Consider the following 72,089-nt stretch of genomic DNA (forward strand, 5'->3'; position numbering starts at 1 on the left):
GTTGTAGGAATTACCATAATTATTAGAGGAATTACTAGGGTACGACCTAGGATTAAAGTTTCCTCTATACGCGTTGTTACCAAAATTATTCCTACCAACAAAATTCACATCCATAGATTCATTATTATTCTCAATCAAAGTAGACAAAGGCATATCATTAGGATCAGAAGAAACACTTTTATTACCAAATAATTTCATAAGTTCATCCATCTTTCCACTCAAAACATTAATTTCTTCTATTGCATGCACTTTTTTATTAGTAGATCTTTCGGTGTGCCATTGAGAATAATTAACCATAATATTATCTAGGAGTTTAGTAGCTTCTCCTAAAGTGATTTCCATAAAAGTGCCTCCCACGGCCGAATCTAAAAGATTTCTAGAAGCAAAATTCAATCCGGCATAAAATTTTTGTATAATCATCCACAGATTCAAACCATGTGTAGGGCAGTTACGTATCATTAATTTCATCCTTCCCAAGCTTGTGCAACATGTTCATGATCAAGTTGCTTAAAATTCATAATATCGTTTCTAAGAGAGATAATTTTAGCGGGAGTAAAATACTTAGAGATAAAAGCATCTTTGCACTTATTCCAAGAATCAATACTATTTTTAGGCAAAGACGAAAACCAAGCTTTAGCACGATCTCTAAGCGAAAAAGGAAATAGCTTCAATTTAACAATATCATTGTCCACATCTTTCTTCTTTTGCATATCACACAAATCAACGAAGCTATTTAGATGGGTAGCGACATCTTCACTAGGAAGGCCGGTGAATTGATCTTTCATGACAAGATTCAACAAAGCAACATTGATTTCACAAGACTCAGTATCGGTAAGAGGTGCAATCGGAGTGCTAAGAAAATCATTGTTGTTGGTATTGGTAAAGTCACACAATTTAGTATTATCTTGAGTCATCATGGCAAGCAAGCAATCCAACAAACGAGCAAACAAGAAGCAAGCGAAAAAGAGGCGAACAGAAAAGAGAGGGCGAATAAAATGGCAAGGGTGAAGTGGGGGAGAGGAAAACGAGAGGCAAATGGCAAATAATGTAATGCAAGGGAGATGAGTTTGTGATGGGTACTTGGTATGTCTTGACTTGACTTGATTTGGCGTAGATCTCCCCAGCAACGGCGCCAGAAATCCTTCTTGCTACCTCTTGAGCACTACGTTGGTTTTCCCTTGAAGAGGAAAGGGTGATACAGTAAAGTAGCGTAAGTATTTCCCTCAGTTTTTGAGAACCAAGGTATCAATCCAGTAGGAGACCACGCACGAGTCCCTCGCACCTACACAAACAAACAAGAACCTCGCAACCAACGCGATAAAGGGGTTATCAATCCCTCAACGGTCATTTACGAGAGTGAGATCTGATAGATATGATAAGATAATATTTTTTTGGTATTATTATGATAAAGATGCAAAGTAAAATAAAAGGCAAAAGAAATAACTAAGTGTTGGAAGATTTATATGATGGAAAATAGACCCGGGGGCCATAGGTTTCACTAGTGGCTTCTCTCGGGAGCATAAGTATTACGGTGGGTGAACAAATTACTGTTGAGCAATTGACAGAATTGAGCATAGTTATGAGAATATCTAGGTATGATCATGTATATAGGCATCACGTCCGAGACAAGTAGACCGACTCCTGCCTGCATCTACTACTATTACTCCACACATCGACCGCTATCCATCATGCATCTAGAGTATTAAGTTCAAAAGAACAAAGTAACGCTTTAAGTAAGATGACATGATGTAGAGGGATAAACTCATGCAATATGATATAAACCCCATCTTGTTATCCTCGATGGCAACAATACAATACGTGCCTTGCTGCCCCTACTGTCACTGGGAAAGGACACCGCAAGATTGAACCCAAAGCTAAGCACTTCTCCCATTGCAAGAAAGATCAATCTAGTAGGCCAAACCAAACTGATAATTCGAAGAGACTTGCAAAGATAACCAATCATACATAAAAGAATTCAGAGGAGATTCAAATATTGTTCATAGATAAACTTGATCATAAACCCACAATTCATCGGTCTCAACAAACACACCGCAAAAGAAGATTACATCGAATAGATCTCCACGAGAATCGTGGAGAACTTTGTATTGAGATCCAAAGAGAGAGAAGAAGCCATCTAGCTAATAACTATGGACCCGAAGGTCTGAGGTAAACTACTCACACATCATCGGAGAGGCTATGGTGTTGATGTAGAAGCCCTCCGTGATCAATGCCCCCTCCGGCAGGACGCCGGAAAAGGCCCCAAGATGGGATCTCACAGGTACAGAAGGTTGCGGCGGTGGAATTAGGTTTTCGTGGATGCTTCTGTTGGTTTGGGGGTATGTAGGTATATATAGGAGGAAGAAGTACGTCGGTGGAGCAACGGGGGCCTCACGAGGGTGGAGGGCGCGCCTAGGGGGGTAGGCGCGCCCCCTACCTCGTGCCCTCCTGGTTGCTTTCTTGACGTAGGGTCCAAGTCCTCTGGATCACGTTCGTTCCGAAAATCACGTTCCCGAAGGTTTCATTCCGTTTGGACTCCGTTTGATATTCTTTTTCTGTGAATCACTGAATTAGGCAAAAAAACAACAATTTGGGCTGGGCCTCCGGTTAATAGGTTAGTCCCAAAAATGATATAAAAGTGTATAATAAAGCTCGTTAAACATCCAAAACAGAATATAATATAGCATGAAGCAATCAAAAATTATAGATACGTTGGAGACGTATCACTTGTCACTAGGGCCCGAGTGCCATGATTTCAAATCTGAACCCTTTATGTTTTCATGAATATATTTGTGTTCTTGATCCTATCTTGCAAGTTGTATGCACCTATTACATGTTATGATCCCCATACCCCAAGATGACAATAATTGGGATTCTTTCCGGTGATTACCGTAGTTTGAAGAGTTCATGTATTTACTATGTGTTAATGCTTTGTTCTGGCTCTCTATTAAAAGGAGGCCTTAATATCCCTTAGATTTCATTATGGACCCCACTGCCACAGGAGGGTAGGATAAAAGATGCCATGCAAGTTCTTATTATAAGCACGTATGACTATATACGAAATACATGCCTACATTATATTGATGAATTGAAGCTAGTTCTATGTCGATCTAGGTTATGACTGTACATGATGAATGTCATCCAACATAATTATCCATCACTGATCCAATGCTTATGTATTTCCCATATTGATCTTTGCTAAGTTACTCATTGTTGCTCATGTTACAATCACTATAAAATTGCTACTGTTACAATTACTATTGCTACTGTTACCACTGCTATCATACTGTCATACTATTGTGCTACTTATCACCTTACTGTAGATATTTAGTTCTCCAGGTGTGGTTGAATTGACAAATCAATTGCTAATACTTGCAAATATTCTTTGTCTCCCCTTGTGTCGAATCAATAATTTTTGGTTGAATATTCTACCCTCAAAAATTGTTGCGATCCCCTATACTTGTGGGTTATCAGAGTCTTTCAGATTCTTCACAGTGATTAGCAGATATTTAACTCCCTAGTGAACTCAATAAATAGATCTATGCTCCTTGGCAACAGCGCCCGAAAATAGTCTTGATGACCCACAAGTATAAGGGATCGCAACAGTCTTCGTGGGTAGTATTTCACCTAAATTTATTGATTCGACACAAGGGGATCCAAGAATATTGATGAGCCTTATCAGTTGAGTTATCAATTCAACCACACCTAGAAAGTTATTTCTCTGCAACAATGTATTTAGTAGCACAGTAATATGATAGTTTGATAGTAACACTAGTAGTAGCAATAGTAACGGTAACATCGATAGTAGCGGTCTTGTAGTGATTGTAATAGCAATAGCAACAACAGTAACTTAGCAAAGATAATATGAGCCAAGCGTAGGTATTTGACCAGTGATGGTTTTTTGTGTGGATGACATTCATCATGTAACAGTCACAACCTAGAGCGATACACAATAGCTCCTATTCATCAATTCAATGTAGGCATGTATTCCATATATAGTCATACGTGCTTATAGTTAGAACTTGTATGCCATCTTTTGTCCTACCCTACCGTGGCAGCAGGGTCCATAAGGAAATCTAAGGGTGATTAAGGCCTCCTTTCAATAGAGAACCAGAACAAATCTTTAACACTTAGGCTGCATTGATAGCAAGGTGTTGCAAAAACCAAAGTATTAAAAAACTACAGTATTTTAGCCAGCCGGTGCAAGATACCATGGTTTTGACATATCAAAGTATTTTGCAGTATTTCAAATACAGTGACCTGTTTGGCTGGTGCTTTATCCAGCAATGTAATTAGCTAACTAGCTAGCCAGTTGATAGCAGCTACAAACACGCATGTTCCTAACTACCTGCAATCACCCAATGGTTTGGTTTGATCAGAGTTGATTAGTTGGTATGGACACTCGTGTGTTGTGGCCGGCACCAGTAGACAAAAATTGCACGAGCAAGAAGAGCAGCAACTCAGCTTTGCAGAGTAGCAAGCTTGAGTCCAGCAGGATTTGCTTGCCTCATTAATCTCAGCTACCGGCGGGGTTAGGGGGCGGCATGGAAGAGGCAGTGTACAGTGACCTGACGAGCTGCCAACATACAGTGCACTGCTATAGCTAGCGCAGCAGAGGCAAAGGTCAGCACTTTGGGGCAGCAGGTTGGCGGTGGACTACACTGACGTGGCATAGCTCAAGGACGAGATCCGGCAGAACAGAACAATGGGAGAAAATGAAAGTCATTCCCTATGCCTCAGCCATAGGTTCTATCATGTATGCTATGCTGTGTACCAGACCTAATGTGTGCCTTGCCACAAGTCTGGCAGGGAGGTACCAAAGTAATCCAGGAGTGGATCACTGGACAGCGGTCAAGAACATCCTGAAGTACCTGAAAAGGACCAAGGATATGTTTCTCGTTTATGGAGGTGACAAACAACTCATCGTAAATGGTTACATCGATGCTAGCTTTGACACTGATCCGGATGACTCTAAGTCACAAACCGGATACGTATTTATATTGAATGGTGGAGCTGTCAGTTGGTGCAGTTCCAAGCAAAGCGTCATGGCGGGATCTACCTGTGAAGTGGAGTACATAGCCGCTTCAGAAGCAGAAAATGAAGGAGTCTGGATGAAGGAGTTCATATCCAATCTGGGTGTAATACCTAGTGCGTCAGGTCCAATGAAAATCTTTTGTGACAACACTGGAGCAATTGCCTTGGCGAAGGAATCCAGGTTTCACAAGAGAACCAAACACATCAAGAGACGCTTCAACTCCATTCGTGAACAAGTCAAGGATGGAGACATAGAAATTTGCAAGATACATACGGATCTGAATGTAGCGGACCCGTTGACTAAGCCTCTTCCACGAGCAAAACATGATCAGCACCAAGACTCCATGGGTGTTAGATTCATTTCAATGTAATCTAGGTTGTTGACTCTAGTGCAAGTGGGAGACTGAAGGAAATATGCCCTAGAGGCAATAATAATGTTGTTATTTTATATTTCCTTATTCATGATAAAGGTTTATTGTTCATGCTAGAATTGTATTGATCGGAAACCTTAAAACACGTGTGTATACATAAACAAACACTGTGTCCCTAGTAAGCCTATACTAGACTAGCTCATCGATCAAAGATGGTTAAGGTTAACTAACCATGGACATGAGTTGTCATTTGATAACGGGATCACATTGTTAGGAGAATGATGTGATGGACAAGACCCATCTGTTAGCTTAGCATAATGACCGTTTAGTTTTATTGCTATTGCTTTCTTCATGTCAAATACATATTCCTTTGACTATGAGATTATGCAACTCCCGGATACCGGAGGAATGCCTTGTGTGCTATCAAACGTCACAATGTAACTGGGATTATAAAGAGCTCTACAGGTATCTCCAAAGGTGTTTTTTGAGTTGGCATAGATCGAGATTAGGATTTGTCACTCCGAGTATTGGAGAGGGTATCTCTGGGCCCGCTCGGTAATACACATCATAAGCTTGCAAGCAAATGACTAAGGAGTTAGTCACGAGGTGATGTATTATGGAACGAGTAAAGAGACTTGCCGGTAACGAGATTGAACTAGGTATGAAGATACCGACGATCGAATCTCGGGCAAGTAACATACTGATGGACAAAGGGAATTACGTATGTTGTCATAACGGTTCGACCGATAGAGATCTTCGTAGAATATGTAGGAGCCAATATGGGCATCGAGGTTCCCCTATTGGTTATTGACCGGAGAGTTGTCTCGGTCATGTCTATGCTACTTCTTGAGCTTGCGTTGGTTTTTTCCTTTGAAGAGGAAAGGGTGACGCAGCAAAGTAGAGATAAGTATTTCGCTCAGTTTGAGAACCAAGGTACCAATCGAGTAGGATACAACGCACAAATCACCGAATACCTGCACAAACAATCAAACAACTTGCACCCAACGCGATAAAGGGCTTGTCAATCCCTTCACGGTTACTTGCAAAAGTGAGATCTGATAGAGATAGATGAAAGTAAACAAACGGTAAAGTAAATATTTTTGGTATTTTTGGTTTATAGATCGGAAAGTAAAAGATTGCAAAATAGTAGATCGAAAACTTATATGATGGAAAATGGACCCGGGCGCCATAGGTTTCACTAGAGGCTTCTCTCAAGATAGAAAATATTACGGTGGGTGAACAAATTACTACTGAGAAATTAAAGTGCAAAGTTATGATGATATCTAAGGCAATGATCATGAATATAGGCATTACGTCCGTGTCAAGTAGGCCGAAACAATTCTGCATCTACTACTATTACTCCACACATCGACCGCTATCCAGCATGCATCTAGAGTATTAATTTCATGAAGAACAGAGTAACACATTAAGTAAGATGACATGATGTAGAGGAATTAACTCAAGCAATATGATGAAAACTCCATCTTTTTATCCTCGATGGCAACAATACAATACGTGCCTTGCTGCCCCTACTGTCACTAGGAAAGGACGCCGCAAGATTGAACCCAAAGCTAAGCACTTCTCCCATTGCAAGAAAAACCAATCTAATTGGCCAAACCAAACCGATAGTTCGAAGAGAATTACAAAGATATCAAATCATGCATAAAAGAATTCAGAGAAGACTCAAATAATATTCATAGATAAGCTAATCATAAATCCACAATTCATCGAATCTCGGCAAACACACCGCGAAAAAGTATTACATCAAATAGATCTCCAAGAACATCAAGGAGAACATGGTATTGAGAATCAGAGAGAAAGAAGAAGCCATCTAGCTACTAGCTATGGACCCGTAGGTCTGTGGTAAACTACTCACGCTTCATCAGAAGGGCAATAGAGTTGATGTAGAAGCCCTCCGTGATCGAGTCCCCCTCCGGCAGGGTGCCGGAAAAGGTCCCTAGATGGGATCTCACGGGTACAGAAGGTTGCGGCGGTGGAAAAGTGTTTTCGTGGATGCCCCTGGTGGTTTTGTGATATATGGAAGTGCACGAGGGGACCACAAGGGTGGGGGGTGCGCCCTCCGTCCTTGTGTCTCCTCCGACATCATCTCCAAGTCTCCCGGTTGTCTTCTGGTCCAAGAAAAATCATCGCGAAGGTTTTATTCCAGTTGGACTTCGTTTGGTATTCCTTTTCTGCGAAACTCAAAAACAGGGGAAAATAGGAACTGGCATTGGGCTCTAGGTTAATAGGTTAGTCCCAAAAATAATATAAAATAGCATATTAACGCATATATAACATCCAAAAGAGATAATATAATAGCATGGAACAATCAAAAATTATAGATACGTTGGAGATGTATCAAGCATCCCCAAGCTTAATTCCTGCTCGTCCTCGAGTAGGTAAATTATAAAAACAGAATTTTTTATGTGGAATGCTACCTAATGTATTTATTCATGTATTTTTATTTATTGTGGCATGAATGTTCAGATCTGTAAGATTCAAAACAAAAGTTTAATATTGAAATAAAAATAGTAATACTTCAGGCATACTAACAAGGCAATTTTGTCTTCGCAAAATAACATGGCCAAAGAAAGCTTATCCCTACAAAATCATATAGTTTGGCTATGCTCCATCTTCATCACACAAAATATTCAACTCATGCACAACGCTGATGACAAGCCAAGCTATTGTTTCATACTTTTGAGGTTCTCAAACTTTTTCAACTTTCACGCAATACATGAGTGTGAGCCATGGACATAGCACTATAGGTGGAATAGAAGGTGGTTGTGGAGAAGACAAAAAAGAGGGAGATAGTCTCACATCAACTAGGCGTATCAACGGGATATGGAGATGCCCATCAATATATATCAATGTGAGTGAGTAGGGATTGCCATGCAACACATGCACTAGTGCTATAAGTTTGTAACATCCCAAATTTTCAATTTGGAATGTTATACATAGATCATTCATGCATATCATATTATTATTGCATATTCGTTTCACGATCCTCGAAATTCTAAGATACTCAAGGACCCTCGGAGAGAGTTGGGGATTTCACTGTTTTCATATTTGAATTTTATCAAATATTGAAACGAGGATTATTTGTTTTAATTATTTTTCTCTCCGAAAATATTTCATATTAAAATATATGAGAGCAGATAATATGAAATCTCCAAAAGTAAATGAAATATTGGAGGAAAAATATTAAAATCAAACATTTGATTTTATTCGGATTTTATTGCTACTTTATTTGCATTAGAAAAATTGCATGTTTTCAAAATCGCATTTTAGGGCAAAGAAAATGTTCATCTGGTTCTAAATATTTTGTTTAGACGGTGAAAATTTGTTTTGGTATTTTTAGATATTTATTTAATTTTCTAGGATTTCTTTTCGGCGGAATCTATTTAAAAAAAAGAGAAGCCCGCCGGACCGAACTGGGCCGCGGCCCAGCTGGCCCAGCCTCCCCGCGCCGCCGTCTCCCTCGCGGAGACCGCGACCGCCACGCCGCCGCTTGCCGTGGCCGAGTCGGCCACGCCTCCCCGCCCCCTCCCGCAAGCCACCTCCCCCCTTAAAAGCCGACCCGGGGCCCTCGGGAGCCCCAAGCCGCAGCCGCCGCCGCCCGCAAGCCGCCCGCCCCGCCGCCTTGCGCCGCTGCTGCCGCCGCCGCCGAGCCGCCGCGCCGCCGCCTGCCTTGCGCCGCCGTCGCCGCCAGCATCGCCCCGCGCCGCCGCCGCACTTCCCCACTGCCACGCCGCACCACCCCGCCGTCGCCGCCACCCCGCAGCCCCACCTCACCCCTCCGGAGCCGCAGCCTCGTCGCGGAGCTGCCGTTCCAATCCGATCCGTTTCGCCGCCGGTTTTTTTGGTTTAGGTAAAAACCGTCGGTTTAAAGAAAACCCTAGTTAAGATTTTTTAGATCGGTTCGTTGGTTTTCTCGGTTTAGAGTATTTAGCGGACATTCGTCCGTATGTTCGTTTTAACGAACGGTTTTCGCTCGTTAGTCACAGACAACGAACATTCGTTCGTTAGCTTGTTCATCAGTTTTTCTTTTTCTCGGGTTTTTCGCGATTATTTTCGATCGCGATTTCTGATCCGATTTTCGTTTTAGTTTATCTTTTCGCTCATTTATCGGAATCAGGCGATTCAAGCACCTAGATCTTCGTCTTGAAGCCCTCTTTCTGTTTAACCAACTTGAACAAGATTTTGGTACTGTAAAATTTGACTTTAGTCCAGATTAGTAAACGAATCTTATTTCTTTCGCAGTTTGAGTTTCGTTGCTCCGTTTGATTTGATTCTTTTAGCAAACCGGAGTTCTTAAGTTGAACTTTCTGGTTAGATCTTCTTATTTGAGTTTTACCTGTGCATCTTTGCTTGATTGCTTATGTATGCTATTGTTTGTTTGCGATAGAATTCCCAGAGTGCGAAGCGTGCTACTACGAGTCTCTAGGTTTTGCGGATCATCAGCAAGGCAAGTAACACATTGATCATACTCTTTTCATACCCAGTTTTTATGCATTAGTTCCAATCGTCAAACACTGCATGATTAGGATGTGATTAACTTGTGGGTATTGGGAAGTAGTTGATGAGGTAGAACCTATTGCCCTGTTATAATCAAACCCTTGGGAGTTACTTCTACGTATTGCTTATATTGCTATGCTATGCTCGTAGACGTGGTTTGGGTGAGTGAATCCATGACAGATGTGAGCTTGTTAATTAATGGTTCAACTTAAGGTGGCAACTTTAATACACATCTGGGTGGATTGCTTGTCGGGCACCTGGAGAATCCAGTGTTGTCCTAGGATATCCCGGAGTACCCGTGTGATAATCCTAAGGTCCGCCACCCAGGCTCAAAGGGAACTGAGATATTTCATGCTAGAAACTTCCATGTGCAGCCACAAGCTATTATGGGCTCTAGCATAGTTGAGTAAGTTGCATGACCTCTTCCAGTGGTAGGCTAGCAGACGTAGAGGGATGTAGGTTGGTACTGTCTACCCGGGGTTAGAGTTAATGCTTCTGAAAGACTGTGTCTCGGTCATCCATTTCTCAAACACCATGTAGTGCGAGAAATCCAACGGAGGAGATCGAGTCTTGTGGGGAAAAGTGCGCAAACCTCTGCAGAGTGTACAATCTAATCATGGTTAGCTATGTCCCCGGTTATGGACATCTTGAGTATCTAGTACTTGGATTATCATATGTATCTCATCACTCTAATTTAAAATGTTGGGTTGATAATTACTTTAATTGGGATTGTGTTGGAGGAACCTTCTCAATGATGTTTCAACTACCATGATAGTTAAATAAAATTTATTCCTTTGTTGTAGGAAAAAATTGGCTTTTCGCAAAACTATAACCATAGAGCCTTTCCACCAGCTAAATATGCATGTAGTGATAGCATTATTCTGTTTTTGCTCTACTGTGTTATATTGCCAGCATATTCCATGTGCTGACCCATTTTCGGGCTGCAATGTATTCTGTTGCAGACTTTTCAGATGAGGAGTAAGGTTCGTTAGGTCGTTGCCATGCAGCTCAGCTATGCGTTGGATTTGATGGACTCACTTTATCTTCCAAGCCTTCCGCTATTATCGTATTAGATAGCCTTATGCCATATTTATTGTAATAAGTTCTCTTTTGAGACATTCAATGTAATAAGTGTGTGATTGCTACTTTGTTATAAATCCTTCGAGTACTGTGTGTGTCAGCATTACCGATCTAGGGATGACACTGAAGCACAGAGACTTGTCCGTTTGAGGTCGGGTCGCTACAAGATGGTATCAGAGCACACGCTGAGTGTAGGACACGACCACTAAGAAAGCTATAGGTCACTCTTCTCTACTCATTTCTGACTCCTCTCCATTTTCTACTCTTAGGATGGCGGATTTGAGGAACAAGTTTGCACAACCGGATGAAGATGCACCCTTTGGACGACACTTGAAGGAAGTCACTAGGTACCTGAACATCGGAATACCAAGCTTCACCGGGTCCTACAACGCCACTTTACCAGAAGAGGAGCGCTGGATGATTCGAGTTCAAGTTCCAGGAAGGACGTTCGCGCCAATCACTGAGCCTGTGGAGTTTTCCTTTGATGCACCAACCTGGAGTCTAGGCAAGAGCATGGCAGCCCACATTGCCATGGGACGTATTGGAGAAGTCTACAACAAGGATCTCAAGGACACTATCTACCAGATATGTGGGCGCCGAGATGAGCAATGGGAGATGATCAACACCAAGAAGGACAGATCCATTGCAGCTTTCATCCAGGAGTTAAACCAGCACATTCGACGCCAGGAGAATCAGATGTGTGCAGACATGATAGATTTGAAGAAGGCGAAGACAAGGATCACCGAGCTGGAAGAAGAACTCAAGTCTACACGCGATGGATATGAGGAGGAAATTACAACACTATTGGAGAAGAATGACGACCTGATAAAGAAGATCGGAGTATTCATGGGAGACCCCGCGCCAGGAGGAGAGGACGACAATTCCACTTGCCCGGAGAACTACATCATCATCGATGACACCGACTCCGACCCCAGTGAGGATGACTTTGAAGACGAAGCTGGAGCAGACATCATGGAGTCGTCCACCGATCAAAATTTCTAGATGACCACCAAATGATTAGTAGTATTTGCCCCATGTACATAGTAGTAGTTTGAGCACTTTTAATGATAGTTCTAGACTGTTTGTATGCCCTCGCTTGATTGATTGAGTGATATGATTGTGTTTTTCTCATGTGCATATGGGTAGTGCTTTCTCACTAGACCCCTTTTCTATTCTAATATCTTCCCTCTAAACCCATCAGATGCCTCCGAGACGTGACACCAGATTTGCCTTCCCACCTGAGCTCACTCAGTTGATCCAGCAGCAGAATGCCTTGATGCAATTGTTAGTCCAGAATCAAGGCAACAACAACAACAACAACAACCCTCCTCCAGTTCACAATTTAGCCCGTTTTCTGAGGTTGCAGCCGCCGGTGTTTTCCAGTAGCACCGGGCCAATTGTTGCGGATGACTGGCTACGCAGGATTGGAAGGGAGTTGACCACCGCAGGTTGCACAGATGCAGAGAAGGTGCGTTTTGCCGCACATCAGTTGGATGGACCAGCAGCCTCGTGGTGGGAGAATTACACAGCCACCTTTCCCATAGCCAATTTTACTTGGGATCAGTTTCAACAAGCTTTCCGCACAGCCCACGTCTCAACTGGAGCTATGAGCATGAAGAAGCGTGAGTTTCGCAACTTACGCGAGGGGAACCGTACTGTAGCTCAGTACGTGGATGAGTTTAGCAAGTTATCTCGCTATGCCCGTGATGATGTGGCCACAGATGTCGCGAAGCAGGAGAAATTTATGGAAGGGCTGAATGATGAGATGAGCATGCAGTTGATGGTGGCAACATTCAACAACTACCAGGAGTTGGTAGATAAGGCTCTTATGATTGAAGGGAAGCAGCAGCAGATTGAGAGCCGTAAGAGGAAGTATGGGCAAGGAAGATACAATTCTGGAGCTCAGCAGAAACCTCGTCTAACCCCGAACTCGGGAGGACTTGTTCATAACCATGGAGGTCATAACCACAACGGAGGAAGTTCGCATAACCACAATGGTTCCAAGAATGGGAATGGGAACGGAACAAGCAACAATCAGAACCGCTCCAATCCAGCCACACCCGCCAAGAGAGACCTAAGTCACATTACTTGCTTCAAGTGCGGGAAGACTGGACACTATGCCACAGAGTGCCCTGAAGCGAAGAATGGAAATGGTAATGGGAGCGCCGGGAAGAAGCCCAATCCATTCAATAAAGGACAAGTGAACCACGTGAACGTGGAGGAGGTTGAAGGGCAGCCAAACGCAGTTATCGGTAAGTTTTTGGTTAAGTCTTTTACCGCCCTTGTTCTTTTTGATACTGGTGCATCACATTCATACATATCAAGGGGATTCGTGGATAAGTTTAAACTACCAACCCAAGCCCTTAGGACCCCTCTGTTAGTAAGTTCACCTGGAGCAGAGTATATGACTAGCCGATGGTGCGACCGGATACCCTTAACCATTGGTAGCCATGTTTTCCCGTCTGACCTAATAATTTTGGAGTCACAAGGATTGGATGTGATATTAGGCATGGACTGGATGTCAAAGTATGGAGGAAGCATTGACTGTGCTAGTAAGTCGATTTATCTCACCACCCCGGAGGGAAAAAGGATCAAGTATGTATCCAGGCATACGACAAGGAGAACCCAAGTAAATTCCCTCTCAGGAGTTGTTCAAGAAGAAGTGCATGTTGTAAAGGATTACCTAGATGTATTTCCAGAGGAATTACCAGGCATGCTGCCAGATCGAGACATCGAGTTTTTGATAGAACTGTTGCCAGGCACTAGGCCTATATCGAAGAGACCATACCGGATGCCCGCAAATGATCTGGAGGAGATTAAGAAGCAGATCAAGGAGTTATTGGAGAAAGGTTACATCCAACGAAGTTCATCACCGTGGGGAGCCCCAGTGCTCTTGGTTGAGAAGAAGGATGGATCATTGAGGATGGTTGTTGATTATCGGGCATTGAATGAGGTGACGATTAAGAACAAACACCCTTTGCCGATGATCAATGATTTGTTTGACTAGCTGCAAGGAGCTAAAGTGTTTTCGAAGATCGATCTATGATCAGGATATCACCAGCTAAAAATTCGAGAGAAGGATATACCAAAGACAGCATTCACCACAAGGTACGGGTTGTATGCGTATATGGTCATGTCATTTGGACTGACTAACGCCCCTGCCTATTCCATGAGCATGATGAACAAGGTGTTCATGGAATATTTGGATAAGTTTGTTGTGGTGTTCATTGATGATATAATGGTATACTCGAAGAATGAAGAGGAGCACAAGGAGCATTTGCGTTTAGTTCTTGAGAAACTCAGGGAACATCAGTTGTATGCCAAGTTCAGCAAATGTGAGTTTTGGTTGAAGGAAGTTGGATTCCTTGGACATGTTATATCAGGAGAAGGTATAGCAGTAGACCCCACCAAGGTTCAGTCAGTCACTGAATGGTTGGCACCCACTTCAGTCAGCGAGATCTGCAGTTTTCTTGGACTCGCAGGATACTATCGGAGATTCATTGAGAATTTTTCCAAGATTGCAAAGCCAATGACGGAGTTATTGAAGAAGGATACCAAATTTAAATGGACGGAGGAATGTGAGGCGAGTTTTCAGGATTTAAAGAAACATCTGACTACAGCCCCAGTGCTGATTCTGCCGGATATACGCAGGGATTTCCAAGTGTATTGCGACGCCTCTCGCTTAGGGCTTGGAAGTGTGCTTATGCAGGACGGAAGAGTTGTTTCGTATGCCTCACGACAACTAAAACCGCACGAATTGAATTATGCCACACATGATTTGGAGTTAGCAGCTATAGTGCATGCGCTCAAGACTTGGAGACATTACCTTATTGGAAACCGTTGTGATGTGTACACTGATCATAAGAGTTTGAAGTACATTTTCACACAGAAGGAGCTGAACCTTAGGCAGAGGAGATGGTTGGAGCTTATAAAGGATTATGACATGAAGCTTCACTATCATCCAGGCAAGGCCAATGTCGTAGCAGACGCTTTGAGCCGGAAGAGTTATGCTAGCACCCTCGTAAGCACAGGATTGCTAAAGGAGTTAGCAGAGGATCTCAGGGAACTTCGATTGGAGATTGTTCCTAGAGGTTTTGTGGAAACAATGGAAGTTCAGTCTACATTGTTAGAAAAGATTCGAGAAGCTCAGAAGGATGACAAAGAGATTGCCGAGATAAAAGAGAGAATGAGCAAAGGAAAGGCCAAAGGTTTTCGTGAGGATGAGAACGACACCTTATGGTTTGAGGACCGTGTTTATGTGCCCAATAACATAGAGATCAGGAAGTTAATACTTCAGGAGGCTCATGACTCACCATACTCGATACACCCTGGAAACACCAAGATGTATTTGGATTTGAAGGAACGTTTCTGGTGGACTGGTATGAAGAAGGATATTGCCGAGTATGTAGCCGTATGTGATGTATGTCAGAGAGTGAAGGCAGAACATCAAAAGCCAGCAGGATTGTTACAGCCTATGCCGATACCCGAATGGAAGTGGGATAAGCTTGGCATGGATTTCATCACCGGATTGCCCAGGACCAAATCAGGATATGATTCTATATGGGTAGTAGTTGATCGCTTGACCAAAGTGGCTCACTTTATCCCAGTGAAAACCACCTATACAAGTGCGAAGTTGGCCAAGATATACATGACCAGGACTGTCTGCATGGAGTTCCAAGGACCATCGTATCAGATAGAGGAACACAGTTTACCTCAAAGTTTTGGCATCAGCTGCACCAGACTTTGGGTACAAGGCTAGAGTTCAGTACAGCATTCCATCCGCAGATAGATGGACAGACCGAGAGAGTCAAACAGATTCTGGAGGACATGTTGAGAGCTTGTGCACTATATTATGGATCTAGTTGGGATGACAATTTGCCCTACGCGGAGTTCTCATACAACAATAGCTATCAAGCCAGTTTGAAGATGGCACCGTTCAAAGCCCTATATTGACGAAGGTGCAGGACACCGTTGATGTGGGATGAAGTTGGAGACCGGCGGTTGTTTGGACCAGATTTGATCAAGGAGTCTGAAGAGAAGGTTAAGTTGATCCGAGATAGACTGAAGGTAGCTCAGTCCAGGCATAAGAGTTATGTAGATTCGAAACACAAGGAAGTAACCTATGAAATTGGAGACAGAGCATATCTGCGAGTGTCACCTCTGCGAGGAGTGAAACGTTTTGGAGTTAAGGGAAAGTTAGCCCCGAGATTTGTAGGACCGTACCGAATTTTGGAACGTATGGTAGAGATTTCCTACAAGTTGGAGTTACCTGAAGGACTGTCAGGAGTTCATGATGTGTTTCATGTTTCACAGTTGAAGAAGTGTCATGCTGAGATGGCTGATACACCGCTAAAAGATACAGTGCCCTTGGAAGCGATTCGGTTGGACAGTGATCTGACCTATGAGGAGAAGCCTGTCAAGATTCTAGAGTTTGCTAGCCGAGTTACTCGTAGCAAGGTTATCAAGTTTTGCAAAGTTCAGTGGAGCCACCATACCGAGGATGAAGCCACCTGGGAACGAGAGGATGATCTTCACAAAGACCACCCGCACCTATTTTCTAGCCAACCCGAATCTCGAGGGCGAGATTCATCTTAAGGGGGTAGGTTTGTAACATCCCAAATTTTCAATTTGAAATGTTATACATAGATCATTCATGCATATCATATTATTATTGCATATTCATTTCGCGATCCTCGAAATTCTAAGCAACTCAAGGACCCTCGGAGAGAGTTGGGGATTTCACTATTTTCATATTTGAATTTTATCAAATATTGAAACGAGGATTATTTGTTTTAATTATTTTTCTCTCCAAAATTATTTCATATTAAAATATATGAGAGGAGATAATATGACTTCTCCAAAAATAAATGAAATATTGGAGGAAAAATATTAAAATCAAATATTTGATTTTATTCGGATTTTACTGCTATTTTATTTGCATTAGAAAAATTGCATGTTTTCAAAATTGCATTTTAGGGACAAGAAAATGTTCATCTTCTTCTAAATATTTCATTTAGACGGTGAAAATTTGTTTTGGTATTTTTAGATTTTTATTTATTTTTCTAGGATTTCTTTTCGGCAGAATCTGTTCAAAAAAAAGAGAAGCCCGCCGGACCGAACTGGGCCGCGGCCCAGCTGGCCCAGCCTCCCCGCGCCGCCGTCTCCCTCGCGGAGACCGCGACCGCCACGCCGCCGCTCGCCGTGGCCCAGTTGGCCACGCCTCCGCGCCCCCTCCCGCAAGCTACCTCCCCCCCCCTTAAAAGCCGACTCGGGGCCCCTCTGGAGCCCCAAGCCGCAGCCGCCGCCGCCCGCAAGCCGCCCGCCCCGCCACCTTGTGCCACCGCTGCCGCCCCGCCACCTTGTGCTGCCGCTGCCGCCGCCGCTGAGCCGCTGCCTGCCTTGCGCCGCCGCCGCCGCTAGCGTCGCCCTGCGCCGCCGCCGCACTTCCCCGCCGCCGCGCCGCACCACCCCGCCGTCGCCGCCACCCCGCAGCCCCACCTCGCCCCGCCGGAGCCGCCGCCTCATCACCGGAGCCGCCGTTCCAATCCAATCCGTTTCGCCGCCGTTTTTTTTGGTTTAGGTAAAAACCATCAATTTTTTTAAAAAACCCTAGTTACGTTTTTTAGATCGGTTCGTTGGTTTTCTCGGTCTAGAGTATTTAGCGGACGTTCGTCCGTACGTTCGTTTTAACGAACGGTTTTCGCTCGTTAGTCACAGACAATGAACGTTCGTTCGTTAGCATGTTCGTCAATTTTTCTTTTTCTCGCGTTTTTCGCGATTATTTTCGATCGCGATTTCTGATTCGATTTTCGTTTTAGTTTATCTTTTCGCTCATTTATCAGAATCAGGCGATTCAAGCGCCTAGATCTTCATATCGAAGCCCTCTTTCTGTTTAACCAACTTGAACAGGATTTTGTACTGTAAAATTTGACTTTAGTCCAGATTAGTAAACGAATCTTGTTTCTTTCGCAGTTTGAGTTTCGTTGCTCCATTTGATTTGATTCTTTTTGCAAACCGGAGTTCTTAAGTTGAACTTTCTGGTTGGATCTTCTTATTTGAGTTTTACCCATGAATCTTTGCTTGATTTCTTATGTATGCTATTATTTGTTTGCGATAGAATTCCCGGAGTGCGAAGCGTGCTACTACGAGTCTCTAGGTTTTGCGGATCATCAGCAAGGCAAGTAACACATTGATCATACTCTTTTCGTACCCAGTTTTTATGCATTAGTTCCAATCGTCAAACACTGCATGATTAGGATGTGATTAACTTGTTGGTATTGGGAAGTAGTTGATGAGGTAGAACCTATTGCCCTGTTATAATCAAACCCTTGGGAGTTACTTCTACGTATTGCTTATATTGCTATGCTATGCTCGTAGACGTGGTTTGGGTGAGTGAATCCATGACAGATGTGAGATTGTTAATTAATGGTTCAACTTAAGGTGGCAACTTTAATACACATCTGGGTGGATTGCTTGTCGGGCACCTGGAGAATCCAGTGTTGTCCTAGGATATCCCGGAGTACCCATGTGATAATCCTAAGGTCCGCCACCCAGGCTCAAAGGGAACTGAGATATTTCATGCTAGAAACTTCCATGTGCAGCCACAAGCTATTATGGGCTCTAGCATAGTTGAGTAAGTTGCATGACCTCTTCCAGTGGTAGGCTAGCAGATGTAGAGGGATGTAGGTTGGTACTGTCTACCCGGGGTTAGAGTTAATGCTTCTGAAAGACTGTGTCTCGGTCATCCGTTTCTCAAACACCATGTAGTGCGAGAAATCCAACGGAGGAGATCGAGTCTTGTGCGGAAAAGTGCGCAAACCTCTGCAGAGTGTACAATCTAATCATGGTTAGCCGTGTCCCCGGTTATGGACATCTTGAGTATCTAGTACTTGGATTATCATATGTATCTCATCACTCTAATTTAATATGTTGGGTTGATAATTACTTTAATTGGGATTGAGTTGGAGGAACCTTCTCAATGATGTTTCAACTACCATGATAGTTAAATAAAATTTATTCCTTTGTTGTAGGAAAAAATTGGCTTTTCGCAAAACTATAACCATAGAGCCTTTCCACCAGCCAAATATGCATGTAGTGATAGCATTATTCTGTTCTTGCTCTACTGTGTTATATTGCCAGCATATTCCATGTGCTGACCCGTTTTCGGGCTGCAACGTATTCTGTTGCAGACTTTTCAGATGAGGAGTAAGGTTCGTTAGGTCGTTGCCGTGCAGCTTAGCTATGCCGTTGGAGTTGATGGACTCTCTTTATCTTCCAAGCCTTCCGCTGTTATCGTATTAGATGGCCTTATGCCATATTTATTGTAATAAGTTCTCTTTTGAGACATTCGATGTAATAAGTGTGTGATTGCTACTCTGTTATAAATCCTTCGAGTACTGTGTGTGTCAGCATTACCGATCTAGGGATGACACTAAAGCACAAAGACTTGACCATTTGAGGTCGGGTCGCTACAAAGTTTATGAAAGCTCAAAAAGAAACTAAGTGGGTGTGCATCCAACTTGCTTGCTCATGAAGACCTAGGGCAATTTGAGGAAGCGCATCATTGGAACATACAAGCCAAGTTATATAATGAAAAATTCCCGCTAGTATATGAAAGTGACAACATAGGAGACTCTCTATCATTGCTACTTTGAAGCACAAGTGTGGTAAAAGGATAGTAACATTGCCCCTTCTCTCTTTTTCTCTCAATTTTTTCTTTTCTCTTTTTTTTTTTTCTTTTTTTGGGGCCTTCTCTTTTTTTTGGCCTTCTCTCTTTTTTTTCTTTTTTCCTCACATGGTACAATGCTCTAAAAATGAAGATCATCACACTTTTATTTACTTACAACTCAAAAATTACAACTCGATTCTAGAACAAAATATGACTATATGAATGCCTCCGGTGGTGTACCGGGATTTGAAATGAATCAAGAGCGACATGTATAAAAAATGAGGAAAGGTGGCTTTGCCACAAGCACGATGTCAACTACATGATCATGCCAAGCAATATGACAATGATGGAACGTGTCATAATAAACGGAACGGTGGAAAGTTGCATGGCAATATATCTCGGAATGGCTATGGAAATGCCATAATAGGTAGGTATGGTGGCTGTTTTTAGGAAGGTATATGGTAGGATTATGGTACCGGCGAAATTTGTGTGGCACGGCTAGCAATGGTGGAAGGGTGAGAGTGCGTATAATCCATGGACTCAACATTATCATAAAGAACTCACATACTTATTGCAAAAGTCTATTAGTCATCAAAACAAAGTACTACGCGCATGCTCCTAGGGGGATAGATTGGTAGGAAAACACCATCGCTCGTCCCCAACCGCCACTCATAAGGAAGACAATCAAAAAATATGTCATGCTCCAACTTCGTTACATAACGGTTCACCATACGTGCATGCTACGTGTTGGGTAACGTAGCATGCAATATCAAAAAAATTCCTACGATCATGCAAGATCTATCTAGGAGATTCATAGCAACAAGAGGGGGAGAGTGTGTCCACATACCCTCGTAGACCGAAAGCGGAAGCGTTAGTTTAGCGCGGTTGATGTAGTTGAACGTCCTCGCGATCCAACCAATAAAGTACCGAACATACGGCACCTCCGAGTTCAGCACACGTTCAGCTCGATGACGTCCCTCGAACTCTTTATCTAGCAAAGTGTCGAGGGAGAGTTTTTTCAGCACGACGGCGTGGTGACGGTGATGGTGATGTGATCCACGCAGGGCTTCGCCTAAGCACTACGACAGTATGACCGGAGGAGTAAACGGTGGAGGGGGGCACCGCACACGGCTAAGAAACAATTGATGTGCTTTGGGGTGCCCCTGCCCCCGTATATAAAGGAGGGACAGGGAGGAGGCCGGCCTAGGTGCACCCCCAAGGGGGAGGAGTCCTACTAGGACTCCAAGTCCAATTCGCTCCCCCTTCCTTCTTTCGAAGGGGGAAAGGGGGAAGGAGAGGGAGAGGGAGAAGGAAGGGGGCCCCCGCCCCTCCCCTTGTCCAATTCGGGGGGGGGGGGGGCGCTCCACCCACTTGTCGGCTGCCCTCTCTCTCCCCTATGGCCCATGAGGCCCATTACTTTCCCCGGGGGGTTCCAGTAACCCCTCGGTACTCCGATAAATATCCGAAACACTCCGAAACCATTCCGGTGTCCGAATACTATCGTCCAATATATCAATCTTTACCTCTCGACTATTTCGAGATTCCTCGTCATGTCCGTGACCTCATCCTGGACTCCGAACAATCTTCGGTGACCAAAACACATAACTCATAATACAAATCGTCATCGAACTTTAAGCGTGCGGACCCTACGGGTTCGAGAACTATGTAGACATGACCGAGACACATCTCCGATCAATAACCAACAGCGGAACCTGGATGCTCATATTGGTTCCTACATATTCTACGAAGATCTTTATCGGTCAAACCTCAATGACAACATACGTTAATCCCTTTATTATCGGTATGTTACTTGCCCGAGTTTCGATCGTCGGTATCCTCATACCTAGTTCAATCTTGTTACCGGGAAGTCTGTTTACTCGTTCCATAATGCATCATCCCGCAACTAACTCATTAGTCACATTGCTTGCAAGGCTTATCATGATGTGCATTATCGAGAGGGCCCAGAGATACCTCTTCGATACTCGGAGTGACCAATCCGAATCTCGATCTATGCCAACCCAACAAACACCTTCGGAGATACCTGTAGATCATATTTATGATCACCCAGTTACATTGTGACATTTGATAGCACACAAGGTATTCCTCTGGTATCCGGGAGTTGCATAATCTCATAGTCAAAGGAATATGTATAATTTATGAAGAAAGCAATAGCAATAAAATTTAACAATCATTATGCTAAGCTAACGGATGGGTCTTGTCCATCACATCATTCTCCTAATGATGTGATCCCATTCATCAAATGACAACACATGTCTATGGTCAGGAAACTTAACCATCTTTGATTAACGAGCTAGTCAAGTAGAGGCATGATTGCCACTTGAAGCTACGTCGGTATTTCCCCAAAGAGGAAGGGATGATGCAGCACAGCGGCGGTCGGTATTTCCCTCAGTTATGAGACCAAGGTTATCGAACCAGTAGGAGAACCAAGCAACACAACGTAAACAACACCTGCACACAAATAACAACCACTCTCAACCCGACGTGTTAAAGGAGTTGTCAATCCCATTCAGGTAACGGCGCCAGAAATTGGCACGTGGATGGGCGAAAGTTGTAATAGATTGATAGATCGAACGCCAAACAAAATAAAAAACAATAAAATACAGCGAGGTATTTTTTATTTTTGGTTTAGTAGATCTAAAAATAAAAGCAAAGGAAAAGTAGATCGGAAAGGCAAATAATATGAGAAAGAGACCCGGGGGCCGTAGGTTTCACTAGTGGCTTCTCTCGAGAAAAATAGCAAATGCTGGGTAAACAAATTACCGTTGGGCAATTGATAGAACTTCAAATAATCATGACGATATCCAGGCAATGATCAATACATTGGCATCACGTCCAAGATTAGTAGATCGACTCATGCCTGCATCTACTACTATTACTCCACACATCGACTGCTATCCAGCATGCATCTAGTGTATTAAGTTCATGGAGAAACGGAGTAATGCAATAAGAACGATGACATGATGTAGACAAGATCTATCTATGTAGAGATAGACCCCATCGTTTTATCCTTAGTAGCAACAATACATACGTGTCGGTTCCCCTTCTGTCACTGGGATCAAGCACCGTAAGATCGAACCCACTACAAAGCACCTCTTTTGCCGTGGTTATCTCGCGGGCGGGTTCGTGAGACGACAGATGCCATGGGGGTGGCTAGAGGTGAGGGCAAGGCTGCTCTGGAGATCAGGGACGGGATTGGGCAAGTAGCACGCGGTGGTTTACCCAGGTTCGGGGCTCTCCAGAGAGATAATACCCCTACCCCTGCATGTATGATGTTATATGTAGTGTATACGTAGCAGTACAAAGTTGCTCCTGGAGCTGTATCTGAGAAGAGAGCCATGGGCTACTAGCTTCATGTGTGTGTGGCCGAGTGAGCCCGTATGAGTGTGGCATGGCGTGTCAGTGTGTATGGATGGATGGATGTGGGAGCGTGGCCAAATGAGGATGCGTGTGTGAGGCCTCCCCTAGGTCACTTTATATACTAGTGCCCAGGGACAAGGGATGGCCCACATACCCACTGCACTATTGAGATGTCATATGATGATGTAGGCTACAGTGCATCACTATTGGACCGAAGTGAAGCGTCACATGATGCAGGAACAATGTTGGCTGCTCATCTACAGTGCTCCACTATAGAGTATGGCTGTCACATCTGCGCAGGTCTGACGGGACGTCTTGGTTGACTTGGCCTAATTCCAGCCGGACGAGCTCAACCCGGACGGCTCAACCCAGACGGGGCTCAACCCGGACGGGGCTCAACCCGGACAGGCAGAACCCGGACAGGGAGAACCCGGATGGGCTCAACCCGGCCAGGGTCAACCCGGACAGCTCAACCCAGCCAGGGTCAACCCGGACAGCTCAAACCGGCCAGGGTCAACCCGGACAGGTCAACCCGGCCAGGGTCAACCCGGCCAGAGTCAACCCGAACATGTCAACCCTGCCAAAGTCAACCAGGCCAGATTCCAGCCAGCCAAGTTCCAGCCAGCCAGGGGGCACTCCCCTAGCAATGTTTTGAAGCGTCGTTTCGCCGTCTTGGGCATACCCAGGGGTCATCCCCCCGACATCTTCCCATTGCAAGATAAATAAATCAAGTTGGCCAAACAAAACCCAAATACTGGAGAAGGAATACGAGGCTATAATAAATCATGCATATAAGAGATCAAAGAAACTCAAATAACTTTCATGGATATAAAAAATAGATCTGATCATAAACTCAGAGTTCATCTGATCCCAACAAACACACCGCAAAAAGAGTTACATCATATGGATCTCTAAGAGACCATTGTATTGAGAATTCAACAAGAGAGAGGAAGCCATCTAGCTACTAACTACGGACCCGAAGGTCTACAAAGAACTACTCACGCATCATCGCAGAGGCACCAATGGAAGTGCTGAACCCCTCCGTGATGGTGACTATATTGGATCTGGTGGTCCTGGACCCTGCAGCGGCTGGAATTGATTTTCGTCGACTCCCCTAGGGATTATAGAATATTAGGGTATTTATAAAGCAAAGAGGCGGTCCGGGGGGCACCCGAGGTGGGCACAACCCACCAGGGCGCGCCTGGGCCTCCTGGCGCGTCCTAGTGGGTTGTGCTCCCCTCGGAGCACTCCCCAGGCACAACCTTGGCCCATTAGATGTCTTCTGGTCCATAAAAATTCTCCGTGAAGTTTCATTGCATTTCGACTCCGTTTGGTATTGATTTCCTGCGATGTAAAAAACATGCAGAAAACAGCAACTGGCACTTGGCACTATGTCAATAGGTTGGTACGAAAAAATGATATAAAATGACTATAAAATGATTATAAAACATCCAAGATTGATAATATAACAACATGGAACAATAAAAAATTATAGATACGCTGGAGACGTATCAAGGATCCATTCTTAGCAACAAATATCTTGCCTTCAGATCTGTGATAGAAGGTGTACCCAACAGTTTCTTTTGGGTATCCTATGAAGACGCACTTCTCCGATTTGGGTTCGAGCTTATCAGGTTGAAGCTTTTTCACATAAGCATCGCAACCCCAAACTTTAAGAAACGACAGCTTAGGTTTCTTGCCAAACCACAGTTCATATGGTGTCGTCTCAACAGATTTAGATGGTGCCCTATTTAACATGAATGCAGCCGTATCTAATGCATAACCCCAAAACGATAGTGGTAAATCGGTAAGAGACATCATAGATCGCACCATATCTAATAAAGTACGGTTATGACGTTCGGACACACCATTACACTGTGGTGTTCCAGGTGGCGTGAGTTGCGAAACTATTCCACATTGGTTTAAATGAAGACCAAACTCGTAACTCAAATATTCGCATCCACGATCAGATCGTAGAAACTTTATTTTCTTGTTACGATGATTTTCCACCGCACTCTGAAATTCTTTGAACTTTTCAAATGTTTCGGACTTGTGTTTCATTAAGTAGATATACCCATATATGCTCAAATCATCTGCGAAGGTCAGAAAATAACGATACCTGCCGCGAGCTTCAACACTCATCGGACCGCATATATCAGTATGTATTATTTCTAGTAAGTCAATGGCTCACTCCATTGTTCCAGAGAACGGAGTTTTAGTCATCTTGCCCATGAGGCATGGTTCGCAAGCATAGTGTGATTCATAATCAAGTGATTCCAAAAGCCCATCCGCATGGAGTTTCTTCATGCGCTTTACACCAATATGACCTATACGGCAGTGCCACAAATATGTTGAACTATCATTATTAACTTTGCATCTTTTGGCATCAATAGTATGAATATGTGTATCACCATGATCGAGATTCAACAAAAATAGACCACTCATCAAGGGTGCATGACCATAAAAGATATTACTCATATAAATAGAACAACCATTATTCTCTGATTTAAATGAATATCCGTCTCACATCAAACAAGATCCAGATATAATGTTCATGCTCAATGCTGGCACCAAATAAGAATTACTCAGGTCTAAAACTAATCCCGAAGGTAGATGTAGAGGTAGCGTGCCGACGGCGATCACATCGACCTTGGAACCATTTCCGACGCGCATCGTCACCTCGTCCTTAGCCAATCTTCGTTTAATCCGTAGCCCCTGTTTCGAGTTGCAAATATGAGCAACGGAACCAGTGTCAAATACCCAGGCACTACTATGAGCATTAGTAAGGTATACATCAATAACATGTATATCAAATATACGTTTCACTTTGCCATCCTTCTTATCCGCCAAATACTTGGGGCAATTTCGCTTCCAGTGACCAGTCCCTTTGAAGTAGAAGCACTCAGTTTCAGGCTTAGGTCCAGAATTGGGCTTCTTCCCGGGAGCAGCAACTTGCTTGCTATTCTTCTTGAAGTTCCCCTTCTTTCCTGTGCCCTTTTTCTTGAAACTAGTCGTCTTGTTAACCATCAACACTTGATGCTCCTTCTTGATTTCTACCTCCGCAGCCTTGAGCATTGCGAAGAGCTCGGGAATCGTCTTGTTCATCCCTTGCATATTATAGTTCATCACGAAGCCTTTATAGCTTGGTGGCAGTGATTGAAGAACTTTGTCAATGACACTATCATCCGAAACATTAACTCCCAGCTGAGTCAAGTGGTTATGGTACCCAGACATTCTGAGTATGTGTTCACTGACAGAACTGTTCTCCTCCATCTTGCAGCTATAGAACTTGCTGGAGACTTCATATCTCTCAACTCGGGCATTTGCTTGAAATATTAACTTCAACTCCTGGAACATCTCATATGCAGATATGCTCCATGACGTTCAAAACGTCTTTGAAGTCCCGATTCTAAGCCGTAAAGCATGGCACACTAAACTATCGAGTAGTCATCAGATTTAGCTTGTCATATGTTCATAACGTCAGCAGTTGCTCCTGCAGCAGGTCATGCACCTAGCGGTGCATCAAGGATGGAATTCTTCTGTGCAGCAATGAGGATAATCCGCAAGTTACGGACCCAGTCCGTGTAGTTGCTACCATCATCTTTCAACTTAGCTTACTCTAGGAACGCATTAAAATTCAAGGGAACGGTAGCACGAGCCATTGATCTACAACATAGATATGCAAAAACTATCAGGACTAAGTTCATGATAAATTTAAGTTCAATTAATCATATTACTTAAGAACTCCCACTTAGATAGACATCCCTCGAGTCATCTAAACGATCACGTGATCCATATCAACTAAAGCATGTCCGATCATCATGTGAGATGGAGTAGTTTTCAATGGTGAACATCTCTATGTTGATCATATCTACTATATGCTTCACGTTCGACCTTTCGGTCTCGGTGTTCCGAGGCCATGTCTGTACATGCTAGGCTCGTCAAGTTTAACCCGAGTATTCCGCTCGTGCAAAACTGTCTTGCACCCGTTGTATGTGAACATATAGCTTATCACACCCGATCATCACGTGGTGTCTCGGCACGACGAATTGTCGCAATGGTGCATACTCAGGGAGAACACTTATACCTTGAAATTTTAGTGAGGGGTCATCTTATAATGCTACCGCCGTACTAAGCAAAATAAGATGCATAAAGTATAAACATCTCATGCAATCAAAATACGTGACATGATATGGCCATCATCATCTTGTGCCTTTGATCTCCATCTCCAAAGCACCGCCATGATCTCCATCGTCACTGACTTGACACCTTGATCTCCATCGTAGCATCGTTATCGTCTCGCCATCTAGTGCTTCTACAACTATCACTAACGCATAGAGATAAAGTAAAGCAATTACATGGCGATTGCATTTCATACAATAAAGCGACAACCATAAGGCTCCTGCCAGTTGCCGATAACTTTTACAAAACATGATCATCTCATACAATAACGTATATCACATCATGTCTTGGCCATATCACATCACAACATGCCCTGCAAAAACAAGTTAGACGTCCTCTACTTTGTTGTTGCAAGTTTTACGTGGCTGCTAGGGGCTCCTAGTAAGAACCGTTCTTACCTACGCATCAAAGCCACAACGATGTTTCGTCAAGTGTGCTGTTTTAACCTTCAACAAGGACCGGTCGTAGTCAGATTCGATTCAACTAAAGTTGGAGAAATAGACACCCGCCAGCCACCTTTATGCAAAACAAGTTGCATGTCTCTCGGTGGAACCGGTCTCATCAACGTGGTCACGTAAGGTTGGTCCGGGCCGCTTCATCCAACAATACCTCCGGATCAAAATCAGACGTTGGTGGTAAGCAGTATGACTATGATCGCCCACAACTCTTTGTGTTCTACTTGTGCATATCATCTACGCATAGACCTGACTCGGATGCCACTGTTGGGCAACGTAGCATGCAATTTCAAAAAAATTCTTGCGATCACGCAAGATCTATCTAGGAGATGCATAGCAACGAGAGGGGGAGAGTGTGTCCATGTACCCTCGTAGACAGAAAGCGGAAGCATTATTTTAATGCGGTTAATGTAGTCGAACGTCTTCGCGATCCAACCGATCAAGTACCGAACGTACGGTACCTCCGAGTTCGGCACATGTTTAGTTCGATGACGTCCCTCGAACTCTTGATCTAGCAAAGTGTCGAGGGAGAGTTTTGTCAGCACGACAGCGTGGTGACGGTGATGGTGATGTGATCTACGCAGGGCTTCGCCTAAGCACTATGACAATATGACCGGAGGAGTAAACGGTGGAGGGGGCATCGCACACGGCTAAGAAACAATTGATGTGCTTTGGGGTGCCCCCTGCCCCCGTATATAAAGGAGGGAGAGGGAGGAGGCCGGCCTAGGTGCGCCCCCAAGGGGAGGAGTCCTACTAGGACTCCAAGTCCAATTCGCCCCTTCCTTCTTTCGGAGGGGGAAAGGGGGAAGGAGAGGGAGAGGGAGAAGGAAAGGGGGGCCGCGCCCCTTCCCTTGTCCAATTCGGACTCCCCAGGGGGGGCGCCACCCCCTTGTGGGCTGCCCTCTCTCTCCCCTATGGCCCATGAGGCCCATTACTTTCCCCGGGGGGTTCCGGTAACCCCTCGGTACTCCGATAAATATCCGGAACACTCCGAAACCATTCCAGTGTCCGAATACTATCGTCCAATATATCAATCTTTACCTCTCGACCATTTGGAGATTCCTCGTCATGTCCTTGACATCATCCTGGACTCCGAACAATCTTCGGTGACCAAAACACATAACTCATAATACAAATCGTCATCGAACGTTAGGCGTGCGGACCCTACGAGTTCGAGAACTATGTAGACATGACCAAGACACATCTCCGATCAATAACCAACAGCGGAACCTGGATGCTCATATTGGTTCCTACATATTCTACGAAGATCTTTATCGGTCAACCGCAATGACAACATATGTTATTCCCTTTGTCATCGGTATGTTACTTGCCCGAGATTCGATTGTCGGTATCCTCATACCTAGTTCAATCTCGTTACCGGCAAGTCTCTTTACTCGTTCCATAATGCATCATCCCGCAAGTAACTCATTAGTCACATTGCTTGCAAGGCTTATCATGATGTGCATTACCAAGAGGGCCCAGAGATACCTCTCCGATACTCGGAGTGACAAATCCTAATCTCGATCTACGCCAATCCAACAAACACCTTCGGAGATACCTGTAGAGCATCTTTATGATCACCCAGTTACGTTGTCACGTTTGATAGCACACAAGATATTCCTCCGGTATTCGGGAGTTGCATAATCTCATAGTCAAAGGAATATGTATATGTCATGAAGAAAGCAATAGCAATACAACTTAACAATCATTATGCTAAGCTAACTGATGGGTCTTGTCCATCACATCATTCTCCTAATGATGTGATCCCATTCATCAAATGACAACACATGTCTATGGTCAGGAAACTTAACCATCTTTGATTAACGAGCTAGTCAAGTAGAGGAATACTAGGGACACTTTGTTTTGTCTATGTATTCACACATGTATCAAGTTTCTGGTTAATACAATTCTAGCATGAATAATAAATATTTATCATGATATAAGGAAATATAAATAACAACTTTAATATTGCCTCTAGGGCATATTTCCTTCACTACGGGACTCACAAACCTTAACACAAGTATTTCTCAAATTCACAACTACTCACTAGCGTGACTCTAATATCACCATCTTCATATCTCAAAACAATCATAAGGAATCAAACTTCTCATAGTATTCAATGCACTTCATATGAAAGTTTTTGTTATATCCCTCTTGGATGCCTATCATATTAGGACTAAATTTATAACCAAAGCAAATTACAATGCTATTTAGAGACTCTCAAAATAATATAAGTGAACCATGAGAGTTCATTAATTTCTATAAAATAAAACCACCGCCGTGCTCTAAAAAGATATAAGTGAAGCACTAGAGCAAAATTGCCTAGCTCAAAAGATATAAGTGAAGCACATAGAGTATTCTAATAAATCATGATTCATGCGTGTCTCTCTCAAAAGGTGTTTACAGCAAGGTGATTGTGGCAAACTAAAAAGCAAAGACTCATATCATACAAGACGCTCCAAGCAAAACACATATCATGTCGTGAATAAATATATAGTCTCAAGTAAAGTTACCGATAGACGAAGACGAAAGAGGGGATGCCTTCCGGGGCATCCCCAAGCTTAGGCTCTTGGTTGTCCTTGAATATTACTTTGGGGTGCCTTGGGCATCCCCAAGCTTAGGCTCTTGGTTGTCTTTGAATATTACTTTGGGGTGCCTTGGGCATCCCCAAGCTTAGGCTCTTGCCACTTCTTATTCCATAGTCCATCAAATCCTTACCCAAAACTTGAAAACTTCACAACACAAAACTCAACAGAAAAATCTCATAAGCTCCGTTAGTATAAGAAAATAAATCACCACTTTGGGTACTGTTGTGAACTCATTCTTTATTTATATTGGTGTAATATCTACTGTATTCCTACTTTTCCATGGTTCATACCCCCCGATACTACCCATAGATCATCAAAATAAGCAAACAACACATAGAAAACAGAATCTGTCAAAAACAGAATAGTCTGTAGCAATCTATATTTATTGAATACTTCTGTAACTAAAAAAATTCAGAACAATTAGGACAACAGAGGCAATTTGTATATCAATCTTGTGTAAAAAATTCAGAATTTTATCACGCTTCTGTGATTTTTTAAAATTCTGGGACTGGGTGCAAAAGTTTTTGTTTTTCAGCAAGATCAAATCAACTAACCCCGTAAGCTATCCCAAAGGTCTTACTTGGAACAAACACTAATTAAAACATAAAACCACATCTAACCAGAGGCTAGATCTTATTTATTGCAAAACAGAACCTAATAAGAAAAAAAAATTGGGTTGCCTCCCAACAAGCGCTATTGTTTAACGCCCTTAGCTAGGCATAAAAACACGAATAGATCTAGGTATTGTCATCTTTGGTATGCAATCCATAAGTAGCTCTCATAATGGATTCATAAGGCAATTTAATTTTCTTTCTTGGAAAGTGTTCCATGCCCTTCCTTAACAGAAATTGAAATATAATCTTTCCTTCTTTAATATCAATAATTGCACCAATCGTTCTAAGGAAAGGTCTACCAAGAATAATAGGACATGTAGAATTGCAATCTACAAGAACAATGAAATCTACGGGCACATAATTCCTATTTGCAACAATAAGAACATCATTAATCCTACCCATAGGTTTCTTAATAGTGGAATCCGCAAGATGCAAATTTAAAGAACAATCATCAAATTCACGGGAACCTGGCACATCACATAAAGTTTTTGGAATCGTGGACACTAGCACCCAAATCACACAAAGCATGGCACTCATAATATTTAATCTTGATCTTAATAGTAGGTTCCCACTCATCATAAAGTTTTCTATGGATAGAAACTTCCAATCCAAGCTTTTCCTCAAAAGATTGCATCATAGCATCAACGAAATGTTTACTAAAAGCTTTATTTTGATTATAAGCATGAGGAGAATTCAACATGGATTGCAACAAGGAAATACAATCTATTAAAGAACAATTATCAAAATTAAATTCCTTGAAATCCAAAAGAGTGGGTTCATTGCTACTTAAAGTTTTGACATCTCCAATCCCACTTTTATCAATTTTTGCATCAAGATCTAAAAACTCCGAATCATTGAGACGCCTTTTAACTAAAGTTGACTCATCTCCAGTCCCATCTTTATCAAGATTTATATTGGAAAACAAAGATTCAATAGGAGTCACATCAATCACATTAAGATCTTCGTCTTTATTTAAAGACTCCAGTTTAGCGGCCATCTTATTTACTAAGGTAGCTTGTTTATCAGAAATTTGTCCTACTAAATTTTCAAGATGAGCAAACTGAGATTTCAAACCATAAAATTCCTTAGACATATCATCGAGCTCTTTATTCATGTATTCCATAAAGCTTTTCTGCTCTTTAAGCTCATTTCTAAGGAAACTATTATGCTGACATTGTAAAGACATGAAGCTTCTAACATTATTTTCAACTTCTTCCATCCTCCTAGAGAGAGGGTCAGAGTTCTTTGGTTGGGCCATCATGAAAAAGCAAGCAATCCAACACTCGAGCACACCAAAACCAAACGAAGAAGGCGAACGGAAGAGGGGCGAAGAAAAGGCAAATCTTTTCAAAAATCGTTTTAGAAGTGGGGGAGAGGAAAACGAGATAAGAATGGCGAATAATATAATGCAAGATATGAGAATTTATGATGGGTACTTGGTATGTCTTGACTTGGCGTAGATCTCCCCGGCAATGGTGCCAGAAATTCTTCCTGCTACTTCTTGAGCTTGCGTTGGTTTTTCCCTTGAAGAGGAAAGGGTGATGCAGCAAAGTAGAGATAAGTATTTCCCTCAGTTCGAGAACCAAGGTATCAATCCAGTAGGAGACAACGCACAAATCACCGAATACCTGCACAAACAATAACACAACTTGCACCCAACGCGATAAAGGGGTTGTCAATCCCTTCACGGTTACTTGCAAAAGTGAGATCTGATGGAGATAGATGAAAGTAAACAAACGGTAAAGTAAATATTTTTGGTTTATAGATCGAAAAGTAAAAGATTGCAAAATAGTAGATCGGAAACTTATATGATGGAAAATAGACCCGGGGGCCATAGGTTTCACTAGAGGCTTCTCTCAAGATAGAAAATATTACGGTGGGTGAACAAATTACTGCCGAGCAATTGATAGAAAAGTGCAAAATTATGACGATATCTAAGGCAATGATCATGAAGTAGACCAAAACGATTCTACATCTACTACTATTACTCCACACATCTACCACTATCCAGCATGCATCTAGAGTATTAAGTTCATAAAGAACGGAGTAACGCATTAAGTAAGATGACATGATGTAGAGGAATTAACTCAAGCAATATGATGAAAACCCCATCTTTTTATCCTCGATGGAAACAATACAATATGTGCCTTGCTGCCCCTACTGTCACTGGGAAAGGACACCAGAAGATTGAACCCAAAGCTAAACACTTCTCCCATAGCAAGAAAAAACAATCTAGTTGGCCAAACCAAACGGATAGTTCGAAGAGAATTACAAAGATATCAAGTCATGCATAAAAGAATTCAGAGAAGATTCAAATAATATTCATAGATAAGCTGATCATAAATCCACAAATCGTCAGATCTCGGCAAACACACCGCAAAAAAGTATTACATCGAATAGATCTCCAAGAACATAGAGGAGAACATGGTATTGAGAATTAAAGAGAGAGAAGAAGCCATCTAGCTACTAGGTATGGACCCGTAGGTCTGTGGTAAACTACTCATGCTTCATCGAAAGGGCAATAGAGTTGATGTAGAAGCCCTCCGTGATCGAGATCCCCTCCGGCAGGGTGCCGAAAAAGGTCTCTAGATGGGATCTCACGGGTACAGAAGGTTGCGGTAGTGGAAAAGTGTTTTCGTGGATGCCCCTGGTGGTTTGGGGATATATGGGAATATATACGCGAAAGAATTAGGTCAGGAAGTGCACGAGGGGCCCACAAGGGTGGGGGCGTGCCCTACCCCGTGGGCGCACCCTTCGTCCTTGTGGCCGCCTCGTGGCTCCTCTGACTTCATCTCCAAGTCTCCTGGTTGTCTTCTGGTCGAAGAAAAATCATTGCGAAGGTTTTATTCCATCTGGACTCTGTTTGGTATTCCTTTTCTGCGAAATTCAAAAACAGGGAAAAAGCAGGAACTGGCACTGGGCTCTAGGTTAATAGGTTAGTACCAAAAAAATATAAAATAGCATATTAATGCATATAAAACATCCAAAACAGATAATATAATAGCATGAAACAATCAAAAATTATAGATACGTTGGAGACGTATCAGTCTACATAGTTCTCGAACCCGTAGGGTCCGCACGCTTAACGTTCGATGAAGATATAGTATTATATGAGTTATATGACTTGGTGACCGAATGTTGTTCGGAGTCCCAGATGAGATCATGGACATGACGAGGAGTCTCAAAATGGTCGAGAAGTAAAGATTGATGTACATGACGATGGTATCCAGACACCGGAAGTGTTTCGGGTGGTACCGGGTACTTAACGGGTCACCGGAAGGGGTTCCAGGCACCCCCGACAAAAGATATGAGCCTTATGGGCCAAAATGGGAAACGCACCAGCCACAAGTGGCTGCAGCGCCCCCTCATAGTAGGTCGGTCTAAGGAGGGGAAGGAAAGGGGGAAGGGAAAGGAAAGTGTGGATTAGGATTCCCACTTCCTTCCCTCTCCCCCCCTTTCCTTCCCCCTTGGGAAAACATGGCAGGGGGCACTGGGCAAGGCAGGGCCCCTAGGGGGCGGCGGCCAGCCCTAGGGTGCACCTTGGCCTCTCCCCTCCCCCTCCGACCTATATATATGTGGGAGGGGGCCGCCTAGCACACCCCAGATCAATTGTTAGCCGTGTGCGGCGCCCCCCTCCATGCTACCTCTTGAGCATGCATTGGTTTTCCCTTGAACAGAAAAGGGTGATGCAGCAAAGTAGCGTAAGCATTTCCCTCAGTTTTTGAGAACCAAGGTATCAATCCAGTAGGAGGTTACACGCAAGTCGCCTAGTACCTGCACAAACAATCAAGAACCTTGCAGCCAATGCGACAAAAGGGGTTGTCAATCCCTTCACGGCCACTTGCAAAAGTGAGATCTGATAAAGATAATAAGATAAATATTTTTGGTATTTTTGTTGTATAGATTTGAAAGAAAAGATTGCAAAATAAATAGTAAACTAGAATTATAGATCGGAAACTTATATGATGTAAAATAGACCCGGGGGCCATAGGTTTCACTAGTGGCTTCTCGCAAGATAGCATATATTACGGTGGGTGAACAAATTACTGTCGAGCAATTGATAGAAAAGTGCATAGTTATGAGAATATCTAGGCATGATCATGAACATAGGCATCATGTCCGTGTCAAGTAGACCGAAACGATTCTGCATCTACTACTATTACTCCACACATCGACCGCTATCCAGCATGCATCTGGAGTATTAAGTTCATAACAACAGAGTAACGCATTAGGCAAGATGACATGATGTAGAGGGATAAACTCAAGCAATATGATATAAACCCCATCTTTTTATCCTCGATGGCAACAATACAATACGTGCCTTGCTGCCCCTACTGTCACTGGGAAAGGACACCGCAAGATTGAACCCAGAGCTAAGCACTTCTCCCATTGCAAGAAAGATCAATCTAGTAGGCCAAACCAAACTGATAATTCGAAGAGACTTGCAAAGATATCAAATCATGCATATAATAATTCGGAGAAGAATCAAATATTGTTCATAGATAATCTTGATCATAAACCCACAATTCATCAGATCTCGACAAACACACCGCAAAAAGTATTACATCGAATAGATCTCCAAGAACAACGAGGAGAACTTTGTATTGAGATCCAAAGATAGAGAAGAAGCCATCTAGCTAATAACTATGGACCCGAAGGTCTGTGGTAAACTACTCACACATCGGAGGAGAGGCTAGGGTGTTGATGTAGAAGCCCTCCGTGATCGATTCCTCCTCCGGCGGAGCGTCGGAAAAGGCCCCAAGATGGGATCTCACGGGTACAGAAGGTTGCGGCGGTGGAAAAGTGGTTTCGTGGCTCCCCTAGATGTTTTCAGGGTATAAGAGTATATATAGGCGAAAGAAGTAGGTTGGTGGAGCTGTGAGGGGCCCACGAGGGTGGGGGCGCGCCCTCCTGCCTTGTGGCTTCCTCGTGGAGTGCCAGACTTCCACTCCAAGTCTCCTGGGTTGCATTTGTTCCAAGAAAGATCCTCGTGAAGGTTTCGTTCCGTTTTGATTCCGTTTGATATTCCTTTTCTGCGAAACACTGAAATAGGCAAAAAAACACCAATTTGCACTGGGCCTTCGGTTAATAGGTTAGTCCCAAAAATAATATAAAAGAGCATATTAAAGCCCATTAAACATCCAAAACAGATAACATAATAGCATGGAACAATAAAAAATTATAGATACGTTGGAGACGTATCAAGCATCCCCAAGCTTAATTCCTGCTCGTCCTCGAGTAAGTAAATGATAAAAACAGAATTTTTGATGTGGAATGCTACCTAGCATAATTTTCAATGTAATTTTCTTTATTGTGGCACGAATATTCAGATCCGAAAGATTCAAGACACAAGTTTAATATTGACATAAAAATAATAATACTTCAAGCATACTAACTAAGCAATTATGTCTTCTCAAAATAACATAGCCAAAGAAAGCTCATCCCTAAAAAATCATATAGTTAAGCCATGTTTCATTTTCGTCACACAAAATGCTCTCATCTTGCACAACCCCGATGACAAGCTAAGCAATTGTTTCATAATTTAGTATTCTCAAACTTTTTCAACTTTCATGCAATACATGAGCGTGAGCCATGGACATAACACTATGGGTGGAATAGAATATGATGATGGGGGTTGTATGGAGAAGACAAAAAAGGAGAAAGTCTCACATTGACGCGGCTAATCAACGGGCTATGGAGACACCCATCAATTGATGTCAATGCGAGGAGTAGGGATTGCCATGCAACGGATGCACTAGAGCTATAAATGTATGAAAGCTCAACAAAAAGAAACTAAGTGGGTGTGCATCGAACTTGCTTGCTCACGAAAACCTAAGGCATTTGAGGAAGCCCATCGTCGGAATATACAAGCCAAGTTCTATAATGAAAAATTCCCACTAGTATATGAAAGTGACAAAATAAGAGAATCTCTATCATGAAGATCATGGTGCTACTTTGAAGCACAAGTGTGGAAAAGGATAGTAGCATTGTCCCTTCTTTTTTTCCTTTTTTTATTCGGGACAATGCTCTAATAATGATGATCATCACACTTCTATTTATTTACAACTCAATGATTACAACTCGATACTAGAACAAAATATGACTCTATATGAATGCCTCCGGCGATGTACCGGGATGGGCAATGAATCAAGAGTGACATGTATGAAATATTATGCATGGTGGCTTTGCCACGAATACGATGTCAACTACATGATCATGCAAAGAAATATGACAATGATGAAGCGTGTCATAATAAACGGAATGGTGGAAAGTTGCATGGCAATATATCTCGGAATGGCTATGGAAATGCCATAATAGGTAGGTATGGTGGCTGTTTTGAGGAAGATATAAGGAGGTTTATGTGTGATAGAGTGTATCATATCACGTGGTTTGGATGCACCGGCGATGTTTGCACCAACTCTCAAGGTGAGAAAGGGCAATGCTCGGTACCGAAGAGGCTAGCAATGATGGAAGGTGAGAGTGCGTATAATCCATGGACTCAACATTAGTCATAAAGAACTCACATACTTATTGCAAAAACTACAAGTCATCAAAAACTAAGCACTACGCGCATGCTCCTAGGGGGATAGATTGGTAGGAAAAGACCATCGCTCGTCCCCGACCGCCACTCATAAGGAGGACAATCAAAGAAACACCTCATGCTTCAAATTTGTCACACAACGTTTACCATACGTGCATGCTACGGGACTTGCAAACTTCAACACAAGTATTTCTCAAATTCACAATTACTCAACTAGCACGTCTCTAATATTACTATCTTCATATCTCAAAACAATCATCAAGTATCAAACTTCTCATAGTATTCAATGCACTCTATATGGAAGTTTTTATTATACCCATCTTGGATACCCATCATATTAGGACTAATTTTATAGCCAAAGGAAATTACCATGCTGTTCTAAAAGACTCTCAAAATAATATAAGTGAAGCATGAGAGATCAATAATTTCTATAAAGTAAAACCACCACCGTGCTCTAAAAGATATAAGTGAAGCACTATAGCAAAATTATCTAGCTCAAAAGATATAAGCTAAGCACATAGAGTGTTCTAATAAATTTTGATTCATGTGTGTCTCTTCAAAAGGTGTGTACAGCAAGGATGATTGTGGTAAACTAAAAAGCAAAGACTCAAATCATACAAGACCCTCCAAGCAAAACACATATCATGTGGTGAATAAAAATATAGCCTCAAGTAAATTTATCGATAGACGAAGACGAAAGAGGGGATGCCTTCCTGGGCATCCCCAAGCTTAGGCTTTTGGTTGTCATTGGATTTTACCTTGGGGTGCCTTGGGAATCCCCAAGCTTAGGCTCTTGCGACTCCTTATTCCAAAATCCATCAAATCTTTACCCAAAAACTTGAAAACTTCACAACACAAAACTCAACAGAAAATCTCATGAGCTCCGTTAGTATAAGAAAACAAATCACCACATTAAGGTACTGTAATGAACTCATTCTTTATTTATATTGGTGTTAAACTTGATGAGCCTAGCATGTACATACATGGCCTCAGAACACTGGAGACCGAAAGGTAGAACGTGAATCATATAGTAGATATGATCAACATAGAGATGTTCACCATTGATGACTACCCCATCTCACGTGACGATCGGACATGGGTTAGTTGATTTGGATCACGTATCACTTAGATGACTTGAGGGATGTCTATTTAAGTTGGAGTTCTTTAGTAATTTGATTAATTGAACTTAATTTATCATGAACTTAGTCTTATAGTTTTGTATATCTATGTTGTAGATCAATGGCCCGAGCTACCGTTCCCCTGAATTTTAATGCATTCCTAGAGAAAGCTAAGTTGAAAGATGATGGTAGCAACTACACGGACTGGGTCCGTAACTTGAGGATTATCCTCATTGTTGCACAGAAGAATTATGTCCTTGATGCACCGCTAGGTGAAAGGCCTGCTGTAGGAGCAGAAGCTGATGTTTTGAATGTCTGGCAAGCTCGATCTGATGACTACTCGATAGTTAAATGTGACATGCTTTATGGCTTAGAACCAGGACTTCAAAGACGTTTCAAATGTCATGGAGCATATGAGATGTTCCAAGAGTTGAAGTTAATATTTCAAGCAAATGCCCGGGTTGAGAGATATGAAGTCTCCAACAAGTTCTATAGCTGCAAGATGGAGGAGAACAGTTCTGTCAGTTAACACATACTCAAAATGTCTGGGTATTATAATCACTTGACTCAGCTCGGAGTTGATCTTCCATTTGATTGTGTCATTGACAGAGTTCTTCAATCACTACCACCAAGCTACAAAGGCTTCGTGATGAACTATAATATGCAAGGGATGAACAAAACAATTCCCGACCTCTTCGCAATGCTTAAGGCCACGGAGGTAGAAATCAAGAAGGAGCATCAAGTGTTGATGGTTAAAAAAGACCACTAGTTTCAAGAAAAAGTGCATGGGAAAGAAAGGGAACTTCAAGAAGGATGGCAAGCAAGTTGCCACTCCAGGGAAGAAGCCCAAAGCTGGGCCCAAGCCTGGAACTGAGTGCTTCTACTACAAAGGGACTAGTCACTGGAAGCGGAACTGGCCCAAATACTTGGCGGATAAGAAGGATGACAAAGTGAACAAAGGTATATTTGATATACATGTTATTGATGTGTACCTTACTAATGCTTGTAGTAGTGCCTGAGTATTTGATACTGGTTCGGTTGCTCATATTTGTAACTCGAAACAGGAGCTACGGATTAAACGAAGATTGGCTAAGGACGAGGCGGCGATGCGCATCGGGAATGGTTCCAAGGTCGATGTGATCGCCCTCGGCACACTACCTCTACATCTACCTTCGGGATTAGTTTTAGACCTGAATAATTGTTATTTGGTGCCAACGTTGAGCATGAACATTATATCTGGAACTTGTTTAGTGCGATACGGTTATTCATTTAAATCAACGAATAATGGTTGTTCTATTTATATGAGTAATATCTTTTGTGGTGATGCATCCTTGAAGAATGGTCTATTCTTGTTGAATCTTTATTGTAGTGATACACATATCCATAATATTGATGCCAAAAGATGCAAAGTTGATAATGATAGTGCAACATATTTGTGGCACTGCCATTTAGGTCATATTGGTGTAAAGCGCATGAAGAAACTCCAAACAGATGAACTTTTGGAATCACTTGATTATGAATCATTTGATACTTGCAAACCATGCCTCATGGGCAAGATGACTAAAACTCCGTTCTCCAGAACAATGGAGCGAGCTAATGACTTATTGGAAATAATACATACCGATGTATGCGGTCCATGAGTGTTGAGGCACGCGGCGGGTATCGTTATTTTTCTGACCTTCACAGACGATTTGAGCAGATATGGGTATATCTACTTAATGAAACACAAGTCTGAAACATTTGACAAGTTCAAAGAATTTCTGAGTGAAGTGGAGAATCATCATAACAAGAAAATAAAGTTTTGACGATTTGATCGCAGAGGCGAATATTTGAGTTACGAGTTTGGCCTTCATTTAAAACAATGTGGAATTGTTTCACAACTCACGCCACCTGGAACACCATAGCATAATGGTGTCTCCGAATGTCATAACCGTACTTTATTAGATATGGTGCGATGTATGATGTCTCTTACCGATTTACCACTATCATTTTGGGGTTATGCATTAGAGACAGCTGCATTCACGTTAAATAGGGCACCTTCTAAATCCACTCAGACGACACCATATGAACTGCGGTTTGGCAAGAAACCTAAGCTATCGTTTCTTAAAGTTTGCGGTTGCGACACTTATGTCAAAAGACTTCAGCCTGATAAGCTCAAACCCAAATCAGAGAAGTGCATCTTCATAGGATACCCTAAGTAAATAATTGGGTATACCTTCTACCACAGATCCGAAGGCAAGATATTTGTTGCCAAGAATGGAACCTTTCTAGAGAAGGAGTTTCTATCGAAAGAAGTCAGTGGGAGGAAAGTAGAACTTGATGAGGTAATTGTACCTTCTCTCGAATAGGAAAGTAGCAAATCATAGAAAACCGATCCCTTGATGCCTACACCAACTAGAGAGGAAGATAATGATAATGATCATGAAACTTTAGATCAAGTTGCTACTGAACCCCGTAGGTCAACCAGAGCACGATCCGCACCGGAGTGGTACGGTAATCCTGTCCTGGAAGTCATGTTACTAGACCAAGGCGAACCTAAGAACTATGAAGAAGCTATGATGAGCCCAGATTCCGACAGATGGCTTGAGGCCATGAAATCTGAGATAGGATCCATGTATGAGAACAAAGTGTGGACTTTGCTGGACTTGCCTGATGATCGGCAAGCCATAGAGAATAAATGGATCTTCAAGAAGAAGACTCACACTCATGGTAATATTACTGTCTATAAAGCTCGACTTGTCGCAAAAGGTTTTCGACACGTTCAAGGGGTTTACTACGATGAGACTTTCTCACCCATAGCGATGCTTAAGTCCGTCCGAATCATGTTAGCAATTGTTGCATTTTATGATTATGAAATCTGGCAAATGGACGTCAAAACTGCATTTCTTAATGGATTTCTTAAAGAAGAGTTGTATATGATGCAACCGGAAGGTTTTATCGATCCTAAAGGTGCTAACAAAGTGTGCAAACTCCAGTGATCCATCTATGGACTGGTGCAAGCATCTCGGAGTTGGAATATACACTTTGATGAGGTGATCAAAGCATATGGTTTTATACAGACTTTCGATGAAGCCTGTATTTACAAGAAAGTGAGTGGGAGCTTTGTAGCATTTCTGATATTATATGTAGATGACATATTGTTGATTGGAAATGATATAGAATTTCTGGATAGCATAAAAGGATACTTGAATAAGAGATTTTCAATGAAAGACCTCGGCGATGCTGCTTATATATTGGGCATCAAGATCTATAGAGATAGACCAAGATGCTTAATTGGACTTTCACAAAGCACATACCTTGATAAAGTTTTGAAGAAATTCAAAATGGACCAGTCAAAGAAAGGGTTCTTGCCTATGTTACAAGGTGTGAAGTTGAGTCAGACTCAATGCCCGACCACTGCAGAAGATAGAGAGAAAATGAAAGTCATTCCCTATGCCTTAGCCATAGGTTCTATCATGTATGCAATGCTGTGTACCAGACCTGATGTGTGCCTTGCTATAAGTTTAGCAGGGAGGTACCAAAGTTATCCAGGAGTGGATCACTGGACAACGGTCAAGAACATCTTGAAGTGCCTGAAAAGGACTAAGGATATGTTTCTCATTTATGGAGGTGACACAGAGCTCATCGTAAATGGTTACGTTGATGCTAGCTTTGACACTGATCCGGATGACTCTAAGTCACAAACAAGATACATGTTTATATTGAATTGTGGAGCTATCAGTTGGTGCAGTTCCAAGCAGCTTGTCGTGGCGGGATCTACCTATGAAGCGGAGTACATAGCTACTTCAGAAGCAGCAAATGAAGGAGTCTGGTTGAAGGAGTTCATATCCGATATGGGTGTAATACCTAGTGCATCGGGTCCAACGGAAATCTTTTGTGACAACACTACATCAATTGCCTTGGCGAAGGAATCCAGGTTACACAAAAGATAACCAAACACATCAAGAGATGCTTCAACTCCATTCGTGAAAAAGTCAAGGATGGAGACATAGAAATTTGCAAGATACATACGGATCTGAATGTAGCAAACCCGTTGACTAAGCCTCTTCAATGAGAAAAACATGATCAGCACCAAGACTCCATGGGTGTTAGATTCATTTCAATGTAATCTAGATTATTGACTCTAGTGCAAGTGGGAGACTGAAGGAAATATGCCCTAGAGGCAATAATAAAGTTGTTATTTTATATTTCCTTATTCATGATAAAGGTTTATTATTTAGCTAGAATTGTATTGATCAGAAACCTTAATACATGTGTGAATACATAAAAAACACCGTGTCCCTAGTAAGGCTCTACTAGACTAGCTCGTTGATCAAAGAAGGTTAAGGTTTCCTAACCATGGACATGAGTTGTCATTTGATGAATGGGATCACATCGTTAGGAGAATGATGAGATGGACAAGACCCATCCGTTAGCAGCATAATGATCGTTCAGTTTTATTGCTATTGTTTTCTTCATGTAAAATACATATTCCTTCGGCTATGAGATTATGCAACTCCCAGATACCGGAGGAATGCCTTGTGTGCTATCAAAAGTCACAATGTAACTGGGTGATTGTAAAGATGCTCTACAGGGAAGGTGTTTGTTGAGTAGGCATAGATCGAGATTAGGATTTGCCACTCCGAGTATCGGATATGTATCTGTGGGCCCTCTCGGTAGTACACATCATAAGCTTGCAAGAAAAATGACTAAGGAGTTAGTCACGAGGTGATGGATTACATAACGAGTAAAGAGACTTGCCGGTAACGAGATTGAACTAGGTATGTGCTACTTCTTGTGCTTGCTTTGGTTTTTCCCTTGAAGAGGAATGTGTGATGCGGCAAAGTAGAGATAAGTATTTCCCTCAGTTTGAGAACCAAGGTATCAATCCAGTAGGAGATAACGCACAAATCACCAAATACCTGCACAAACAATCAAACAACTTGCACCCAACGCGATAAAGGCATTGTCAATCCCTTCATGGTTACTTGCGAAAGTGAGATCTCATAGAGATAGATAAACGATAAAGTAAATATTTTTGGTATTTTTGGTTTATAGATCAGAAAGTAAAAGATTTCAAAATAGTAGTGTAACATCCCAAATTTTCAATTTGGAATGTTATACATAGATCATCATTTGCATATCATGTTTTGTTGCATTTTGACAAATCCTCGATAAATCCTAAGCAACTCAAGGACCCTCGGAGAGAGTTGGGGATTTTCTTGAATTTTCATATTTGATTTTCATCAAATAATAAGACGAGGATTTCGGTTTTAATTATTTCTCTCTCCGGAAAAATATTTCATTTTAAATAAATGAGAGGAGAAAATATGACTTCTCCAAAACAATTGAAATACTGGAGGAAAAATGTTAAAAACATTATTTGGGATTTATTTGGATTTTATTTGCAAATTTTTATTGCATTAAAAATATTGCATGTTTTCAAAATATTTATTTTTGATTTTAAAAATGTTCACCCTATTCTAGATTTTCTAACTAGACGGGAAAAATTTATTTCATATTTTTCTGATTTTTATTTACTTTTCTACGCAATATTTTCCGCGGAACTTTAAAAAAAAGAGCCCGCGCCGACTGGGCCAAAGGCCCAGCCGACGGCCCGAGCCCCGTCGCCCCTCTCCTCTCTCCCCACGATGCCGCCGCCGAAGTCCGTCTCGGACACGAAGCCGCCGCCGCCTCGGGTGCCCCCTTCCCCAAGCACCTCGGACCCCCCTTCCATAAATAGGCCCCCCTCTCTTTCCTCACCACCGCCGCCGGAGGAGCCCCGCCGCCGCCCGCATCGCCCGCCGCCGCCGTTTGCCCTGCCGCCGGCCGTCTTCGTTGTTGACCGGTTTTCTGTAAAAAAAAACCCTTTTGTTTAAAAAAAACCCTAGATCGGTTTTTTCGGTTTTCTTATTTCGCGAGCGTTCACCGAACCGTTCGTTTTAACGAACGCGTTCGTCGGTTTTTCTCTGTTAACGAACATCCGTTATTTAACCGTTCGTCCGTTTTTCTTTTTCATCGGATTTTCTCGTTATTTTCTCAGATTCGATTTCTGATCGAATTTTCGAATCTGTTTAACTTCTCGCTCGTTTATCGGAATCAGGTGATTCAAGCGCCTAGAGTTTCGTCTCAAAATTCTCTTTCCGTTTAATCCACTCAAACAAGTTTTTGCTACAGTAAAATTTGACCTAGATCCAGATTAGCAAACGAAGTTTCTTTCTTTCGCCGTTTGACTTTCGTTGCTTCTTTCGAGTTGATTCTTTTTGCAAACCGGAGTTCTTAAGTTGAACTTTCTGGTTGGATCTTTCATTCGAGTTTTACCTGTGCATTAGCTGAGTACTGATTTTATGCTTGTTTGTTTGCGATAGAGTACCCGGAGTGTGCCGCTTGTTACTTCGACTCGCTAGGTTTTGCGGATCATCAGCAAGGCAAGTAACACTTTGATCATATTCCGTTCATACCCAGTTTTATTGCATTAGATCTTTATCCCAAACACAATTGCATGATTAGGATCTAAATAACTTGTGGGTATCTGGGAAGTAGTTGAGGTAGTACCTATTACCTGTTTTACTTTATCAAACCCTTGGGAGTTACTTCTACGTTGCCATTATATTGCCATGCTATGCTCGTAGACGTGGATTGGGTTTGAGTGATATTCACGACAGATGTGAGATGTTTAATAATGGTTCAACTTAAGGTGGCAACTAAAACTCACATCTGGGTGGATTGAGGCACCTGGAGAACCCAGTGTTGTCTGTATGTATAAGGTCCGCCACCCAGGCTCAAAGGGATCATAAGATTATTCATGCTAGAAACTTCCGTGTGCAGCCACAAGCTATTATGGGCTCTATCATAGCTGAGTAGGTTACAGGATCTCTTGAAGAGGTGGACTAGCAGATGTAGGGGAAAGTAGGTGTACCGGTCCATCCAGAGTAAAGAGTGATTGTTTCTGAAAGACTGTGTCTCGGTCATCCGTTTCTCAAACATCATGCAGTGCGAGAATCAAGCGGAGGCGATCGAGTCTTGTGGGGAAAAGTGCACAAACCTCTGCAGAGTGTACAAACTGATCATGATTAGCCGTGTCCCCGGTTATGGACAACTTGAGTATCTAGTATCTGGATTATCATTTGAATCTCATCACCGTGATACTTATAATTAATTTTGTTGGGTTAATAATGATACTTAATTGGGATTGAGTTGGAGGTACCTTCTCAATGTTTCAACCACCATGATAGTTAAATAAAACTTATTCCTTTGAAGTAGGATAAAATTGGCTTTTCGCAAAACTGTAACCATAGAGCCTTTCCACCAGCCATATATGCATATAGTATAGCCTTATTATTGTTCATTGCTCTCTATGTGTTACTTTGCCAGCATATTCTATGTGCTGACCCGTTTTCGGGCTGCAACGTTTCATGTTGCAGACTTTTCAGACGACGAGTAAGGTGCCTTAGGTCGTGGTCTTATACTCAGTGATGCCGCTGGAGTTGATGGACTCACTTATCTTCCAAGTCTCCCGCTGTTATCGTTATTAGATGGCCTTAAGCCATGTTTTCATACTTAATCTCTTCGGAGATATTCGATGTAATAAGTGTGTGATTGCTACTCTGTTATAAATCCTCCATTTGTACTGTGCGTGTCAGCATTACTGATCCAGGGATGACACTAGTGCACAGCAGCACAGGCCATTTGAGGTCTGGTCGCTACAAAGTTGGTATCAGAGCACACGCTGACTGTAGGACACGACCACTAAGCTTAAGCCCTAGAAAACTTCTCTCTTCTCATTTCTGACCCCTCTCCACTTTCTACTCTTTTAGGAATGGCGAATGCAAGGAGCAAGTTCATGCAACCAGATGAAGACACGCCGTTTGGACGACATTTGAAGGAAGTCACCAAGTACTTGAACATTGGAATACCAAGCATCACCGGAACCTACAACGCTACATTACCTGAAGAGGAGAGCTGGAAGATTCAAGTTATCATTCCAGGAAGAACGTTTGCGCCAATTACGGAACCCATGAGATTGGTTTTCGAAGCACCAACTTGGAGTTTAGGGAAGAGCATGGCCGCACATATCGCCATGGGACGCATTGGAGAAGTCTATCACCAGGAGCTTAAGGATACAATTTACCAAATTTGTGGACGTCGAGATGCGCAATGGGAGATGATCAAGACCAAGGAGGATGGATCAATTGCAGCTTTCATCCAGGAGCAGAACCAACATATTCGACGCCAGGAGAACCAGATGTGCACGGACAAGGAAGAACTGAAGAAGGCATTCACGAAGATCAAGGAACTCCAAGAAGAACTCAAGACTACACGCGAAGATTACTTGGAGGAAGTCAACGCACTAGTCGGGAAGATTGACGACCTGGCGAATAAGATTGGATCATTCGTGGGAAACCCAGTGCCAAAAGCAGAAGTCGACGAATGCACTTGTCCGGATAATTACATCATCATCGACGACACCGACTCGGAACCAAGTGAATACGAATGGATTGATGAAGCTGGAGCAGACATCATGGAGTCTTCAACGGATCAGAATTTTTAGTAGACCACCATATCAGTAGTAGTTTTCCCCCATTTAGTAGTATAGTTCAAGCACTTTGTAACGCTAGTTAGATCGATTGTTTTGCCTTGTTTGGATTGATTGAATGATATTGATTGAATTTGTCTCATGAGCATATGGGTAGTGTTTTCTCTCTAGACCTCATTCTATTCTTAATTCTCATCTTTTCTAAACCTATCAGATGCCTCCGAGACGCGACACCGGATTTGTTTTCCCGCCAGAGATCACCCAGTTGATTCAGCAACAGAATGCCCTGATGCAAGTGTTAGTGCAGAACCAAGGCAACAACAACAACAACAACCCACCGCCACCACCACCTGTTGACCACTTAGCCCGTTTCTTAAGGCTAAACCCGCCGGTGTTTTCCAGTAGCACCGAGCCGATTGTAGCAGATGATTGGCTCCGCAAAGTTGGAAGGGAGTTGACCACTGCAGAATGCACAGATGCGGAAAGAGTGCGTTTTGCCGCACATCAGCTTGATGGACCCGCAACATCATGGTGGGAGAATTATACAGCCACGCACCCCATTGACACTATCACATGGGACCAGTTTCAGCAAGCTTTCCGTATAGCTCATGTTTCAGCAGGAGCTATGGCTATGAAGAAGCGTGAGTTTCGCAACCTACGCCAAGGAGGACGCACCGTAGGCCAGTATGTGGAGGATTTCAGTAAGTTAGCATGTTATGCACCAGATGACGTTGCTACAGATGCAGCCAAGCAGGAGAAGTTTCTGGAAGGATTGAATGATGAGCTGAGTATGCAGTTGATGGTAGCAACTTTCAACAACTACCAGGAGCTGGTATATAGAGCTCTCATGATTGAAGGGAAGCAACAGCAGATTGAAAACCGCAAGAGGAAGTATGGACAAGGGAAGTACAATTCTGGAGCCCAGCAGAAGCCATGATTTACCCCGAAGCTGGGAGGACAGTTTCAGCATACCCATGGAGGAGGTAGTTCGCACAACCATAATGGCTCCAAGAATGGTAATGGGAATGGAGGAGGAAACGGACAGAACCGCACCAACCCATCTACCCCAACCAAGAGAGATCTAAGTCACATTACCTGTTTCAAGTGCCAGAAGACGGGACATTACGCTACCGATTGTCCCGAAGCCCAAAATGGAAATGGCAATGGAAGCTCTGGGAAGAAGCCGAACCCGTTCAACAAAGGACATGTGAACCACGTGAGCGTGGAGGAGGTTGAAGCTCAGCCTGATGCAGTAATAGGTAAGTTTTTGGTTAAGTCATTTACTGCAACTGTTCTTTTCGATACTGGTGCATCGCATTCATACATATCAAGGGGATTCGTAAACAAGTTTAAGATGTCCACCCAAGTTCTCAAAAACCCTATGTTAGTAACCTCGCCAGGAGCAGAGTATATGGCCACCCAAGGATGTTTTCAGATACCGTTGGCCATTGGTAGGCATGTTTTCCCCTCAGACCTCATTGTTTTGGAATCGCAAGGTTTGGATGTGATTTTGGGAATGGATTGGCTATCGTTGTATGGAGGAAACATCGATTGTGCCAGCAAGACGATTTTGCTTACCACCCCAGAAGGAAAAAGGATCAAGTATGTATCCCGGCATATGCCGAAGAGGACTCAAGTGAATTCCTTGTCAGGAGTTGTACAGGAGGAAGTACCAGTGGTGAAGGACTATCCGGATGTATTTCCAGAAGAGTTGCCAGGCATGCCACCAGATAGAGACATTGAGTTCTTGATTGAACTTTTGCCAGGCACAGGGCCAATATCTAAGAGACCTTACAGGATGCCCGCAAAGGATTTGGAGGAAATTAAGAAGCAGATCAAGGAGTTACTGGATAAAGGCTATATTCGCCCAAGTTCGTCACCTTGGGGATCACCAGTACTTCTAGTAGAGAAGAAAGATGGATCACTGAGGATGGTTGTTGATTACCGAGGTTTGAATGAAGTGACCATCAAAAACAAGTACCCACTGCCGATGATCAATGATTTGTTTGACCGCTTGCAAGGAGCTAAAGTATTTTCCAAGATCGATCTACGATCGGGATACCATCAGTTAAAGATTCGAGAGCAGGATATACCCAAGACGGCATTTACCACCAGATATGGATTGTATGAGTATACCGTTATGTCATTTGGACTGACTAACGCACCGGCCTATTTCATGAACCTGATGAACAAAGTGTTTATGGAGTTTTTGGATAAGTTCGTCGTGGTGTTCATTGATGATATTTTAATCCTTTCCAAGGATGAAGAAGAGCATGAGGAGCATTTACGATTGGTACTTGAGAAGCTCAGAGAACATCAGTTATATGCCAAGTTCAGCAAATGTGAGTTTTGGTTGAAGGAAGTTGGATTCCTTGGACATGTTATTTCTGGAGAAGGAATAGCAGTAGACCCTGCCAAGGTTGACACAGTGACAAGTTGGGAATCGCCCATGACAGTTGGAGAAATCCGGAGTTTTCTTGGACTTGCAAGATACTACCGGAGATTTATCGAGAATTTCTCAAGGATTGCTAAGCCCATGACTGAGTTATTGAAGAAGGACACCAAATTCGATTGGACTGAGGAATGTGAAGCTAGTTTCCAAGAGTTGAAGAAACGATTGGTTACCTCACCAGTGTTGATTCTGCCAGATCAACGCAAGGACTATGAAGTTTATTGTGACGCTTCTCGTCGAGGACTTGGAGCAGTGCTTATGCAGGAAGGAAGAGTTGTTTCGTATGTTTCACGACAACTTAAACCCCATGAGAAGAATTATGCTACGCATGATTTGGAATTAGCAGCCGTGGTGCATGCATTGAAGACATGGAGACATTTTCTCATCGGAAACCATTGTGAAGTGTACACGGATCACAAGAGTTTGAAGTACATTTTCACACAGAAGGAGTTAAACCTCAGACAGAGGAGATGGTTGGAGCTCATCAAAGACTATGATATGAGATTGCATTATCACCCTGGAAAGGCTAACGTAGTAGCAGACGCGTTGAGCCGCAAGAGTCATGTCAACACCCTCATGACAGGAGAGTTACCTCAGGAGTTAGCCGAGGACCTACGTGAGCTATGTTTGGAGATAGTCCCTAGAGGCTATTTAGCAGCATTGGAGATTCAGTCTACCTTGATGGAAAGGATCAAAGAAGCTCAGAAGACAGATAAGGAGATTGAAGAGATAAAAGAGAAGATGAGCAAAGGAAAAGCCAAGGGATTTTGTGAGGATGAGCACGATACCTTATGGTTCGAGGACCGCGTATATGTGCCAAATGATCCGGAGATCAGGAAGTTGATTTTGCAAGAAGCCCATGATTCACCATACTCGATTCACCTAGGAAATACCAAGATGTATTTGGATTTGAAGAATACTTTCTGGTGGACCGGAATGAAGAAGGATATTGCGGAGTATGTAGCAGTTTGTGATGTATGTCAGAGAGTGAAGGCAGAGCATCAAAAGCCAGCAGGATTGCTACAGCCATTGCCGATACCCGAATGGAAGTGGGATAAAATAGGCATGGATTTTATCACAGGATTACCCAGGACTCGTTCAGGCTATGACTCGATATGGGTTGTAGTCGACCGTTTGACGAAAGTGGCTCATTTCATTCCAGTGAAGACCACTTACACCAGTGCTAAGTTGGCAAAGATATACATGACCAGGATAGTATGTTTGCATGGAGTTCCGAGGACCATTGTATCAGACAGAGGAACCCAATTTACCTCGAAGTTTTGGAAGCAGTTACATGAAACATTGGGAACCAGGCTGGAATTTAGTACAACATTTCACCCGCAGACAGATGGACAGACCGAGAGAGTCAACCAGATTTTGGAGGACATGTTGAGAGCATGTGCGCTAGATTATGGATCTAGTTGGGACGACAATTTGCCATATGCGGAGTTTTCATATAACAATAGTTATCAGACCAGTTTGAAGATGGCCCCTTTCGAAGCTTTGTACGGAAGAAGGTGTAGAACACCGTTGTTATGGGACGAAGTTGGAGACCGTCAGTTGTTTGGACCAGATTTGATTAAGGAGTCTGAACAGAAAGTAAGGTTGATTCGCGATAGGCTCAAGGTAGCCCAGTCCAGGCAGAAGAGTTATGCTGATTCTAAACGAAAAGAGACAGTTCACGAAGTCGGAGACAGAGTATATGTTCGAGTATCACCACTTCGAGGAGTAAAGCGCTTTGGAGTTAAGGGAAAGTTAGCACCCCGTTTTATCGGACCATACAGAGTGTTGGAACGTATGGGAGAAGTTGCCTATAAGACGGAATTGCCCGAAGGATTGTCTGGAGTACATGATGTATTTCATGTTTCGCAGTTGAAGAAGTGCCACGCAGAGATGGCTGAAATACCGCTGAGAGATACTGTGCCACTAGAAGCGATTCAGTTGGAAAGTGATTTGACTTATGAGGAGAAACCAGTTAAGATTCTCGAGTATGCCAGCCGAGTTACCCGCAGTAAGGTTATCAAGTTTTGCAAAGTTCAGTGGAGTCACCACACGGAGGATGAAGCCACCTGGGAGCGAGAGGAAGATCTACGGAAAAACCACTCCCACCTGTTTTCTAGCCAACCCGAATCTCGAGGGCGAGATTCATCTTAAGGGGGGTAGGTTTGTAACATCCCAAATTTTCAATTTGGAATGTTATACATAGATCATCATTTGCATATCATGTTTTGTTGCATTTTGACAAATCCTCGATAAATCCTAAGCAACTCAAGGACCCTCGGAGAGAGTTGGGGATTTTCTCGAATTTTCATATTTGATTTTCATCAAATAATAAGACGAGGATTTCGGTTTTAATTATTTCCCTCTCCGAAAAATATTTCATTTTAAATAAACGAGAGGAGAAAATATGACTTCTCCAAAACAATTGAAATACTCGAGGAAAAATGATAAAAACATTATTTGGGATTTATTTGGATTTTATTTGCAAATTTTTATTGCATTAAAAATATTGCATGTTTTCAAAATATTTATTTTTGATTTTAAAAATGTTCACCCTATTCTAGATTTTCTAACTAGACGGGGAAAATTTATTTCATATTTTTCTGATTTTTATTTACTTTTCTACGCAATATTTTCCGTGGAACTTAAAAAAAACGCGCCCGCGCCGACTGGGCCAAAGGCCCAGCCGACGGCCCGAGCCCCGTCGCCCCTCTCCTCTCTCCCCACGACGCCGCCGCTGGAGTCCGTCCCGGACACGAAGCCGCCGCCGCCTCGGGTGCCCCCTTCCCCATGCACCTCGGACCCCCCTTCCATAAATAGCCCCCGCCCTCTCTTTCCTCACCACCGCCGCCCGCATCGCCCGCCGCCGCCGCCGTTTGCCCTGCCGCCGGCCGTCTTCGTTGTTGACCGGTTTTCTGTAAAAAAAACCCTTTTGTTAAAAAAAAAACCCTAGATTGGTTTTTTTCGGTTTTCTTATTTCGCGAGCGTTCACCGAACCGTTCGTTTTAACGAACGCGTTCGTCGGTTTTTCTCTGTTAACGAACGTCCGTTATTTAACCGTTCATCCATTTTCTTTTTCGTCGGATTTTCTCGTTATTTTCTCAGATTCGATTTCTGATCGAATTTTCGAATCTGTTTAACTTCTCGCTCGTTTATCGGAATCAGGTGATTCAAGCGCCTAGAGTTTCGTCTCAAAATTCTCTTTCCGTTTAATCCACTCAAACAAGTTTTTGCTACAGTAAAATTTGACCTAGATCCAGATTAGCAAACGAAGTTTCTTTCTTTCGCCGTTTGACTTTCGTTGCTTCTTTCGAGTTGATTCTTTTTGCAAACCGGAGTTCTTAAGTTGAACTTTCTGGTTGGATCTTTCATTCGAGTTTTACCTGTGCATTAGCTGAGTACTGATTTTATGCTTGTTTGTTTGCGATAGAGTACCCGGAGTGTGCCGCTTGTTACTTCGACTCGCTAGGTTTTGCGGATCATCAGCAAGGCAAGTAACACTTTGATCATATTCCGTTCATACCCAGTTTTATTGCATTAGATCTTTATCCCAAACACAATTGCATGATTAGGATCTAAATAACTTGTGGGTATCTGGGAAGTAGTTGAGGTAGTACCTATTACCTGTTTTACTTTATCAAACCCTTGGGAGTTACTTCTACGTTGCCATTATATTGCCATGCTATGCTCGTAGACGTGGATTGGGTTTGAGTGATATTCACGACAGATGTGAGATGTTTAATAATGGTTCAACTTAAGGTGGCAACTAAAACTCACATCTGGGTGGATTGAGGCACCTGGAGAACCCAGTGTTGTCTGTATGTATAAGGTCCGCCACCCAGGCTCAAAGGGATCATAAGATTATTCATGCTAGAAACTTCCGTGTGCAGCCACAAGCTATTATGGGCTCTATCATAGCTGAGTAGGTTACAGGATCTCTTGAAGAGGTGGACTAGCAGATGTAGGGGAAAGTAGGTGTACCGGTCCATCCAGAGTAAAGAGTGATTGTTTCTGAAAGACTGTGTCTCGGTCATCCGTTTCTCAAACATCATGCAGTGCGAGAATCAAGCGGAGGCGATCGAGTCTTGTGGGGAAAAGTGCACAAACCTCTGCAGAGTGTACAAACTGATCATGATTAGCCGTGTCCCCGGTTATGGACAACTTGAGTATCTAGTATCTGGATTATCATTTGAATCTCATCACCGTGATACTTATAATTAATTTTGTTGGGTTAATAATGATACTTAATTGGGATTGAGTTGGAGGTACCTTCTCAATGTTTCAACCACCATGATAGTTAAATAAAACTTATTCCTTTGAAGTAGGATAAAATTGGCTTTTCGCAAAACTGTAACTATAGAGCCTTTCCACCAGCCATATATGCATATAGTATAGCATTATTACTGTTCATTGCTCTCTATGTGTTACTTTGCCAGCATATTCTATGTGCTGACCCGTTTTCGGGCTGCAACGTTTCATGTTGCAGACTTTTCAGACGACGAGTAAGGTGCCTTAGGTCGTGGTCTTATACTCAGTGATGCCGCTGGAGTTGATGGACTCACTTATCTTCCAAGTCTCCCGCTGTTATCGTTATTAGATGGCCTTAAGCCATGTTTTCATACTTAATCTCTTCGGAGATATTCGATGTAATAAGTGTGTGATTGCTACTCTGTTATAAATCCTCCATTTGTACTGTGCGTGTCAGCATTACTGATCCAGGGATGACACTGGTGCACAGCAGCACAGGCCATTTGAGGTCTGGTCGCTACAAGTAGGTCGGAAACTTATATGATGAAAAATAGACCCAGGGGCCATAGGTTTCACTAGAGGCTTCTCTCATGATAGAAAATAATACGGTGGGTGAACAAATTACTGCCGAGCAGTTGACAGAAAAGCGCAAAGTTATGACGATATCTAAGGCAATGATCATGAATATAAGCATCACATCCGTGTCAAGTAGACCGAAGTGATTCTGCATCTACTACTATGACTCCACACATCGACCGCTATCCAGCATGCATCTAGAGTATTAAGTTCATAAAGAACAGAGTAATGCATTAAGTAAGAAGACATGATGTAGAGGAATTAACTCAAGCAATATGACGAAAACCCCATCTTTTTATCCTCGATGGCAAGAATACAATATGTGCCTTGTTGCCCCTGCTGTGACTCGGAAAGGACACTGGAAGATTGAACCCAAAGCTAAGCACTTCTCCCGTTCCAAGAAAAACCAATCTAGTTGGCCAAACCAAACCGATAGTTCGAAGAGAATTACAAAGATATCAAATCATGCATAAAAGAATTTAGAGAAGATTCAAATAATATTCATATATAAGCTGATCATAAATCCATAATTCATCGGATCTCGGCAAACACACCGCAAAAAAGTATTACATCGAATAGATCTCCAAGAACATCAAGGAGAACATGGTATTGAGAATCAAAGATAGAGAAGAAGCCATCTAGCTACTAGCTATAGACCCGTAGGTCCGAGGTAAACTACTCACGCTTCATTGGAAGGGCAATAGAGTTGATGTAGAAGCCCTCTGTGATCGAATCCCCCTCCGGCAGGGTGCCGGAAAAGGTCGCTAGATGGGATCTCACGGGTACAGAAGGTTGCGGCGGTGGAAAAGTGTTTTCTTGGATGCCTCTGGTGGTTTGGGGATATTTGTGAATATATAGGCGAAAGAATTAGGTTAGGGGAGTCACGGCGGGCCCACAAGACAGGGGGCACGCCCTACCCCCTTGGGTGCGCCCTCCACCCTTGTGGCCGCCTCGTGGCTCCTCCGACTTCATCTCCAAGTCTCCTGGATCTCTTCTAGTCCAAGAAAAATCATCGTGAAGGTTTTATTCCGTTTGGACTCCGTTTGGTATTCCTCTTCTACGAAACTCAAAAACAAGGAAAAACATAAACAAGCATTGAGCGCTAGGTTAATATGTTAGTCCCAAAAATAATATAAAATAGCATATTAATGCATATAAAACATCCAAAACAAATAATATAATAGCATGGAACAATCAAAAAATTATAGATACATTGGAGATGTATCAAGCATCCCCAAGCTTAATTCCTGCTCTTTCTCGAGTAGGTAAATGATAAAAACAGATTTTTTGATGTGGAATGCTACCTAACATATTTATTCGTGTAATTTTCTTTATTGTGGCATGAATGTTCAGATCCATCAGATTCAAAACAAAAGTTTAATATTGACATAGAAAAAATAATACTTCAAGCATACTAACAAGGCAATTATGTCTTCTCAAAATAACATGGCCAAAGAAAGATTATCCTTACAAAATCATATAGTCTGGCTATGCTCCATATTCATCACACAAAATATTCAAATCATGCACAACCCCGATGACAAGCCAAGAAATTTTGTCATACTTTTGATGTTCTCAAACTTTTTCAACTTCACGCAATACATGAGCGTGAGCCATGGACATAGCACTACAGGTGGAATAGAATATGTTGGTTGTGGAGAAGACAGAAAGAAGGAGATAGTCTCACATCAACTAGGCGTATCAACGGGCTATGGAGATGCCCATCAATAGATATCAATGTGTGTGAGTAGGGATTGCCATGCAACGGATGCACTAGAGCTATAAGTTTATGAAAGCTCAAAAAGAAACTAAGTCGGTGTGCATCCAACTTTCTTGCTCATGAAGACCTAGGGAAATTTGAGGAAGCCCGTTGGAATATACAAGTCAAGTTCGATAATGAAAAATTCCCACTAGTATATGAAAGTGACAACATAGGAGACTCTCTATCATGAAGATCATGGTGCTACTTTGAAGCACAAGTGTGGTAAAAGGATAGTAACATTGCCCCTTCTCTGTTTTCTCTCATTTGTTTTTGTTGGGCCTTCTCTCATTTTTTGGCCTCTTTTTTTTCCGAAGTCTCATCCCGAACTGTGGGGGAATCATAGTCTCCATCATCCTTTCCTCACATGGGACAATGCTCTAATAATGAAGATCATCACACTTTTATTTACTTACAACTCAAGAATTACAACTCGATTCTTAGAACAAAATATGACTCTATATGAATGCCTCCGGCGGTGTACCGGGATGTGCAATGAATCAAGAGTGACATGTATGAAAGAATTATGAACTATGGCTTTGCCACAAATACGATGTCAACTACATGATCATGCAAAGTAATATGACAATGATGAAGCGTGTCATAATAAACGGAACGGTGGAAAGTTGCATGGCAATATATCTCAGAATGGCTATGGAAATGCCATAATAGGTAGGTATGGTGCCTGTTTTGAGAAAGGTATATGGTGGGTGTATGGTACCGGCGAAAGTTGCAGGGTACTAGAGATGCTAGCAATGGTGGAAGGGTGAGAGTGCGTATAATCCATGGACTCAACATTAGTCATAAAGAACTCACATACTTATTGCAAAAACTACAAGTCATCAAAAACTAAGCACTACGCGCATGCTCCTAGGGGGATAGATTGGTAGGAAAAGACCATCGCTCGTCCCCGACCGCCACTCATAAGGAAGACAATCAATAAATAAATCATGCTCCGACTTCATCACATAACGGTTCACCATACGTGCATGCTACGGGAATCACAAACTTTAACACAAGTGTTTTTACAATCCATAGTTACTCACTAGCATGACTCTAATATAACCATCTTTATATCTCAAAACAATCATAAAGAATCAAACTTCTCATAGTATTCAATGCACTTTATATGAATTTTTTTATTATACCCCTCTTGGATGCCCATCATATCAGGACTAAATTTAGAACCAAATCAAATTACCATGCTGTTTAGAGACTCTCAAAATAATATAAGTGAAGAAAGAGAGTTCATCAATTTCTATAAAATAAAGCCACCGCCGTGCTTTAAAAAGATATAAGTGAAGCACATAGAGTATTCTAATAAATCACGATTCATGCGTGTCCCTCTCAAAAGGTGTGTATAGCAAAGATGATTGTGGCAAACTAAAAAGCAAAGACTCAAATCATAAAAGACGCTCCAAGCAAAACACATATCATGTGGTGAATAAAAATATAGCCTCAAGTTAAGTTACCGATAGATGAAGACAAAAGAGGGGATGCCTTCCGGGGCATCCCCAAGCTTAGGCTCTTGGTTGTCCTTGAATATTACCTTGGGGTGCCTTGGGCATCCCCAAGCTTAGTCTCTTGCCACTCCTTATTCCATAGTCCGTCAAATCCTAATTACCCAAAACTTGAGAACTTCACAGCACAAAACTCAATAGGAAATCTCATAAGTTCCGTTAATACAAGAAAATAAATCAACACTGTATTCCAACTTTTCCATGGTTCATACCCCCCAATACTACCTATAGAATCGTCAAAATAAGCAAACAACACATAGAAAACAGAATCTATCAAAAACAGAACAGTCTGTAGTAATCTGGCTAGTTCAAATACTTCTGTAACTCCAAAACTTCTGCAAAATTAGTACAACAGATGAAATTTGTTTATAAATCCTGTGTAAAAAATTCAGAATTTTATCACGCTTATGTGATTTTTAAAAATTCTGGGACTGGGCGCAAAAGTTTCTATTTTTTAGCAAGATCAAATCAACTATCACCGTAAGCCATCCCAAAGGTCTTACTTGGCACAAACACTAATTAAAACACAAAACCACATCTAACCAGAGTCTAGATGAATTATTTATTCAAAAACGGGAAAGAAAAATATTGGGTTGTCTCCCAACAAGCGCTTTTCTTTAAAGCCAATTAGCTAGGCATTGCGATCTCAATGATGCTCACATAAAAGATAACAAGTGAAACACGAAGAGAGCATCATGTAGCATGTGAAAAACAAGTTTAAGTCTAACATACTTCCTATGCATAGGCATTATATAAGCAAACAAATTATGAAGACAAGCAAACACTAGCATATGCAAGGAAGAAGAAAGAAACAATAGCAATCTCAACATAACGAGAGGTAATTTAGTAACATGATGATTTCCACAACCATATTTTCCTCTCTCATAATAATTACATGTGGGATCATTTTCAAATTCAACAATATAACCATCACATAAATTTTTCTATTCATGATCCACATGCATGCAAAGTTGACACTCTTCCAAAATAGTGGGATTATCATCAAATAAAGTCATGACCTCTCCAAACCCACTTTTATCAAAAAAAATATAAGATTTATCAATCTCCAATGTAGTGGGATAATTATTTCCTAAAGTTGACACTCTTCCAAACCCACTTTCAATATTGTAGCAAACATATTCATCATGAGGCTTAAATAAATTTTTGAAATCATAAGAAGCATTATCACCCTAATCATGATCATTGCAATAAGTAGTGGACATAGCAAAACTAGAATCCCCAAGCTTGGGGTTTTGCATATCATTAGCACAATTGGCATTAATAGAATTTATAATAACATCATTGCAATCATGCTTTTGATTCAAGGAACTATCAAGTATGGGTGCGATAGCAACAATCTCATGTTTAACATAAGGAACTATAGCAAATTCATCCCCATAAGTATTGGCATCATGGCCCTAAGGATAGCAAGCATCATGTTCATCAAGGGATATTTCAATCAAATCATCGGAATCATAATTATCTATAGATTCATGCATATCATTATTTTCTTCCAAAGCAACGGTCATTCTCTCAATAAATTCTTTGACATGGACATTATGAGCATAGTTTTCATAGAAATATTTAAGTATGTCAAATTTTCATATTTGTAAAGGGTAATATCATACTTTTCAATCAAAGAAGCAACTTCATAAGCACCCTTAAAAGCAACAAATTCTTCAATTTTTTCTATATCATAGTAAATATAAACACCCTTTTCATAAGAAGATAATATTTCATTATCATTAAACTCACATAGGTAGGGAAGGTGTTTTTAGGGTTCTTAGAGCAACAAGTAAAATCACAAAGTTCACAAAGATTCCAAGCATAGCGTAGCAAACAATTTATTTGATTCCATAAGAGCTTCCCTTTTTCAGACAAACGATGATGCACAAAATGAGCATGCTCATCTAAAGATTTTCCCTCAACCAAACTAGTTGGGTTTTCAGCACGAGCACATATGGATCGAAGATGATCCAGGTAGAAAACTTTGAGTGGATCGATATCAATAGATTTTAAGCAAGCAAAGATGCAAGCAAAATAGAGGGCACATGGAAACACAAGCAAACATAAGGTCGAACGAAAGAAGGGCGAAAGAAAAGGGCAAATCTTTTTGGAAATCGTAGAAGTGGGGGAGAGGAAAACGAGAGGAAAATGGCGAATAATGTAATGCAAGAAATGAGATTTTATGATGGCTACTTAGTATGTCTTGACTTGGCGTAGATCTCCCCGGCAACGGCGCCAGCAATTCTTCCTGCTACTTCTTGAGCTTGCGTTGGTTTTTCCCTTGAAGAGGAAAGGGTGATGCAGCAAAGTAGAGATAAGTATTTCCCTCAGTTTGAGAACCAAGGTATCAATCCAGTAGGAGACAACACACAAATCACCGAATACCTGCACAAACAATCAAACAATTTGCACCCAACGCGATAAAGGGGTTGTCCATCCCTTCATGGTTACTTGCAAAAGTGAGATCTGATAGAGACAGATAAACGATAAAGTAAATATTTTTGGTATTTTTGTTTATAGATCGGAAAGTAAAAGATTGCAAAATAGTAGATCGGAAACTTATATGATGGAAAATAGACCCGGGGGGCATAGGTTTCACTAGAGGCTTCTCTCAAGATAGAAAATAATGCGGTGGGTGAACAAATTACTGCCGAGCAATTGACAGAAAAGCGCAAAGTTATGATGATATGTAAGGCAATGATCATGAATATAGGCATCATGTCCGTGTCAAGTAGACCGAAGCGATTCTGCATCTACTACTATTACTCCACACATTGACCACTATCCAGAATGCATCTGGAGTATGAAGTTCATAAAGAACGGAGTAACACATTAAGTAAGATGACATGATGTAGAGGAATTAACTCAAGCAATATGATGAAAACCCCATCTTTTTATCCTCGATGGCAACAATACAATGTGTGCCTTGCTACCCTTGCTGTCACTGGGAAAGGACACCGCAAGATTGAACCCAAAGCTAAGCAATTCTCCCATTGCAAGAAAAACAAATCTAGTTGGCCAAACCAAACCGATAGTTTGAAGAGAATTACAAAGATATCAAATGATGCATAAAATAATTCAAAGAAGATTCAAATAATATTCATAGATAAGCTGATCATAAATCCACAATTCATCGGATCTCGGCAAACACAGCGCAAAAAAGTATTACATCGAATATATCTCCAAGAACATCGAGGAGAACATGGTATTGAGAATCATAGAGAGAGAAGAAGCCATCTAGCTACTAGCTATGGACCTGTAGGTCTGTGGTAAACTACGCATACTTCATCGGAAGGGCAATAGAGTTGATGTAGAAGCCGTCTGTGATCGAATCCACCTCCGGCAGGGTGCCGGAAAAGGTCCCTAGATGGGATCTCATGGGTACAGAAGGTTGCGGTGGTGGAAAAATGTTTTCGTGGATACCTCTGGTGGTTTGGGGATATTTGTGAATATATAGGTGAAAGAATTACGTCAGGGGAGTCACGGGGGGCCCCACAAGATAGGGGGCACGCCTTACCCCCCTGGGCGCGCCCTCACCCTTGTGGCCGCCTCGTGGCTCCTCTGACTTCATCTCCAAGTCTCCTAGGTGTCTTCTGGTCCAAGAAAAATCATCGCGAAGGTTTTATTCCGTTTGGACTCTGTTTGGTATTCCTTTTCTGCGAAACTCAAAAACAAGGAAACAACAGAAACTGGAACTGGGCTCTAGGTTAATAGGTTAGTCCCAAAAATAATATAAAATATAGCATACTAATGCAAATAAAACATCCAAAACAGATAATATAATAGCATGGAAAATTCAAAAATTATAGATATGTTGGAGACGTGTCATATGAAGATACCGACGATCGAATCTCGGGCAAGTAACATACCAATGGACAATGGGAATTACACATGTTGTCATAACGGTTCGAATGATAAAGATCTTCGTAGAGTATGTAGGAGCCAATATGGGCATCTAGGTTCCACTATTGGTTATTGATCGGAGAGGTGTCTTGGTCATGTCTACATAATTCTTGAACCCGTAGGGTCCGCACGCTTAACGTTCGATGTATTATATGAGTTATGTGATTTGGTGACTCAATGTTGATCGGAGTCCCGGATGAGATCACAGACATGACAAGAAGTGTCTAAATGGTCGAGAGGTAAAGATTGATATATAGGACAATGGTATTCGGACACCGGAAGTGTTTCTGGGGGTACCGGGTACTTATCGGATCACCGGAAGGGGTTCCGGGCACCCCTGGCAAAAGATATGGGCCTTATGGGCCAAGAGGGGAAACGCACCAGCCACAAGGGGCTGGTGTGCCCCCCTGTTGGGGAACGTAGTAATTTCAAAAAAATTCCTACGCACACGCAAGATCATGGTGATGCATAGCAACGAGAGGGGAGAGTGTGTCCACGTACCCTCGTAGACCGAAAGCGGAAGCGTTAGCACAACGCGGTTGATGTAGTCGTACGTCTTCACGATCCGACCGATCAAGTACCGAACGCACGGCACCTCCGAGTTCAGCACACGTTCAGCCCGATGACGTCCCTCGAGTCGTTCTCTCTGACCAAGCTCCGACGCGGTAGGTCCTACGCCACCTGCTCGCTGCCGCAGTATGGGCAGATTCCGCCCGCCGCCGCTCACCTAGTTACATCCCGACGACCTCTAGGAATCCCCTCCGACCTTGCTCCACTGCCCGTCTTCCCACGTCGCTGCATGTGGATCTTCCATAGTTCTTTGCACAAAACGTACCTCGTCCGGTGTACTTTCCATATTGCAATCTCGTCCTCACACCATTTTAGATAAACACAACCGTGTTGTTATCTTCCCTTAGGACAAGGAATATGCTTCTTTTTTGTCATCGCAATTGTCATCAACAATATTTGTCTTTTTACAAATTTTAAATGGGCATATTTTAGAGTGTAGATTCACTCATTTTGCTTCGTATGTGTACTCCCTCCGTTCCTAAATATTTGTCTTTCTAGAGATTTCAACAAGTGACTACATACGGAGCAAAATGAGTGAATCTACACTCTAAAATATGTCTATATACATCTGTATGTAGTAGTCAATTTGAATCTCTAAAAAGACAAATATTTGAGTAGTCACTCGTTGAAATCTCTAGAAAGACAAATACTCCGGAGTATATTTAAGAACCGAGGGGTAGTGCACAGCCGCATGGGAGACTCAGACCGGTCGTTGCGCCGCATTAATAGTGAGTAATGAGCAGTCAAATCATAAGCCCCACCTTTCCCACTGTAAGTTGCTCGGAAGAAGCAACCATCAATACACTCTTCTTTGAATCCGCTCATACTACTCCATCCGTCATTGTTTATAGAGCGCGCTGCAGAAAAAGAGGAAATCTCTGGGACCAAGGCGACTAGTGATCGGCCTGAAAATAGCATTGGTAGTTATAGCACGGCGTCTATTACTAGAGGAAATAATGCGTACACACATGCATGCAGTGCTTCCACCCCGGGTACACACATGCATGCACTTACTCCACTCCGTAGTACTACATCGAGAGAAAATTGTGGTTACCACGCCCTAATTAATTGAGCATTAAACCAAACGCGTCTAAAGTCTCTCTGGTGGTGGAAATGCATTTTGAGGAATGCATCATAATGAAGCGCGCCCTGTAAACTGTGACGGAGGGAGGAGTAGTATGAAGGTGCAAAACCAAGTACGTGTATGGCCAGTCGGTCAACGCACCTCCTCTTGGCATATCACTGACATGTGGGACCGGAGTGTGAGCAAACCAATCTCAATTGACGGCAAAATGGCCAACCCACCGTTCCTTGAGAGAGACGAGGAGCGAGAACACACAGACGGGCTCGCACGGAGGCCAAGATATATTCGAGCATGGTTGATCAATATCATCATTACATGTTGGGCTGCTGTTTTCCGCCCTTCTCCGGAATAAATGTGTACTTTATCAGAGATTAAGAAAAATAATAGTACAAAGGCTCCACCATGCGGTTCTAGTAGTAGTACTACTCGTACTACTAAACCTTGCGCTTGGCTCTTCGCCTCTTCGTGAAGTCCAACAATGATGGTACTCCGCATGTTCGGTACTACAATGTATGCCTCTGGCAATCTGACACCGAATGAACTGATGCATGTCCACCGCGTGGGCGAGGGTACGTTGCATTAGTCAAAAGGCATAAGCGAGCTTCACCTTGTCCTGCAAGATTCTCCTCATTCTGCGAGTTGACGGGACACACCAACAAGTAGTGCTAGTCCACACTCCCTCCTTTCCGGTTCATATGGCTTAATCTTTTTGCGGGTAAATGAGAGAGCTTTATTCATATATAAGCATTCTTAGGACGATCAGCCAAGACACTAGTCACTAGGAAGCGAGGTACCCCGCAAAAAAAGAAGTAGGAAGCGAGGTGTTTCATCAAGCCAGCTCTCGGCCACATTCAAAGTGCAGCAAGCACGGTTCGCACAAAGATGCGCCGCAAGGTTTGCTGACCTGTTTACATGCTGAATAACAAAAAAAGAGGAAATATTACCGAGCGCTCCTATTTGTAACAGGATATGAGCCAGAATTAAGCGAGAATTGTGGCGAGTGTTCCATGCAATCAACTTCCATTATCACATGCGAGAACCCTCGAAGAGAACCAAATGTGTTGAAGATTGCTTTATCACATTTAAAAAATATAATAAGAGTGTAGACGCTCCTCCATCTGGTTCCTAGTACTAGTATAGTACCTCTATAGACTATAGTAGTAGTACTAGTACTAGTAAACTTTGCGCTTGGTTGTTTGCCTCTTCGGGAAGTGCAACAATAATAGTACTAGTATAGTGTATGCTTCTGGCAATCTGACACCGAATTAACTGTTGCACATCCACCGCCTGAGCAAAGGACATCTTGCATTAGTCAAAAGTTTCTCCTTGTCCCGCGAGCCACCGCGCGCAAGCTTCTCCCGTCCTGCAAGCTTCTCCTCGTTCGGCAAGTTGACGGGACACAGCAAAGTAATGCTAGTCCATACTGCCTCCTCTCCGGTTAATATGGCTTAATTTCAAACGAGATAAATACATTGTCTGTCACTATATATTTGTAAAAATACGGTCAATGGACTTCATAATACGCTCATTGCGCTCAATATATACATTTTCCGGTGTTTATACGGTCACTAGCTCACCCTGGCTGAGTATGTGTGTGCGTGCACGTGTAGGTTGAGCACTTGAGCGTGACCGTGTGTGTTCCGTCGTGTGCTCGGACATGCACGCATTAGGGCTCGCGCGTGTTTTTGCGTCTATGTGTACGTGTGACTGTTGCATACACGTAGGGGGAGTACGTGTAGGGGCCACTAAAGGAGCAGTCAAATCACACAGTAAGTTAGTCGGAAGAAGCAACCATCATTTCACTCTTAAATGACACGTACACAATATAAAATGGTTGATATGGAGAGAAAAAGAAAACCACTATATATACACTAGCAGGAGCCTAAGCTACAAGCCTGCTTGCTTGGGTTGCTCTCTTCACAAGCATAGAACGACGGTGGCCACACTGCTGGTCACATATCCGGCCTGATCCCGCGGCTGGGGGAAGGGAACAATGTCATGCGTAGACGCGATCGACATCGGCGAGGGAAAAAATCCACAGTCGGTGCGTCACAATCGGGGGTCACCGCGGTATGGGCCGATGCCGCGTCCCAACGGCCCTTCTAGCTACAGCCTGACGTCCGTTTCGAAAATATTAGTGCATGTCAACAAAAATTATACTAGTATTGCTGTTCCGTTTCGAAAAAAAGCATATAAGATGTTACTTCTTACCCAAAGGATCTTTATATCCAACAGACACAAAATATCCATTCGACTATTAGAAATTACTTTCATTGTTGATCTGATGTCGAGGTAATTGCTGCATCACCACCAAAACCCACCATCTCTTAAGCTAAAGTAGACCGAGCTAACCCCTATATTAGCATATTACTAAGATAAACAGAAGGCACTGCAGAATCATTTAGGATGTGAGCTTGTCAATTTGAATGTGGAGGGACACCAGCTTAGCCCCGGGTAGCAGCTTGGGCGAAACTGTGAAGAAGGTCAGCTCCTGCACGGTGACGTCGCCGGGATCCCTGCTACTTGTCACCTCCATTTCCACCTTGACGGCGTCGGTCCTGCCTTTGGGCTCCCCCGGCGGGCCGTTCGCCCACAGCTTGACCACGTAGTGCGGCAGTGGGGACGCCCCCGCTCTGATGCAGACGACCGACATGGCGATAGGCGCGCCGATGTCGAGCACGCCGCCGACTAAGAAAAACATGCGGCCGTCCTCCTCCGCGAACAGCAAGAGCCGTGGCTCCGACAGTGGCACTTGCAGCTGGAGCGCCTTGCCGTGCTGGATCCTGTGCACGGGCATGGGATGGACGGTGCTGATGTGGTGGGAGAGCATCGGCGGTGGGCCTTCGTAGCCGCAGATGGGCACGGGGCATTTGCAGGGCGCGAGCAGACACACGCTCTGGTGATCGGCGAGCTTGTGGTAAGTGACGTAGAGCCCACAGCCTTTATGCGGGCACTCCACCCTCACCGAGGAGAGGACGGCGTCCACCGCCGTGTTCCGCACGTCGAAGCCACCGCCGTGCTCGCACTTCTAGCACTGCCGCTGGTTCCCGGGGTGCTCGACGCGGCAGTCCGCGCAAGCCAGGTGCCCTCCCTTGCACTGCACAAATCAATCGAACAACACATCAATCAAGAAACCTGCACCTTGCTCGATCAGCCGAACGGACGAGGTGTATTCGAACCTCATACACTGGAGGCTTCAAGGGGCAGTGGAGCAAGGTGAGGTCCATCGAGCCCATAGAGAGCTCCATCGTCGGGTCCTGTTCCGTCTGCATGATCTCGCCCTCCTCGTGCACAACCATCTCTCGTTTTATTAGGGCCGTGGCATTACAAAGCTTTACCGTCACATATTCATACTACCTCAAGGTGCATTAAATCAACACATGCAAGTATCAAAAGGAGAGTCACGGCATGCATGCATGCGTTGTAATTAATGCATCGGTAAACGCAAATTATTGAAATATATCGAGTGCAGTGCTTTGATGTGTCGCATGAACTCGTACAAGACCGAGAAGTTTGATTACTACAACGCCCTCTCGCCTTAACCGCACCTGCCTTTGGCTGCATGATAGGTGGGCCACCGACCTGTTGGGCCCACCTGTCATGGACACAAAGGCAAGAGCAGTAAGTCAATGAAGTTGTGTCCCTCCCTCGCCCATGAGCGTGGTGGCTGGCAGGACTAGGAGAAGCTTTCGTTCGCTACACGCTCTCCCTCCCGTATGCGGTGGACATGCAGCAGTTCAATCGGTGTCAGATGGCACTTCCTCAAGGCAGATCCCTCCTCACTTCCTCGAAGCTTCTTGTCCTCTCCCTCCCTCCCTCTCGCACCGCCCGTGAAGGCGCCTCGCCGTATCCGCGCTCCATCTAACCTTGCTATCCAAACACCTTTTTGGTTAGAGTTACTTCAGGGTTAGTTCAGGGTTATAATCTAACTCTAACCTCTAACTGAGTTAGAGTATCCAAACAGGGCCATTGTTTGACTTGCCGAAGAGGCGAAGAGCCAAGCGCAACCCGGATGCTCGTGTGGCAGTTTCATGTGTAGAGTAGTCTAGGATAGTGTATACCGTGCCTGTAAGCTTAAAATCATTGGGGTCAGCTCCATGCTATATTTTTTGGTTAAAATAATCTTCTGGGCCTACCTATCATCCTGGTGATTCTAGTTTGCACGCTCATCTGGTCAAGACAGGAATATATATTTTAATTTGTGGTGGGGTAAATGTTAGAGGTTGCAGCAAATGGAGTATTGTACACTGCGGGTCTTTCAGCCATGTTTAGAGGCAACCATGTGGGGCCAGTGCTATGATGTGTCGCGTCAACTCGTACAACGAGGAGAAGCTTGATTTTACTACTACACGCCTTCTCCCTCGCCCATGCGCGCGGTGGCTCGTAGACGAGGACAGGCTTTTGCTTATCCCTCCTGCTCGCGGTGGACGGACATGCTGCAGTGGATTCGAACATGCAGCAATGGATTCGATACTGTAGAAGCAGTAGTAGTAACATCATTGTTCGTCTTCTCGAAGAGGCGAAGAGCCAAGTGCAACCCGAATGTGGCAGTTGCGAACCTTGGAGCACGCATATAGCCAGGCTCTTGCATGAGACAAAATTGCTATGTGAGCCCACTATTGTAGTACTACTTGCTAGTATAGCCCTGTAAACCAGAAAGGAGTATTTGCCTTTCTAGAGATTTCAACAAGTGACTAGACTACACCGAGACGGAGTACATATGGAGCAAAATGAGTGAATCTACACCGTAAATAAATATGTAGTTCTCGTTTTCCTCTCGGCCTTGGTCACGGTGCACAATATTGAGTATACTAGTACTATCATCTTGAAATTTACGAAGTCGCCATAGGCACCTCGTCGTCGACGGGAACGTCTCCTGACACGCGATAGACGCGAGCGGCAGTCGCCTCCATAGGTGCTTGAATGCCAAGGAGGGAGAGGGTAGCAGTTCCCGAGACGTTGAACGGTCAATGATGCATCCTCAAATTACTCTACATGCAGAGGGAATTAATTGGAGAAGCAGAATAGAGCCAGCACGATGTGAATGCAATAGAGTTTGGATTCTCATATAAAGGCGCCCCACCACTCCAATCCATCTACTCCTTAGTCTCTGCGCAACACTGCTCACTCCAATCCAAGACCAAGTAGACCAGGAGCCAGAAGCACCTATGGAGGCGATGGTCGCGAGCGGAAGTCGGCTGTGCCAAATCATCCAAGGCGCCGGCCTACGGCCCCGCACCGCAGCGTTTCCAGACGGTGCTGGCGACCGCCGGCGTCGTAGCCCTCGCCGACGCCGGCTTCACCTCTCGCATGGACGACATGATGGTCAACTCCATCTGCAAGTTCACCGCCATCAAGAAGCGTGTAGCGAAAGCTCCTACTAGTCCTGCCAGCCACCACGCTCATGCGCGAGGGAGGGACGTAGCTTCATTGACTTACTGCTCCTGCCTTTGCGTCTATGACAGGTGGGCCCAACAGGTGGTTGGCCCACCTGTCATACAGCCAAAGGCAGGTGCAGTTAAGGCACCAGAGCTCAGTCCGCGAGGGAGAGGGCATTGTAGTAATCAAACTTCTCGGTCTTGTACGAGTTGAGGCGACACATCAAAGCACTGCACTCGATATAAGTCTTTTTACACATTTCAAATGGACTACTACATACGGATGTATGTAGACATATTTTGCTTCGTATGTAGTCACTTGTTGCAATCTCCAAAAAGACTTATATTTGGAAACGGAGGGAGTACAACGCATGCATGCATGCCGTGACTTCCCTTTTGATACTTGCATGTGTTGATTTGATGCACCTTGCCAAATTTTGACTATAAATTTAACTAACCAAATTTTCATGCATGTCACAAAAAATTACGGGGCTGTTTGGATTGTGACTATGTTTGTCTTATGTTGCCACATTATTTTTCCCACACTTGCCACACTTGCCTAACTTGAGTTGCTCAAATTGTTAGACACACTTTGGCTTGCCTAAGGGAATCTTGCCACACTTTTTGTGTCTATGACATGTGGGGTTCACTGCTAATAAAAAAATTCTTGTCTTAGGTGTGGCTAATTAAAAAGACTTATATATTTAGGAACGGAGGGAGTAGAAAATATAAATAATAATGCATGTTGGGGCAACCCACGTTTCTGATAATTTTAGCTGTGGGCTTGTTCACAATTTTTACGAGGGGGTGGTTGTTCATTTAATGGAGGGACTTGTACCAGACTTGAACGATACAAAGTGCGACCTGGCACACCGTAACACCACTTGGAACAAGCGGGTAGCTATCTCAAAAAACAATCAACAACTAAAAAAACGGCGACCTGGCACGTAGTACACAATTTTAAACGATTGTTTTGATGGAGTGAAAAAGGAAAACTACCCCACTACGTATATATAGGCCGGAGCCTCCGCGCTTGCTTGCTAGGGTTGCTCTATTCACACACTCTCATCCTCTCCAGATCTAAACAAGATAGGGGTGGTAACACTGTCTTTCTCCCTTCAAAAAACACTGTCTTTCTATCCTCACCGCTGGTTACAGATCCAGACGTATCCCCCTCCGCGGTGAAGGGGAGGAGGGGCAGCGTTTAGGCCGTCGTCGACAGTGAGGGAGGAGACCCACTGCCGGCCGCACCGTTATCTCTGGCCGAGCGCCGGCGCGGGAGGTCCTCCGATCCCTTCGTTGTTGCCCTAGTGTGGGCAGATCCGGCCTCCCGCCGCCCACCTATCCACATCCCGACGACCTTCAGGTATATCTTCCTTCGAAACCGCCTTAGCGCTACTTCCCCAGCTCGCTACGTCGCTGCATGTGCATCATTTTCTACCTCTCAGCCCCTCTTGATCGGATGGTCCAACGTCACCTTTTTTTCTATTGTTAGAGGTAAAGCTACTTCATGGAGTCGAATCTTCTACTTGGTTCAAACAACAAATAAAGTGGGGGTGGGGGAATTTAGTATGTAGTACATCGGACTTGGTACAAACAGGAAGGAAAGGGGGTAAAAGTAGTACAGACTGGTCATCCAGCCGGTCTCTTGGTCGAAAAGGGAAATATAGGGGTAACGCTGTACACAGTGGTATGACCAGGACTAGATTTGCTATCCACACATAGGAGTAGGTGGCTAGAGTGAACAAAAATGGGACCAGCCCAGATATGTTTCTTGGATGTTTGTTTCTCGGGGCAACAAACTATGAATCACCACTTTATGCCCCTTTTTAGGTCATGGTGCTGGACTACTGGTGCACCCACTGTCCCATGCCCTTATACCAAATATTTAGTTGTTCTTAATCTAATGCCCCTGGTAAAAATGAAGCCATGCCACTGTTATAAGCCATGACAAGTTTAGCCAAATGTTTTTGCCTATAATTGTTTGAGACTCTGACTGTTTCCTCTGTAGCTTTTTGTGCAAACAGGGATATCCATTTCACCTGGTTGCTGTTGTGACCTTATGGTGCACTGCACAAAACTCTTCTTAAAAGAAGTGACTTTTGTGCTGTTTAACTGGAATGTCCGAATGGAACAGTTGGTTCATTTCGGTGGAACTGCACAAAGGGAGATCTGTGTTCCAATCCTCATCATCCATATTGGCACCATAACCTTCCTTTAGGTAAGAATGATATTTAATGCATGTGTTCATCTCTATTTTGCGACTGCCATGAGAAAACAATGCTATTTTTTACTAGTACACTTGTACTCCCTCACTGACAAAACAAATTCTGAAATAGAAGGCCAATCATGTACTTGGTTTCACCGACTGGTGAGGAGAATGAGAAACAGAGCATGAAGAGGAAGAAGAAGAGTAAACAGTGCCATGGCGATCTTGCTGAAGCCAGAGGCCTCAGTCGAGGCCATTCAAGGGCTCCGGCAATGATTACCTTACATGTGAGACGATCCTCCAGGTAGCCCTTCCACTTGTGCTATCTCACTTAATTAATTAGGAGTACTTAAGTACCACTAATTTATTGCTGCCTAATTTTCCTGTTGGAGTTATACAAATCTTTAGTAGCACCCTATGCCGAATCATGTACGTGTGTATGTTTGTCTATGGAGGTGAATCATGTGGTGGAGCAGGGAGGGAATGCTAACTTTACCCATTAAGATAATGAGGGTGCTTCTATTTGTTAGTGTATGTTTCATCAACTAGTCCCACTATTACAGTAATCTCACTCTCTCAATATATGTGCCAACAGAGATGCTCGATTTTGGTGGAACTGCACAAAAATTTTGGGTGCTTCATTGTCTCGACAGCTTCCTTCCTTTCCTGTTAGTCGCTAATCACGGCTTGCATTCTTCCTTTGTTATCAGTCGCTTGGCTTATCTCGGCTTCCAGTCAAAGGAAATAGTAATTGATATGCTACCTCACACAGGTTGGTACTGGTCTTTATCCTGATTATTGTGCTTGTCATATGTATTGGTAATTTGGTATTGTCCTACTGTTTGCCGATTTCATAAAGGAGTAACTTGGAGCCTGAACTCGTAGGCAAATCATTACATCGGGTGATTTCAGTAGAACTGCACAAAAAGATCAGATGGACAGGTACTTAGGCTGCTGCTATGTACTCCAAAGTTCACTCAGACAAGCATCGATGTTGACAAGAAGAAGTGCCTATATTCATTCGAGTATCAACCGGCGTCAACCAATTGTCAAACTCCAAGTATTAGGAGAGTGAACACCAAAAATATTGCTTGGTGCATAGCCCATAAAAACACAGTCCAGTCTTTGGTCCCAACTTGTGCCTTTTGGTTATCGACATGTGACACCCAAAAATTTTATTTGGCTTTAACAAAATCTTTATTTGATTTGAAGGAGGTTATTTAAAATTTTCTTCTAAAGGACTCTCCTTCTCAAAAAATTTCTTTTATAACAAGTATTTTCCTTGAGTTCATCCAAAACTTGATCTTTGGTCTTGGAGGTTTTTC

The sequence above is a fragment of the Aegilops tauschii genome, chromosome 7, assembly GCF_002575655.3.
Source record: "Aegilops tauschii subsp. strangulata cultivar AL8/78 chromosome 7, Aet v6.0, whole genome shotgun sequence".
NCBI classification, from domain to species: Eukaryota; Viridiplantae; Streptophyta; class Magnoliopsida; order Poales; family Poaceae; genus Aegilops; species Aegilops tauschii.